The sequence below is a fragment of the Mustela nivalis genome, assembly GCF_964662115.1.
Source record: "Mustela nivalis genome assembly, chromosome: 9".
Taxonomy (NCBI): domain Eukaryota; kingdom Metazoa; phylum Chordata; class Mammalia; order Carnivora; family Mustelidae; genus Mustela; species Mustela nivalis.
In genome coordinates this window covers 25,711,018-25,765,667 of record NC_139028.1, presented here as the reverse complement: position 1 = coordinate 25,765,667, position 54,650 = coordinate 25,711,018, and the positions used below count along the sequence as shown (strand labels likewise).

The 54,650-nt window shown below is 41.8% G+C and overlaps 1 protein-coding gene across 6 annotated transcripts; it reads right to left on the bottom strand.

Annotated features, from left to right (window-relative positions):
- Positions 1–621: 621 nt before the first annotated feature.
- JHY (junctional cadherin complex regulator) lies at positions 622–54,037 on the bottom strand. Of its 6 annotated transcripts, none has more exons than XM_082683703.1 (9): positions 53,878–54,017; positions 50,959–51,371; positions 38,107–38,626; positions 22,304–22,417; positions 13,407–14,065; positions 9,145–9,439; positions 5,172–5,252; positions 4,252–4,380; positions 622–1,681 (listed from the first exon to the last, which is right to left on the bottom strand). In XM_082683703.1, the coding sequence occupies exons 2-9, from the start codon at positions 51,273–51,275 to the stop codon at positions 1,484–1,486; spliced, it is 2,313 nt and encodes a 770-aa protein (XP_082539829.1). In that variant the 5' UTR covers positions 51,276–51,371; positions 53,878–54,017; the 3' UTR covers positions 622–1,483. The 6 variants fall into 6 exon arrangements, with proteins under 6 accessions (XP_082539829.1, XP_082539830.1, XP_082539831.1 ...); XM_082683704.1 differs by lacking the exon at positions 53,878–54,017 and adding an exon at positions 53,730–53,855; XM_082683705.1 differs by lacking the exon at positions 5,172–5,252.
- Between the last annotated feature and the right edge of the window lie 613 nt (positions 54,038–54,650).

Genomic DNA, 54,650 nt, shown 5'->3' with positions numbered 1-54,650 from the left:
TTAACCCACTGAGCCACTCAGGTGCCCCTAAAATACTTTTAAAATACTCTAATAGAAGTGGAATATTTTAAAAAGTTGCTCTGTCCCTTTAAATTTGGAAATGTCTCTATATGCATTATTTAATCTTTCAGAGTTAAGTTTAAATTTAAGGCCATTTGGAAAAAGAAATTAATTCTTAAGCTTCTAGAAAAGTCTTCACCATGTACCATGAAGGGTCCTCTTCTTTTACAAATATATCTTAGGAGTCATTTGAGATATGATTTTTCCCACCTAATGCTTCATATATGATGTAATTTTCAACTTACCACCAAAACATGATTTGTCCACTTATTTATCTTCATATATGTATAATTTTTCCAGAAATTAGACTTTTCTAATTGAAAATTAGACTTTCAATTCTAATTGCTTTCAGTTTTAAGAGAAAATCACATACAGGGAGCTTTTATATACCACATCATGGTTTATGTAAAAGGTTTATAACAAAGGAATAACTCTCCAAAACCATTTCTTATGCCACCTGTATAGATAGTTTTTCCCCTAAATTAGTGTTAAAATTACCCATTTCTGGATATGGCTGTCAAAGAATCAAATGCCCATCTAATACAAGCAAGTAAGAAAAAATTAATTTTTTCCATATTTATTTTAAGACCTGATAATTTTAATTGTTACACCTGATAATGTTTGTTCAGTTTCAAAAGACAAAAGTAGATAATATTTATTAATAGTGACACTCAGCAGTAAAATGTGGAATGCTTTCTCCTCTTACCTAACGTACGTATGTGTGTGTGTGTGTGTGTGTGTGTAAGCGTGTAAGCACAGATGTGGTAACATTTTAAGATGTTTTGATGGCAAGATGCCTGGCACATTCACACACTTGGAGCAAGTAACTTTGGGAAAATATATTGCTCAGAGTTGTCGGAATGGATGTTTCTGGACTTGTTGGATTTCTAATATATGTCACGATGCTCTGTTAGGACATTGGGGTATTTTATTTTGTTTTTTTTTAATTTAGAAACTTTAGAACTATTTAGGAAACTATCTCCAAATGTTCTAGCAGTTAGTCCAATTTACATTCATTTTATTCAAAACTGAAGTGTTTCTATACTTTTTCCTTATCGGGCAGTTAAGAGAGAAGCAGAAGTTAGATACATTTTTTGCTGGGTCACTTCAAGGTTTCATTTTACAAGGAAGGGTAGAGATATTTTGAGAAATTAAAAGATCCGCTGTGAAACTAAAAAAGCTTTGTTCTCTAGTTCTTATTCTACCCAAAATTCTGATTTGAAAATAAATAATAAAATAACCTTTCTAGAAAGTAAAACACAGCTCTGTAAAGTTAATAAGGCCTCATATTTTAAATCCTGTACAAAGCAAACGTGGACTGCGCTGGAGGACAGAGGATCCACTCTCTACACAGAGAGGTGGTTGGAGTTTTTTTCTCCAAGTCCAGTCCCCGGGCATTTTTGGTCTCCGACAAATGCGTTGTCTATACAATGTGAAGGACTTTGAAAGCCGCCACAGCCTGTTTTTCCCTCTCATGTCTGTTCTGCAGTCTCTCAAGCAGTGAGATTTCAGGCAGAGTGTCGTCTTTTCGAGTGTACGTGGGATTTTTCTTTTCTTTGGATACGTGGTCCGTCAGATTTGAAGGTTTGGGTTTGGGGATGGTCTTGGCGTATTCCAGAGCCTAAAAACGTAAAGAGAACATTTTATGTGAAATGGATAGTGAGCTCTGCATTCCTTAAATGAAATCAAGTCTTAGGACATGTTCACTGGTAAAAGGAAGAGACACATTGCTACCATGAGGTGAGAAGATGCAGTTGGGAATGGAGAGCGGATGGGAAATGCGAGTCCTGCTCTCTAATGCACAGTTCCAACAAAGTAAGTTAGCCACGTGAGTATGCAATGGACAAGAGCTGGAAAATGAAACCGAGCTGTGCCTTCGGGTGTTTTCGTTCTAAAACGAGGTTTTATTCAAGTGTTTGAAAATACATTTCTCATGTGTGGGCTCTATTTAGCTTCTAGTGGTCTTCTTAAAACCAAGCCTCTGTTAAGGAGATACTAACAGACCTTTCCATTCAGAGTGGACTTGCTACAGATTGAGACCAAAGATGTCACTGTAGTTGACAAAATTGAGTTTCCACTTATTACATCAACTCTTCTTGTTCCCAGGCTTTTGAAACTCTAGCAGCTATTTATTAGAGGTTGGAAATTACTCTTTTCTTTAGTATGTCTGTAAAAGCCTGGAGACCGGAAAAAGCAGTCTTTTTTTTTTTTTTTTTTTTTAATTTTAAATTTTAAATTTTTTTTAGTGATGTCGGTTCCAAAAGGCACTACAATAAAGATGAGATCACTACATATGATTTCAAAACAGATTTATGTTTTGATATCCATTTTATATTTTACTAAGTTTTTTGATAGCTGAAGCAGGAGTAGTATGTTCAGGTGCTGGAAGGGAAAATCATGTCCGAACTTCTCAGTGTGTGTAGAGGTGACTTCTGTAGGAATTTCTCATTACAGACTTGTCTTGAATCTCTTCATGGAAAAAAATAATGGCTTGGAGAAAATAGAGAAAGTGGCACCATGGAAACTCAATCAAGTGGACTGAGGTCTTCAAGGTCCCAGGGAGAAAGGCAATAAATAGAAAATAGGATGGTCTGTGTGAGAGAACATGAAGTACAAATTCCTAAAAGCACCAAAGGGTCACTTGTCCCTCATGCAAAGGGTCCCATGTTCTTCCTGGGACTGAGATGGAGACTTTGCACTGCGAGGCTCAGTGTCTCCACTGAAAGTACTTAATTCACATCCTGACTTACGGTTGGATGACCTCTGAGAGGGAGAACATTCTGTATTTTATGAAATCATTTTTCATGGCTAGAGGGACCTATGTATTACAGTCCCTTGGGAAAAATGTAGGGGAATGAACTTGAAAGAAACAACAAAGGACTTTTCTTTGACATATGTACCCATGAATGACAAGAAGACACTAATTCTTTAAAATTTAATGGTAGAGAAGGAAATTGATAGGATTTATCAGGATTGCTAGATTCTTCTAAGAAATCGCCTTACTATTCAATTTAAAATGTTTTGAGTATACTTGACACACATGTTACTTTGGCTTCAGGTATACAACTTAGTGATTCACCTTCTGTGTCACACTTTGCTTACCACAAGTGTAGCTACCACTTGTCACCATACAACGTTATCACAGTATCACTGACCATATTCCCTGGGCTATACCATTCATGCCCATGATTTACTCATTCCATCACTGAAAGCCGGTTCTCTCTCTCCCCCCTTCATATGTTTTGCCCATCGCCCACCACCTCCCCTCTGGCCACCATCAATTTGTTCTCTGTATTTATAGATTGGATTCTGCTTGTTTTGTTCATTTTGGTTTTCAGATTCCACATATGAGTGAAATTGTATGGTATTTGTCTTTCTCTGTTCTGACCTATTTCATTTAACGTCATATCCTCTAGGTCCATCCATGTTGCCACAAATGGCACCATTTCCTCTTTCTAAGGCTGTGTGATAAGCTTCTGTGTGTGTGTGTGTGTGTGTGTGTGTGTGTGTACACACACCACATCTTCTCCATTCTTCTAGAGATGGATACTTGGGTTGCCTCCATATCTTGGCTATCATACATTATGCTGCAATAAACATGTGTGTGCATATATCTTTTCAAATTACTATTTTGTATTGTTTACGTAATAATCAATAGTGGAACTATTGGATCATATGGTAATTCTATTCTTGATTTTTTGGGGGACCTCCATACTGTTTGGCTCCATCCTAGTGTGGCTGCACCCACTCACATCCCCACCAACAGTGCACAAGGGTTCTTTCTTTCCTCCATGTCCTCACCAACACTTATTGCCTGTCTTTTTAATTCTAACCATTCTCATCAGGTATAAGGTGATCTCACTGTGGTTTTGATTTGCATTTCCCTGATGATTAGTGATGTTGAGTATCTCTTCTGTCTGCTGGCCTTACTATTCATTTTTATGTGTCAGATTTGAAATACAAGAAGAAAACACATGGAGGACTAAGACCACGATGAACTTCAGGCTACCCTTACAGCGTCATTTGTGTTCGTGTTCTTTGTGTATCAGTGTCTCTGATGGGTAGCCACAAGAAGGGCAGTAGCTTAGACCCCTCCTGGTTTCAGAAAACATGGGAAATTTGTCAAGTGGTGACAAAGGTTTCCTTTTCATTCTACTTGAGAGGCTAACTGCCGTGGTGGGGATTTCTTACCTTCTGCCGAGGGATGGCCGACTGACGTTCAGTTTTCGCTGTTTGTGGTTTTGACAGAATGGATAATGTCTTCATGTTATACTCCTTAACTTGCTTTGCATATTCCTTTTTTTGGATTAATTTCTGCATCTGTTCAGACAAACCATGTTACAACAGTACACAGGTCCTTCTAGATCTCTCTGTTCTCTCTTTAAAAGCGGCACTCCTTTGAGCGAGCTGGCCATGTTGTATTAGCGGCATTGAGGAAATGGGATGACCACACTTAAGGGAACAGCAGTGAGACAGTTAATGTTTCTCCTAGAAACGGTCTGTCTCTGAGGGGGGACATCATTGCCGAAGCACACCCAGTGTTCCCTTAACAGGGTCTAAATCACATTCAGCTCCTTCTTTGTTGCATTTACCCAATTTATTTTCATTTTGGCTTCCAACTTTGAACTATACTCTCTTTTTATGCCTTGAGTGCAACTGTAGTTAAAACACATTAAATGAAGATCTTCTTTCACTAGAGGAAAGGAAATAAAGTGGATGCACTTTTCAGGGGTTGGGAAACTCTTATCCTAAGTGTCTTCTCTGTAGCCACTCTTCAAAATTACCAAGATCACTCTATTGGGAAAGACCAACGACCATATAACACACACATCTCTTTTCATGTGCACGTGGCCCCCTTTTCTGTGCAGGCCTTCAAGACGAACTAAAAGGTGGATACATAAAACAACATTGGCTAGGTAATTTTATCTTATGGTAAAAGGAGTATCTGGGTCTCTATTACTAATGCTATTTCAGAAGGGCCTCTATTCAGAGGGAGACATTTGGATCAGGACTTGGTGTGGGGGTGGGTGGGAGACATTTCTGTACTGTTCTGCTAATACACAAGTGGGCAAATTCAAGCCTACAGAATGCTGTATGTACATCTCACTCACTTTGTCTCTGATAGACTCAAGGTCAGGTCCAAGGCCTCCAAGCTTCCCGTCTCTTTTCTGATAATCTTTCAGCTTGGAGCTCTACAAATACAGAGACAGTTTCTTTTAAGGAATTGTGCCCCACCCGCCGGCCCTGCCATGCTGTCACAGCCACATAAGGAAAGAATGGAAGCCCATGTGGACTGTTGGGAGACGGTACATTTCCTGACAATTCTTTCACTCTAATGGTAGTTATTGATTATAGCGTCTTGGGTAATTTGTGGCTGGTCAAGTAACATGTTTTGACTTTTCCAACTTCTACAACAACAAGAAAATTGGAATTCTGAAAATTATAAATAAAAATTTCCAAGTGAATAAAGAGGTGTTTCATTATTAATATTCTAAACGACATATACATTTACCACTTTACTGCTTTTGCTTTTACTGTCATTGCTAATCTATCTGTTCTTGTACGGTTCACGAAACCAAAGAATTTCCTGGCAAGAGGCAATCTAAATCAGGTAAGCATTGCTTCGAAAGGCGAGTGCTCTAATCATGTCCTAACATTCAAAAGACCGTAACATTTTTTAAACTTAAATTCAATTAATTAAAGTATATTATGAGTTTCGGAGGTCGAGTTCAGTGATCCATCAGTTGTTTGTAACACCCAGTGCTTGTTACTGCCACGTGCCCTCCTTAATACCCATCACCCAGTTACCCCCCGGCCCCCACCTCCTCTCCAGCAACCCTCTGTCTCTTACGGTTTGTCTCCCTCTCCGATTAGGAAAAGGGAGGGTTAAGGGTTAAGAGTCCAAGCAAGAACTGGGGCACCTGGGCCGCTCAATCGGTTAAGTCTCTGACTCTTGATTTCCGTTCAGGTTTGTGAGATCAAGCCCCACATCAGGCTCCACACTCAGTGTGCAGTCTCTCTCTTTTGCCCTCTTCCCTGCTTGTGCATGCACATTTTCTGTCTCTCAAATAAATCTTAAAAAAAAAAAAAAAGTCTAGGCAAGATCTGAGAAATAGCATTTAGTTAATGTGATTTTGGGATAATTTGAAGGGCATAAGTAATCTCATATCAATGTATCAGTGGTTACAAGAATTTGTTCTACTCCCACTGGCCTATAGGCTGACTACGCATAGCTCATACCAGCTAGTTTCTCCCTTGTCCTACCCCACCATAGAGGCTTGGAGACAGGTACTCTTTTCCCCAGATCTGCAGCACTGAGCTCTGGCCGAGGAGGTGTAAATGCAAGTTGGCTTAGCTTTGATTCAGGCTGGTGCAGCCCCTCCCTTTTCTTTTCCTTGCCTTGCATGTAGATATGATAGCTGGAGCTGTAGCAGCAATCTTGTGTCAGGAAAGACATGAGAGAGCCATATAAATATTGGTTCTGATGTTCTGAGCTGTGGACCGCCAGTACTAGTTACCATCTACTTGTGGATTAACTGCAGGTGAGAAGAACGAGCTCATAATTTTGAAGGTGCTTGGAGCCGAAAGGAGTATTGCTAAAATTTCAGTACTTCAGAGAGCCAGAATCCTGTATCTTTTAGGCAACATTTCTATGCTGCAAGGTTTGAGTCCTGCAAATAGAATCTCCCTGATTAGAATGTTCAAAATGTATAGTCAAAATTCTTTCAGTATATCTAATTGTAAAAGATGAGAGAGGCTCTTTTTTTTTTTTTTTTTTAAAGAGGTAGTTGGGCTAAAATCACTGAAAAATATTAAAGTATAGAGGAAAAAAAATTGCTCATAAAAGGCTTTTCAAAACCCTAAATCTCCTTAGAGAAAACAATCACCTGGCAAAACCAGTCCAGCAACTTCCTGCCTTTAACATCTGTCTGTTCATATTTTCAGAAAATGGCCAAGGGCTACAAATTAGATTTTTTTCACTAAGTATCTTAGCATTATGATGTATTTCCCTGTCACTAAATATCTTTCAAAAATGTGACTTTTATACATGACATTCTAAATGTTATTTAAGATGTCCTAGGGATAAGCATTGCTTGTGGGCTACTCTGATGATCACTTTGAGATCTAAACTTAATAAAAGTGGAATTATTGAGACAAAATCACAAACACACTTAAGGTCCTTAATGAGCACTTCCATTAGCAATGGGTAAGAATGCCGTTTTTTGTCCAAACCTTGATTACACTGGGTATGATCACATTTTAAAATCTCCGCTAATGATTAATAGGTGAATGAACTTGGGTATCTTCTACTTGGCAATTGCAAATTTGTTCTTTATCTGGTTCTTTATCTCGGACATGCCATCAGTACCACTGTTTCGCAATCACTAAGTTACTTTATATTTGGCAAAGTAAACCAGTAATGAAAAAGGAGAGAGCCTCACTCATATCCAGGTCATAAATCCAATTTGTCCAAAACGGATAAGAAATGATCAGTGGCCAGAAATCACAGACTTAGCGTGAAGCAGATTAACTTTAATCATTGCACTGACACAAAAGATACAGTGTGAAGCACAAATCATTGCTCCCAGCCGGCGCCCGCCCCCCCCCCCAACCCCACCCTGGGTCTGTTGTCACAGTTCTATCTCCTCGCATAACCAGAATGAACATCTTGGCTATGATAGGAAAACAGCAAAGGGACTAGCATTAAATATTGACACAAAGTAAACAGTGTGGCCCAAGGACAGGCATGAGTACCCCAATGCTACTATCTCCTTTCCAGCATGATCTACTTTTAGCAAAGTGCCCTTTTCTCAAGGGGGAGAGAACATGGTTCCTAACAGAGTTTGTTCTGGGTGACTGGCAATGAAAAATCCTGGATTTACTTAAGTTTGCCTCAAGTAATCTTGATTGGCTCTCAGTGCTGTAATTTCGTTTGATCTCTTTCCATCAAAAGTCTTTTCTAACAGCTTTATTGAAACAGAATTCACACACCACCAAATTCACCCATTTGAAGTTGTACAATTCAGTGGTTTTTTAGTATATTCATCAAGTTGGGCAAACATCGCCACAATCTGATTTTAGAACATTTTCATCACCCTGAAAAGAAACCCCTGTGCCCATTAGCAGCCACTCCTCGGCCCCCCTCTACCGCCAGCCCTAGGCAACCACTAATCTACTTTCTGCCTCTTCAAAAGGTTTTTATAGTAAAATAATCCTCAGAATTTACTTTGATTTAGTTCTTCTTGGCTGTTACAAGACTAAAAGGTCACAATAGCACGCTCCCCCTCCCCCCAAATTAAATCAACAATGCTAGTCCTGTTAGGTCTCTAAACACAGGAGGAAAATAGAGTCCTGTTCTCAACAAGTCCCTGAGGGGGTTCACTGCTAGTCTTTGCATGAGACCTGTCTTAGCTGACCTCCACCATCCCTGGCCCCAGGCTGAGGACTTCAAACCCCAGACCCGCCCCTCCGAACTGGTGTTCTCTGTTGATGGTCCCCTGGGCAGAGGATGGCACCAGACTTTCCTGATGGCACGTTTCTGCCAGTAACTGATCCCACCTCTCAAGCTAGAGGAGTGACTTCTATTGTAAACGTGGGGCGAAGCATACCTGACTAAAAAAAGTCCTGTAAGGACTTGTTTAGACTCTGAAGTGCTGTACCCTGCTGTGGGGGAGACAGCAGGGTTTTTCTCCAGAACATTCCTCAGATGTCTGAGTGTGAGAAAGTTACTCAAAATCAGGGCAACAAAACAATGCCTCTACTACTGGGGAACAGCAAGTGAAGGAAATTTGCTCTGTGGTTGCTAAATTTCATCCCCAAAAACCTCCTCTTTAGAAGCCGTCAAGCAGCAGTACCCAGACGGTCTGTGACAACAAGCACAGGAGTTAATACCTGTAGCTCCGCTGTCCCAGAACTGCTTACGCAGCTGTTTTGTGGCCGGTCCCAACAGATACTTTTATGCTTTTTGTCATCCCTTCTGCTGTGTCTGTCCCTTCCCTCCTGACGTCTGGATTTACCAGCACAGACCGAGGGCCATCTGTATAACAAGAATTAAAAGATTATTCACTAAAATGCTTCTGTTACCTTGAAGCCGCTCCTTTTCCTATGCTTTCTTCCTTTTTCCAGTTGGAGCAGATAGCCTTCGGAATTGCTACGACTCATTTCCTTTTGGTTTCTTTGGCTTCTCTCTGAACTGAGCTGGGATTCACTTTCGACCCTTGACAACAGAGGTGGAAATGTGACGTTGGATGGGGCCCCTTCCTTGGGCTGCACGTCGGTCAGCTGTATTAAGGCTTGCTGGTGCTGCTCCATTATCTGGGTGAGCTGGGAGTCTGGAGAAGCTCTAACAGGCTGGCTGTCCGAGGAAGGGTAGAATTTCCTGACGGGAAAAACATCCCACCAATCTGTTATTAAAAACTGGATACTTAAGACTTTTAGTAGGAACATCTTTATGACTTTGATGTATTCTTCATTCTCCAAATCAAATTAATGACCTTTAGCTTAATCTTTTTAAAAAAATTATTTATTTGAGAGAGAGAATCCAAAGCAGACTGTGCTGCTTTGTGAGATATAGAAATAGAAAAATCTAGAATAGAAAAAGAAAACACCCCTTTGAAAAGTCCCTTGGTGCTATAAAATACCTGGAAATGTTGGATTAAATTTAAACAAATGTCCTTTTGAGTACCTAGATGAATTTGTATGAGGTAGGGAATCTTTGGGACCAAAACCAAAAAAGGAACTGAAAGGAAAGCAGATTTTGGATAAACTGAAGCTATGGCTTGCTTTGTGGGAGTTTTGGACCTATGCGATCAGCTTCTAACACTTCACTCTGGTACAGGATCCGTGAAATCTTGGCCCCATGTTGGCTGGGGCATCAGTTGAGATGCCTGTGTGAAGGCCTTGGAGAGCTAGGTCTTGGATAAGAAGTTGGATTAGTGATTAGCCTAGTAACGAGCCTTGAGACTCAACAAAGCAAGCTGATCTGTCTTGGTCTAGGAATTTCTATACAACAGTATTTGGGGTTCATACTTAGATTCCATGACTAAATGGAAATGTAAGACCAAAAAAATGACATTAAAATGATCTCAGAGGAGGGATGCCTCTGCATATCTGGCAGAAGCAAATATAAAGTTCTCTGGAGGGATCTATTCCTTCTCAAGCCTGCCGAGGCATCTACAGACAGGATGACTAAACTACATTCACAATCCAAAATCCTAGAATCTCTGAGGAGATAATCTACCAGTAGGAGAGTCAGCAGACGCCTACACACACACAAGAAGCAGTGGTAGATTTCTGAGAACTTCTGATAGAATATTAGATAGCATTCTTTTTTTTTTTTAAAGATTTGATTTTATTTATTTGACAGAGATCACAAGTAGGCAGAGAAGCGGGGGAAGGGGGGAGTAGGCCCCCTGCTGAGCAGAGAGCCAGATGTAGGGCTCAATCCCAGGACTCTGGGATCATGACCTGAGCTGAAGGCAGAGGCTTCACCCACTGAGCCACCCAGGCACCCCTAGATAGCATTCTTAAAGCAAGCATGTTTAAAATGATTCAAGACCTGAAAGAAGAAATTAAAACCCCGGGAAACCTATTCTGAAAAAAGAACAGGAAGGTTTTAATCAGAACCAAATAAAAATTATAGACATGAAAAATACTAGGATTGAAACTTACAACTCAGTGGGTACATTGTAGCCGTACTGGCTACAACTGAAGAGAGTTATTGCATTGGGAAACATATGAGAGGAAATTTCTCAGGAGTACACATAGAAAAAAGAAATAGAAAATAAGAAACCGAATTAAAGAGATGTAGAGTCTAGAATAACAGATTTTTAACATACATCTCTTTGGTGTTCCTGGAGGGAAAAGAGGGTAAATAATTTTTCATAAGATTCATGGTATTTCCTTTGCCTATTTCCTAGGGAAATGGATGATAATTGTGTAGAATTTATGAAAGAGATGAATCTCCAGATTTAGGAATCAACAGCAGGATTAAACATTTCATACTTAGACCTAACACAGTGAACTTCAAAATGCCAAGCACAAAGGGAAAAGGTAAAAAAAAATAATTATATTGACAAAAAAACTCTTCATGGAAACTGGGAGATAGAGAAATGTTTTCAAAGAGTTTAACTCTTCACCAGGTTAAACTATATTCAAGATAGAGCATAAAAGAATTTCCAGTAAATTTACTAGTGACTTACTCTTGTTTAAAAAAAAAATTCCAAAGCTATCTACTTCCGGAAGAAAGAATAAAATGGAAGAAAAACTGTGAGGTAAAGACATAAATAAACAGTTAAATTTAAAACATTGTATACAGTGTTAAAGCGAAGTGAATTAAGCCTCGCTGAGGCAAATACTATATGATCCCACTCATAACTGAAATCCAAAAAATAAAAAACAGAATCCGTCCCATAAACCTAGAGAACAAACTGATGGTGGTCAGAGGGGAGGAGGTAGGGAATTGAGAAAAATGGGTGAAGGAGAGGGAGGTGCAGGCTGCTGGTTATGGAATGAGTAACTCATAGGAATAAGTCACAGCATCAGGCACAAAGTCACTGGTATTGTAACTGCAATATAATGGGACAGATGGTAGCTACACTTGTGAACATAGCATATTGTATAAACTTGTCAGATCACTGAGTTGTACACTTAAAACTAAAGGGACTTTGTCAACAATACTCAAATTAGAGAATATTTATTTCCAAATCAGTAGGGGAAAAAGTAACAAAACTCTATTAGTTCAATAGAAGATCTAGATATTTGTATATATAGAGAGCTATAAAAGTATAGAGAAAAATAGGGTGATTGAAAGGACAAATTAACCCCTGGGGATAAAAATATATGTTTATAAAAAATAAAAAAATAATAAAAAAGAAAGGACAAATTAAGGTGGGAGAAATAAATCCAAATATGGTTATCACAATAAATGTAAGTAGCCTAACGTTGGAAATTCATTTGTGATAAAAGCCCTTTGCAAAAGGATTAGGAATAGGAGAAATTTCCTCTCTCCCCTCCCTGTCTTCCAAAAGTATTTTTAATGATATGAATGTTAGAAGCATTCCCTCTAAAGTTGGGGAAAAAAAGACCAGGATCCTTGCTACCTATCACTGTCTCCTCCAGGAAGCTAAATCCGAATTTTAATGCCTCCAAGTACAGCATACAGCCCTGAAATGCCTTTTCATCACTTCAGATATCCAAAATTGTCTCCCTACTTTGAAAGTAAGCCCCTGGAAGGTACCTGTGCATCATACAACTTTCGTTTCTTCTATAGCATTTTAGTGCTGGATTAAGTGCATGGCAGATATGTGATAAAACACATTTGATTAAATGACATCAGGAAAGCTCCCTGGGAGTGATTTTTTTTTTAAATCACTTTTTCTTTTTTTCTGATTATAGAAGGAATATATCTACATTGCAGGGAACTTGAACCAGTCAAAAGTACAAAGATGACATTAGAAATAATCCAGCCTCTCTTGCCAGAAATAACCAGTTTTGACATTTCGGTGCATTTTTCTTTCTTTGTGCATAGTTTTACATAGTAGAGCTCCTACACCTCAGGTGTAAATTTATACCTTATTATTTTCTTTTTTGTAGAAGTGTTTCCTCATAACCGTAATGGTAAATCATGTATATCATGGTTACATGATATTTAAAGCCATAATTTACCCAAATATTTCCTTATTGAGTTATTGTTGTCATTTTGGTGAACAACGGTATTTTTGTGCATACATATTTTTCTATATTTTTGATTATATCCTTAGGATAGGTCAACACAGAGTTAGAGATCGTTTCTTCCAAACATTACTTATAACCCTCAAAATATGAAAAAGATCAAAAGAGCTCGTTTTTTAAATGACTAGTGCCTCTGTCTGCTGCCCCCCCCCCACCTGACCCCGGCTTAACTACAGTGGAAAAACTAGAGGAGACAGAGAAGAAGAAAAATACATTGAAAGTGGACTATTTGAGGCAGAAATCAGAGCCAACTGGGGCACCTGGATGGCTCAGTCTGTTAAGCATCCAACTCTTGGTTTTGGCTCAGGTCACGATCTCAGGGTTGTGAGATCAAGCCCTGCCTTGGGCTCCACGCTCAGTAGGGCGTCTGCCTGAGAGTCTCTTTCTCCCTCTCCCTGTGCCCCTCTCACCTTCCACACTTGCTGCTATCTCTCTCCCCCATAAATAAAATAAATCATAAAAAAAAAAATTCAGAGCCAAGGACCGTGTTAGGTGATGTCTTCCTCTCCCCTGACCATCCCCGTATGTGCCCACCCCCCATTCTCCTCCTCCTGTCTTCAGTAGTCTCTCGTTTCTCCTCTAGAAAAAACACTTGAGAAAAGGGGAGTTCTTACCATAATATTTCTAAGTTCTTGTATTTTGTCTCTGTGTAGATCTGCTTGGATTGCTTCTTATTTTCCCTCGATCCATTAACATTTTTGTTACTAGCAGACTGGGAGCCTTTCTGGCTCAGTGCCACTGGTCTTTCAGTAAGCTCATTAAGGAAGTTCAAGTCCATATTGGAAAGGGTGTTGAGGTGTAGCTGCTGATGTGACGGTCTTTTCTCTTCTCGGCCTCTGTGTCCTCTTTCTTTCTTAACATTCACCAAGTGATTTCCAGTAGAGTTTTTGTATAACACCTTGTCAAAAGCCTGCTGTGGTGCAGCAAATTTATTGGAGGTTGCTTCAGGCTCCTGGCTCCTAAGTGCGCCTGAGTGTTGTAAATCATTGTTAGGCGCATTCATAATTCTGATTGTTTCGTGCTTTACTGAAGTATCAGCAGGCTGATTCTGGTTGTGTTTCTGTCTGGGAGTGCTATGCAGGTTTCTGTGACTGACAGCCAGCTCTTCAGTCACCAGAGGCTTCAGGCCATGCTGACGTTTATGCTGGTTTCGAATCTTGTGCCGGACTGGTTTTCTGGAAGGTTGCTGGCCATTGGTTGTTTCAGAAGATGGACCTCTCGGCACGCTGTTTGATTTTGCACTTTCATTTTGAGACAGTTGTTCCTGGTAATCCTAAAAAGATACCTTTGGTTAATGTAAACTCAGATGATTGGCAGTCTTCACATTTTACTTAGTATTTTTTCAGACCAGGAGTTGAGACTGCTGGGAAGGTGACCACAGATTTGAAAGGAGATAAAGAGTTCAGAAGGTCCTTTCCTAATTTCAGGATATGAGCGTGACTAGCTGAGAAAGTCTTCCTGGCAATTTCAGATTACGAATTTTCTAAAAAGAAGTAGAGAGCTTAGAATGGGCTTGATATTAAAGACAAGTCTTTGACTTCAAATGTAAAATGAAGTGTTACCAAATGGGGGGTTAGGGGGAGGAGATTTACCTCCGCAGGGCTACAAAGAAAGTACAAATCTACATTGAAATATGCAAGTTTATTTCAACTATAAGGTGAACATTTAAAAAAATCTCAACCGGAGAGGACATCAGTGATTTGCTTTACCGAACAAGTACAAGTCAGATACAAGATGCCATTTAGATGATCAGATCTTCTTACTCATATAGGTCAGAAGCTAGAAATGACCTCTTCACCAGATGAAACAAATTAGATTTTATTCAGAGGATTATAAAAGGGTCTGCACTGTGATAGGACATTTGTGAAGCCACAAGGGTTGTTTTGCTTCAATTCCTTAATATAGCCTGTACTTAGGCAATCAAACATCTGGGGGAAATATTTCAATTTCAGAACGGTCTTTATGCTTTTCAAGTCTTATAACAACAAAATGTACTCCTGGTATAATAGATACACTATGTAACTATATTGTGCTAAGCCATTTAGAAATATTTTCCAAGGAATAAAGCACTCATTACTTTGTGGAGAACTAGCAGAGTTAAGAGGCCTTTGGAAAGAATGATTAACTGCTTAGTAAAAACAGTAACATGACCATATGCATCAATGTGGTATAGAACTACAAATTATTTCTTTCTGAACACACATATAAAAAGAAATCTCTCTCTGTGCAACATTAATTGAAAAATGCCGGTTACCTTGGTCATTCAAGGAAGGGAAAAAAAAACCTTAAAGTGAATAACTCCTATTTTTGCTCAAATGGTTTCAGCTTGCTATGAAGGATGGTCAAATTACTGCAATGAGTTCAACTTTTCACTTTTCTGATATAATTACTAAGACAGCCTATTCCGTATAATATTAAGTGGTATTCTATTTCCAGTGACATCTCCCTGTAATGATGAGGTTGAGGCTGTTAAATTTAAAACAGTCCCATACAATGTTACTTTGCATATCAGATTTTCAAGTATTAATGGCTTATCTGAAATTCAAAGCATGTTCTCCTTGCTTTCTGGAGGATTGGCTAGGTTCTGATGAGCTCGTCTACACTTTGAATTTTTACCGGTGGCACTCCAAAAAAGGAAGAACTTCCTTCTCTGTGTTTCAGTTGAGAGAAGGGTTCTTCCTTCCATGCAGTATATGGAGCCTCATGGGGGGAAATGCGGGCAGGAAAGCTCTGCAAATAGGCCAAGAGCATCCTTCCTTATAGTGGACCCAGAAGAAAACTGCTACTGTACAGTCTTTTCAGGTGTGTTGATGGAACACAGTGGCTATTTTCATGGCCATCACCATTGTTCATGAAGATAAGAAGCCAAAAAAGAAAAGAAAAAACACCCACCTGTGCTACAATCTATATTTATTGATGCTGATAATGTCATTTTATTGTATTATTTTAAAAGGTTTTATTTATTTACTTGAGAGATAGAGAGAGCACAAGCAGGGGAGAAGAGCAGAGAGCGGGTGAAGCGGACTCCCCATCAAGCAGGGAGCTCAATGCGCGACTCGATCCAAGGACCCAGAGATCATGACCTGAGCCGAAGGCAGATGCTTAACAGACACCCAGGTGCCCCTGATAGCGTCATTTTAAAAAAAAAAAAAAATCCGGAGGTGGCTCAGTCATTTGGGCATCTAACTCTTGATTTCAGCTCGGGTTCATGATCTCCGGGTCCTGTGATCCAGTGGGGCTTGACAATCCGCGTGGAGACTGCTTGCGATTCTCTTTTCCTCCCCTTCTGCCCCTCCCCCCACTCATGTACACTTGTATGAACGCGCATGCGCGCACGCTCTCTCTCAAATCACTAAATAAAGTCTTAAAATGAAATTTTGTCAGTTTTTAACTGTTAGAAAAATAGGTGAGCAGGAGTTTTTCTGCTGCCATCGGATTATACATGTCTCCGTTCTCTGTCCTCATTCCCACCAACAAAGAAAAAAGCTATCAGGATTTTTTTCCTTAGGTTACTGGACCCGAAATCTTGGGTTGCCACTTGGTTTTCATCACGTTATACCTTTGCAGCTGACAATTCAGATTACAATAGTTCTCTTCGCAGGGTGCTTTGTCAACAAGGCCAAGGACTCATCATTTTATGAAACTTCAATTGTCTCAAGTGTTAAATCCGCTATTCACATAAACGTAAGTGCCCAGAGATGGCATTTCAGTCCCCAGAAAAGAAGACATTTACAGGCTTGATGTGATTTCTCTCACCTTCTGAGCAGACTACTTGAGATCTGTGGTTTACTGAAGATTTATTACCCGACAATTGAGACATCAGGTGTCACTTTTTAGGTCGCAAGACCCGACTTCCCTCAAGTTAATATACAAAGCCATTCTCAGGCTACTTAATCTCCACCAGCACTAAAATCCTCTATTCCATCCCGCTCTCAATGGGGTTCTTTTGTTACCAATACTCACAATCAGTCCATACTCCATGCACTCAGAATAACTGCTTAATGGCACTGGGTTTTCCCAGCACACACACAGCAGTGGCCATTGGTACAGCGTTCGCATTGGGGAATCCTGACGCCTGATGCAGGGATGATAACTTCTTAGTAAGATCTGTACTTAGTTATTAATGTTCGTTCATACTGTGCCATCCAAGGGCAGTTTGCCCCCAACCCTGTGAAAGGCAGTGTCTGGCTGTTTCTCTTTTATGGCTTTCCTGCTTCCAAGCCATAAACCAGAGGGAAGGATGCACGCTCTGTCTTAGCCAAAGGTTCATCTGCTTTAAAACAAAAGCCATTCTTGTTCTTTGTTACCCTGATCAGCCCTGAGGGTTGTGCCTGGGCTCCCCATCTGTTGTGTTTATTAACAACAAAACACAAATACTTTGAAGGTGGGGGTTATCAATTCGTCTGATAATATTGAGAACATTTAGAGAATGTGTATTAACTGGCTCTGATTTTCAGCATCAGTCAGGGAGGACTCTGTGTTCAGACGAAAAAAAGAAGCATAGTTCTCTTGATGGCCTTGGAGGCAAAACCAAAACAATAGCTCTTATGACTATAAGAGCTAATAATAATAGGAAGGGTGTATGTAATAATAGGAAGGGTGGGAAGCTGACTTAGGATGTGATTACGAGGACTTTGATATTAACGAGTCAAAGATCATCCGTACCTTTCGCCTTGTCATTCCTTTGCCTTGCCTAGAAAGTCAAGAGTTATTTTAGAGCGGCAAGAAAGGAAACCGCCTATTTCATTTTTTTGGGAAGCTTCATTTAATTAGAGAACTTTGTATTTTTTTTCTATTGACCACGTGCTCTGGGCCCGAGAAGGATCTGCTCTCCTCTCTTCCCTCATGCCGGCCAGCAAAGGTCAGACCCTTAGGTTAGTACCGGGTCCAGTTCTGGACACACAGGGATTTGGAAAAGCCCTGAAGGTTCACAGGGGTGCACAGAGTGATTCAGGACAAGACCTATGTGGAAGGGTGAAGTGAAGAGGGGTGACTTGGTTTGAAGTAAAGCCCTTAGGTCCGAGTAGGATGCTTACATAGAAAGAGAGGATGGTGACCGTCAACTATCAGTTGAAAAACCGACCACCCACCCCCACGCTATTCTGCTCTGGCCGCCGCTAAACTCTTTGTGGCGAAATCCTCTGGGCCCTGCTTTCTTTACCTTTTCACTTTTTCGCACAGAACATTATTTCAGACTTACAGGAAAACCGCAGGACTCCCAGATCATCTTACTGAGATGCGTTAACTTTGGGCCAATTTCATCTTTCTCCGTGTGTCTCTCCATCTGTAGACAGATGGACACTCAAACGCACATATGCGTCATTTCTGTGATATTGTGTGCATTGTTCCTACTTAGTTTTTTTCTGAATCCTTTGAGACTGGCATGTATGAGCTGCATGTTTCATTCCCTTTTCATGGCACCTTTTTAAGCCCTGCAGAGTCTGACCCTGCCCACTGATGTCTCTTTCTTGAGATTTTCAGGTCTTGGGTTCCATGACACTCCTGAACCCTGGGCAGCCTTCTGTCTCTCTGGCAAGCCCTTCATGGTCTCTCACCTTCTCTCTTCCTCTGCTGACCCTTAAAATGTAACCATCCTATACCAGGCCCTGTTCTTGACCCTTCTCTCTTCTCCCACTTCCTGTGATTCTGGGGGCATCTCAGCAATGCCTACAGCTTCAATCCACTAGGGAGTGGAATCTTACCATCAAATGTATGTTGCTAACTCAGATGTCTTCCCTGGGTTCTATTCTCGGATCATGTTCCACCTCCAAACTCCACATCAGGCTCAGCACCCCTCCTCCCCCATTCCAGCGCGGACGAAAGCCCTCCTTTTCTTCCTCAGTGCTGTCAGTACCACTAATCAGACCCTCCGAAACCGCGCTCTTTCTCTCTCCCCCATTTACTTTGTATCCAAACAATTGCTGAGTTTGTTAGTCTCACTCCTTGACTGCTTCTGGCAGGCTCTGAGGGGGCAGCCCTGACCCAAGGGAAGTTTCATGCCCTTGGTGGATTTGTATCTGTCCACCGTACTGAAAAGCAAGCTATTGGTGTGCAGAGTGTGAGCCGGACCCAGCCCCGCCCTGAGTGCTCTTGTGATCTCTTGCGGGAACAGCAGCAAACTGCCCCTAAACTGGTTTTGCTGTTCTGCCATCTCATTTCCTTCCAATCTATGCTCTAGACCCTGGCTAGAATGAATTTTCTACCATGTTAAGTCTGATCACATCATTAACCTGGTTAAAATTGGCCAGTGGCTTCCTGCCATTTGCAGGATAAAATCTGAAATCTTTTGGCCAACATAAAAGCCGTTCACGGCCCCTGCCTCTAGTTACCTGTCCAGCCTGTGTCACAGCACTGCGCTCCCTCACACCCACTCCCCTGGATGCTGACCTGTGGGTGAGGCTGTGGACACACCACATCTCTCGGGCTCTCAGACCTCTGCTGCCACTTGCCTGTTTGCCGTATTTTGATTCATCCTTCTAGGGTCTGTTCAGATGCTGTCTCTTCTCAGGAGGCTTTTCTTGTCTTTTTAGGCAGAATTTGGTGCTTCTTAAAGTTCCTACTGCATGTTCAATTACTGCATTATAATGATCCCATAACTGTCTTCTAGCTAAAGTTTTGGGCTCCTTGAGGGTAAGGACCATTTTTTTTTTTTAAGATCTTTTATTACTTTTTTTTTTTTTTAAGTTTTTTTTTTTTTTTTTTTTTTTAAACCATGTGCTTTTGGAGCCCTGACCCCGAGTGCCTGGAATATAGTAGGTACTTAATAAATATTTGTTGTGGGAATTATTTTGGTTTCATATAAAGACATTTCTTATTAGTGGGAGCTATTCATTGTTATGTAGAGTCATCTAAAGCTATCTTTCCAGAAAAAATATTTTCAGAGAGGCCCATTTTCATGTAATGATTTTTAAATGTTTCTGTAACCAGCCAGTAAATATTTACTGAGTGTTCGCTTTGGGCAAAGCACTGTGCTAAGAGATATAAAGAAAACATAACCATCTTAAAGATTTTATTTACTTGTTAGAAAGAGAGAGCGCAAGCAGGCAGAGTGGCAGGCAAAGGCAGAGAAGCAGGCTCCCCATCGAGCAAGGAGCCTGATGCGGGGCTCAATCCCAGGACTCTGGGATCATGACCTGAGCCGAAGGCAGAGGCCTAACCAACTGAGCCACCCAGGTGTCCTGCAACACAACCATCTTAACATTGAGGCAGCTGCTGGTATAGTTGGTGCAGACGGAACACAGGTACAGCAGCCGAGTGTGATAAACCCCGAGGGAGTGATCCAGCCCACGGGCGGGCACAGTGGTCTTGCAGAGAGGGGCTGGGGATGGAGAGGGACAGACTGGGCAATCCCCGTGAAGGATGGGGACCAGAAAGAAGGCTCTGCATTTGGGTAGTTGAACTGGAAAAAGAAAGGCAATGGAGCTGAGTGCCTGCCTCGCTGGCGTATGCAGAGGGAGTTAAATCCATTCTTACTGAAGGGAAGCATCCCATGGACCACTCTGCATTGATTGTTTTAGGTCTACGATCTTTAGATGTCTGGCTCCTCCTTGTCCTCAATCGCGAGTGGGTTATGAACAAATGAATTCTAGTATACCCAGAGAACACACAGCATTCTTTTGGCTTTTTCCAGTTTTCTTCCATATAAAATTTTTGACTGCCTCTGTCAAAGGCTATGCCACAAATCCAGCCCTGTGATTATGTTATCACTGGCTGAGATCCTATAATTTTCTGTAGTGATGATTATGGAAGCTCTAGGTTGCGAGAACCTTACAATCTTCAAATGGGTTTTCTATAATAATTTAAGTAACTGGAGAAAAATATCCTAGAATAATAGCATTTTGCTGCTGGGATGCATCTTGTAGTTCATTTCAGGCAACTCTTCATTTAATAAGGGAGAAACTTAAGGTGTAGGGGGAGCTGAGATTTCCCCAAAGTTCTGCATCAACTTAAAGACAAGTGAGGGCACCTGGGTGGCTCCATCATTAAGTGTCTGCCTTTGGCTCCGGTTGTGATCCCAGGGTTCTGGGATGGAGCCCTGAGTTGGGCTCCCTGCTCAGTGGGAAGCCTGCTTCTTCCTCTTCCACTCCCCCTGCTTCCTTCTCTTGCTGTGTCTCTCTGTCAAATAAATTAATGAAGTCTTAAAAAAAAAAAAAAAGGCGAAGGTCCAGAAATCCGTGTCTTCTGACCCAGGCCATTCTCTGTAACACAGGACAAAATCTAAAAGTGTTTCCCTTGTCCTCTCCATCCTGTTGGCCAAGCTCCCCCCCCCCCCCCACGATCTCTCTGAGGTCCTGCGTTGACCCTCATCTGCATCTCACTGCCACGGGCATTTGAGTACCTCTCCACCTCTGGGGGCTGTCCTCCTGGCATCAGCTTTCAGGAAGCTCTGGGTGAATGACTGTTTTTATTCTTTTATTTTTTATTTACTTATTTTTGCAATTCTGAGAGTGACCTGGAAACCACTGAGAAGGAAAAAAGATGATCCAGGCAGGCCCTCCTTTCTAAATTCAGGGGCGCCTGGGTGGCTCAGTGGGTTGGAGCCTCTGCCTTCGGCTTGGGTCATGATCTCAGGGTCCTGGGATTGAGCCCAGAGTCAGGCTCTCTGCTCGGCGGGGAGCCTGCTTCCCTCTCTCTGTCTGCCTGCCTCTCTGCCTACTTGTGATCTCTGTCAAGTAAATAAATAAACTCTAAAAAAAAAAAAAATCAAAATTCTCTGAAACTGGAATGAACTTTATTTTTCTTACACCTTTAGCACTGTACATAGTTTGAACTGATGGTGTCAGGCTTTCTAGGCTGGGTGATTTTGTAGGGCTCACCCCTCTTTTCAGCAGGGATACAGGTGTAAGAATGAATGCTCCACAGAACTCCATATACTGGTTCCAGAAGAAATCATCTGCCAGTGCTTTTTCTCTTCTAGAGAAACGGTCAGTGGGGACTATTTCGCAAAAATCTTCCCTAAAATCACATTATGATGTCAGAGTAGTAAACCCAGGGCCAGAAAAGGATGTTTTCATGCTAGATTGCTTGTTAGTAGGCTTTCCCATCCCACAAAAACGAGGGTTCAGGGAAGTTCTGGGGATTCTCACCCATTTTCAGCGATTGTCCTCCCCATCAGCTAGGGATGCCATTAAGGAAACAGAGTTGGAAGCAGTGCAGGTTTGGACAGTATTCTGCAGCTGTGACTCCTTCCCCCCCACCCCCCACCCCCCCCACCCCCACCCACATTTTCTCCATGCCTTGCTTCTGTTTGGGGTTTTAACTCTGAATGTTTAAAGGGTGATGTGATGATCTTTCTTCTAGGAAATTTAGAACCTTTGGAAAAATGGGTAGACTTGGCAGGCTGAACAAGCATTGGCCCATCTGGGCAGAAACCAGTCTTACCCTCACAAGGGGGGGTCACTACTTTCATACATAAGAATAAACCTGTAAGGGATAAGAAGTGAGTCATGAAACTTACTCATATTTAGCAGTAACCCTTGAAACCCATTTAAAGTTCAATCTAGCAAGTAACCTTTAGCTGTTGGGCTCTTTGATGCCATTGGTCTTCAGGATTGATGGCAGCATTTTCGCTCTCTTTGGCGTTCTGAATGGACGTCTTGTCAGTTACATTGATGGGGTAGGATATCTAAGAGGGTAAAACATATAAAGCATGTTAATGGGATTCGTTTTAAGTCTTAGAGCCATGAGGCTCATCTGTGAACTCTAGAAAGAGGTCCTGCAGGGTTGCATTTTATTTTCAGTTCAAGGATATATCTTAGTCCTTGGGGACCTGGGTTATTCCCAAGGAAAACAGGAATAAATCATGTTTTTTCTTATAGGCATGATGTGAGAATTGGTGCTTTGAGGTCAAACTACTATTTAGTTTAAATGTTCAGGACAGGGGTGCCTGGGTGGCTTGGTGGGTTAAAGCCTCTGCCTTTGGCTCGGGTCGTGATCTCAGGGTCCTGGGATCGAGCCCCACATAGGGCTCTCTGTTCGGCAGGGAGCCTGCTTCCTCCCTCTCTCTCTCTCTGCCTGCCTCTCTGCCTACTTGTGATCTCCGTTAAATAAATAAATAAAAAATATTTTTAAAAAATGTTCAGGGGCACCTGGTGGCTCATTGGGTTGGGCGTTGCCTTCGGCTCGGGTCGTGATCTCGGAGTTCTGGGATCGAGCCCCATATCGGGCTCTCTGCTCAGCGGGGAGCCTGCTTCCCCCTCTTTCTCTGTCTACCTGTGATCTCTCTCTCTGTCAAATAAATAAATAAAAATTAAAAAAAAATGTTCAGTACACAGGGGACCCAATTTTAGAACAGTTATCTGAGCTGGATGTAGCAACAAATGCTGAGTGTAATAAGAGAAATAATGAATAGTGAAATACCACTATGCTTCAAGATGATGAGCACAATAAAATAACAATATTTAATATACATGGAATGCCCATGGTGTTGCTAGTCACTGTCATAAGCACTTCGAATATATTCTATTAGTCCTACTGTATTAAACCTTATCGCGTATGTATTACTATTACCCCCTCTTTTTGCAGATGAGAAAACTGAGGGACAGAGACATTAAGGAACTTGCCCAGAATCAGTTATGTGGAGCAGCTGGGCAGTCTAACTCAAGAGCCTCATATTTGGCAATTTTGAAATATCATCTTTGACTTGCAGAATTTGTAATGTCGGTAGTCAGTGAATTTGAATGATGTAGATCGGAGGTTCTCAACTTTAGTTAGATGTTAGAGTGACAAAATATCAGTGCCCTGGTCCCATCCCGGACCAATTAAATCAGAAGGTCTGGGGTGGTCCCAGATAGTTTTATACTTTATTATTTTTTAAAAGATTTTATTTCTTTACTTGAGAGAGAAAGGATGAGGGCACGAGGGGGGTTGGGGGGAGTAGCATGTTCCCTGCTGAGCAGGGAGTCCGATGTGGGGCTTGGTCCGAGGACCCCGGGATCATGACCTGAGCCAAAGGCAGATGCTTAACTAACTGAGCCACCCAGGCACCCCCAGAATCCGTCATGTTTGTGTTCAGATTCTCCTGCTGTTTCTTACTTTGCGTTTATGCAGACTGCTATTCAATCGGGAGAGAGGGGGAGATATTTGTTAAATATTAATAAGCCAGTGTCTGCCAGTAAAGATAACCTCATTCCTCACTGCTCGATGCAGGTTCTGTGGCCACAAACAATACCTGTCATTGTTGCTGCACTCGAATGCAGAAATATGGCAAACAGATGGTATGGAAGTTTAGATACTAAAAGGTTGATCTGAAAATGGGAAAAAATGAAAATTGAGCCTTCTTCATGCTTGAAGATCATAGCAAAGACAAGGGCAAAACGTGCTATTGGATCATGGGATTTTCCTGATTTCAAATAGGAGTACTCCAGAGGCCTGGGTGACTCAGCTGGTTACGCATCTGGCTTTGGCTCAGGTCATGATGCCAGGATCCTGGGATTGAGCCCTGTGTCAAGGAGCCTGCTTCTCCCTCTGCCTGCCTGTCCCCCTGCTTCTGCTCTCTCTCTGACAAATAAATAAAATCTTTTAAAAAATGAAATAGGAGCACACAATAGATTTTGAAAGATTACCTACTCTGCAAAAGGAAAACTTTCCAACACCATGAAACGGTGTGACCTGCTATGCAACAGAGAGTTTAAGAATATAAATGCTGCCACCGCAGGTGAGGAACTGTGTGTCATGATGCCATCTCTCAGTCCCCCTCTTGGTACTGGTTTAAGAAACATGAGGGGACTATAAAAGTATTAGGTTTCATAACGTTGGCCCCTGTTATTGCAAAGGACTCTATCCCTTACTGCCATGATGTTAAAAGGAAACACCACTCAATTACAAGTAAAATCATCTCTTTCCTGGACAAGAAATGAAGGCCAAGAGAGTTTGGGCGGGGTGTGTGTGTGGCATCTAAATAGGCTGCCTAAGTGGGAGAAGAAATCATCCTTTTTCAAACCTCAAACAGGTGATGTCTTGGACAAAAATGTTATCTGGAGCTTGGGAGAAAAAATTGGGTTGAATCATAGACCCGCAGCTAGGATGCTTGATTTCTCTGGCTTTTGTAAAGGGGACTTGGTTTAGTTAATTCAGTCTGCCGCTGGTGATTCCGATTGTTTGACTGCCCGGGATCGATCCCTTAGACATAGCTCTGGCAAAAAGTTTCCAAATTACAAATACGATGTCCTATGCTTTCTTTCCCCAGAGAGTGTAGGATGTGTGATATTTTCCATCCACGGGCTGTTTGGGTGGAACTCGGTGTCAGAATCACCCCAGTGAGAGTCTCAGGGCAAGTAAAGCATACTTCTACATTATCTCTTTGAAAGTGGAATGGGACACAACCTCTGCCAGCTATTTTTTTTTTTTTTTTGTGAACCATTCTATTAATACCAATCAAATCGAGAAAATGATCAAATGAAATTGCATTTTGAGCATCATAAGCTGTGTAATGTCTATTCTGTTAAATTGGGGCCTATAATTGCTTCTCTACTGAAAAGATACAACAAAGACAGCAATCATGGCATGTCATTATCCCAGACTAGAAAACCGGCCTTTGCTGGGAGGACTTCAAAGGCTTGTGGTTCTCGAATTGCATTTGGCTGCTATTGATGAAACGCGGGCAATCCTGATTAGGTGTTTACACTGAGGTAAGGCGCAGAGCAGAGAGCCTGAGTGCCTGGGTCTAGAGCCATTAAAAAATTGTACATTATGTTCCTTGCTTTGAAGTGAGGGTTTGTAGGAAGGAAAGCAACTCAGATTGAGTACAGCTGAGCTAGATTGGGCGGCTACTTCTCTCTCAAAGAAACTCATCAGGTTCTTACAGAATGGGCACCACACAAAAAAGTTGAGGCTTTACACTGAGAGCTGTATGTGAATTAGTGTCTCTGCACAGACACACACTGAAACATGTCTAGAAAGCATATTATCCTTAAGTTCTGCAATCATGGCAAGTTTTGCTCCTTTATTCCTTGATACTGTTTATTGTTTATTTTTTATTATCACGGACGTTGTGCAGAGCCCCTCAGTTAACATATCTGTTTCCTTGTTATTCTCTGGTATTAACAACTAGCACATGGCCAAATTAAAATAGGCCAGAGTGTCTGATTTTTTTTCTTAAATGTATTATTTGCTTACCGTCACTCCAACACGTCTGTTACTTAATCCCTCTCTTCGGGACCTGAGCACTGGATTCGGCGAGCATTGGTTCACTTGGCTAACGAGTGATCTGCTGTATTAGTTCTGTTCTATTTCTGAGACATTGTGCTCTGTGGCAGTCCAAGCCGACTAACATCTCTCTCTTGACACATGGCCAGCGGGAGAGGCGGAGGCATGGCGGCACCAAGAGCCCGCCATTGTCAGGCTCTAACACGGATATTTTGTACAGCTGTTTGAATTATCTGGGGATTTATATTCATGATTCAGCCATTAAGAGACAAAACACAGTTGTTAATACCATCAGAGAATAACCATTTGGCTCTGCTGTTGGTCACTTTCTCCATTCGTGCAGAACCCTTCATAACGCATTTCACAACGCATTTCACGCACAGACGCTCCATCAGAATGTGATGACATGGAAACCACTGGAGATACTACTTTTTTGCATTCATTTTCTACCATAAGGTCCTGCCACTTTTAAAACCCCCAAACTAATTATGCCAGCCACTGCTTGCAGTCCCTTCAGTGCTTCCCCCTTGCCCTTACTCTTTAAAGGTTTAAGGTCCTTCATTCTGTACTTCTTGTTCTTTTCACATTGTACTTTCTTAACTCTGTGGTTGGGTCATAGGCACCCTTGTTTCCAGGGTTTGTGCACAGGCCATCTTTGCTGGGAAACACCTCTTCACCTCACTTATTCTGACCAATCCCATTCACTGCTGCTGTTCCAGCCTGGGCTGAAATAGAATTTCATCCAGGAAGCCTTCCTTGACTCCTCAGAGATTACAACAAAGGCACCTGAGCTCACGGCTTTGGCATTTTGTACTTTCCTTTTTGTAACAAGTGTTGGCTTGGTAATGGGGTTTGTTTCCCCTCCAGACTGTAAGTCTCAGTTTTGGTGGGCTAGTCACATGAGCCTGGCACACACATGCTCCGTAAGTATCATTGAATGAAAGGTCTACCTACACGGAGCACTGAATTCTCCATTTACATCAGAATACATAGAATCTACTTGTTTATCTGGCTAGACTTATGGTTTATAATAAAGTCAGGTAGCCAGCTGTCAACAAAATAATGTGGAAAGCAGGCCTTACCTTTCCCTTTCCCTTGCTCACTCTGCCCAGGACCACTGGGCCGTCACCGTTCTCATGTGCTGTTACCTCTTTGAGGAACATTCTTTCCTCAAATATTTGCTTGATACGCTCTCACCTCCTTCATGACCTCCTTAAAACTGTAATTCCCCCCCACCCCCAATTCCCTATTTCTCTGCTCTCTTTCTCTCCCTAGCACTTCCATCACCTACAAATACATGATTTATCTATTTTTGTCGATTGTCCATCTCCTCCTACTAGAAAGTTAGCCCCATGAGGGTTGGGATTTTTGGTTTTTGTTCAGTATTACATTCTAAGTACCTAAGACAATGCCTGGTACCTAGTAAGGTCTTACTAAATACATGTAAATGAATGAAGCAATGAACTATTTTCAAGAATATGAAAGAGATTTTTAGGAATATCTTGTGTTTGATTAACCAAGTAACCCGAACTCTACATGACACGACTAGGGATATGTAAGCATGGCCTCTGGATGGCCACAGAATTCAAATTACTCTATTACTAAAATCTTTCAGTGATTCCACGGCATGTAGAGGAAAGGCATAACTCCTTAGCACAGCGGTTCTAAAACTTGAGCATGCATGAGAATCACTTGGAGGGCTTATTAAAGCAGATTGCTGGGCCTCACCCCAGAGTTTCTGACTCAAGAGGTCTGGGATGGGGCCCAAGAATTTGCCCTTCTAACAATTTCCCAGGGGAGGATGATGCCACTGGGTTCCAGGGACCGTATTCTGAGAGCCCCTGCTTTACAATGACGTACAAGGGCCTGCATGTAAGGCACCTGACAGTTTCTCTAGCCTAAATACCCACACTCCCATCCTCACAATCTAGATATGTACAACACAAAAGTATTCGTCTTCTCCTCAACTCACTGGATTCAGTAATCCTCTCCAGTCCTTACTTTAAGATCTCCCAACTGATACCCACAGGTGAGGCTCATGACTCCCCACTCCTCTCTAGGATGTCTTGGGATTTCTGTCCATCAGTTGGGTTGTATGCTTACCAAGAAGATTTTACAATTGTTCACAAACCTGTTTATGTCTATTGTCTGTTTAGTTAAAATTATAACATGTATATAAAGGTTAGATAATTTAGAGAAATCAGAGTGTGAATAGAGAATTGTTATTTTCATGGAAATAAAGTAAAGTAATTTAGAATGGCTCAATAAAGCAAAAGGCAAGAGAATGACTCTGGGGGGTGGGCCATGGAAAACTGAAAAAGGTTAGGGAAATAGTTATTTTTTAAAAATCATGGGGCTCCTGGGTGGCTCAGTGGGTTAGGCCTCTGCCTTCGGCTCAGGTCATGATCCCAGGATCCTGGGATCAAGCCCCGCATCCGGCTCTCTGCCTGCTTACCTCCTCCCCCTCTGCCTGCCTCTCTGTCTACTTGTTATCTCTGTCTGTCTGTCAAATAAATAAATAAAAGTCAAAGAAAGTTATATTTTACGTTCTTTCTTTAAAAAGGAATGCCTTTTAAAGATTTACTTATTTATTGTAGAGAGAGAGAGCTCACTTGAGCAGGGGGAGGGGCTCAGGGAGAGAGAGAGGGAGAATCCCAAGTCGACTCGGCACCGAGCAAGGAGCCCAATGTGGGGCTCAGTCCCAGGACCCTGAGATCATGGCCTAGGCTGAGATCAAGAGTTGGACCCTTAATCGACTGAGCCACCCGGGCCGCCTTGTACTGACTCCCAATATGTCTGCTTCCCACGAGGGCAGGAGATGCTAAACAGCAGATACACTGACAGCAGCAAAAACGACTGCAGACCCCTAGCAGTCTGGGGCATTCAGGGAAGAAGCAGAGCATCCTTTTTCCCATTGCCACAGCCAGGGACATTACCACAGAGCCAAGTGCCACGGCCCCAGCTAAGCTAGCACCAGCATGTCAGGCCCTCCAGCACGTTGGGTGAAAGCTGACCTGGGAAATGATGGCTTCGGTTAAGGTTCTAGTTTCTGAAAGGGCAGGCTTTAGTTAACGAGGAAAGTTTCCTTTTCATGGATCCCTCGTTAGTAATGTTGACTGAATGGAGTGACACTCCATAGATCACATAATTCGTAGCTAAACCAAGTGCTGATCAGCGCACACAGACAGATGCCTGAGGAAATGCGTTATGCTGGGGAAAAACCGTGAAGTTCAATTTGAATTATGCTGTCCTAAGTAAGTGCTCTTGTCATGGTCACACAGGGCAAAGGAAAAAAAAAAAAACCCAATCAATGAAGATACAGAGCACTTACTCTATAGAAGAATAATTTTTATGAGTATGATAAAGGTGAGACTCAAAAATACTACCCAGCGGTGCCTTGGTGGCTCAGTGGGTTAAGTGTCCGCCTTCGGCTCAGGTCATGATTTCAGGGTCCTGGGATCGAGCCCCCATTGGGCTCTCTGCTCAGCAGGGAGCCTGCCTCCCCCAGTCTCTTTCTGCCTGCCTCTCTGCCTACTTGAGATCTCTCTCTGTCAAATAAAGAAATAAAATATTTAAAAACAAATACCACCCAAACCAGAAGAATTCTAAACAACAACAAAAAAATTCCATTTCTAAACAAATTAGAAAAAGATGATCATCATTGAAATAAAGGTACAGCTTAATTTTATAGACCACCAAAAGTTTTACTAAATCTAAAACTACAGAAAACGAGAGCAGTGGGTGGCTCCGTCATCTCAAGAGGGAGGGTAAGGTTTTCCCAAACAAACAAGACAAGGAAGAGTGGCCCATCAGCATGACCAGAAATGCAGGGGAGACGCTGGGCTCTGGGAGCTGTGAGTTCCCAGAGGATGCTGGGAGTGGTGGGGAGGCAGGGCGGGGGGTGGCGATGACAAAGGAAATGGCTGAAGCAGGAGAAGTGGCTAGGGCGCGGAGAGCCTTGTGTACCACTCTGAGAGTTTGACTCTGACCCACAAGTGTAACGTGTGTTTTCTGAGTTCTCTGAGAGTCCTACCATAGATTGGGCTACTAGGGCATTGAAATGCTACCCTTTTAGGTACAATTTTTAAATTCTACCTGAAGTGCTATCCCTTTTACTTTGAGGCACTCTGACCTGAAAAAAGGAAAAAAAAAAATCCATAAGGTCCTACTCTGAGTGGTTCCTTTCCCTTCCCATAGGAAAAGAAAGCTATAGCTTGAGAATGTCCAGTGTTGACAGTAGCTTCCCTACACCGTCTGCCACATGTCAGGAGCTTTGTATAATTTTTTCTAGTAGGCCTCCAAGGCAGGAATTGACCCCATATATTAGATAAGGAGTATCAGTCTTAAAGAGTCTCTTGCTCAAATATCTAGGAAGTGCTACCACGTAGTTCGCTGAAGAGCCAGGATATAACCCGTGATTATGACTTTCGAATTAGTGTTTTGTTTTGGTTTTATTTGTTTCTCCTGTAACATTGTGCTGTCCCTAGGGGAGAGGGCTGCTGCCACAGGGGCCATAGACCAAACCTGTCCCCCAGAGCTTCCACAGTTTTCTCTTCTTTGTATGTTCACATCTCAACTTGAATGACATCTCCTCAGAGAGTCCTACCCAAACATCCCAGTCACATTCCCCTTCATCATTTTATTAAGTCAAGTTATTCAGTGTCCTTTGAGGTATTTATTGGCACTGGAAATTATTTTGTTCCACATTTCTTGCCTCTGTCATGTGACTGGAACATAAGCTCCTTGAAGCTCAGGCTCTGTAGGTCTTGTTCTCTGGTAGCTACCTAGCACTGAACCCCAAGCACATAGTTGGTGCTTAATAAAGGTCTGTTGGCTGCCTGATCCGCTGTCCCAGCAAGAGCCACGAATGTATGTCGATCTTAAAGTGGGTAGTGGATTTCTTTCTTTCGTACTATATTTTTTTTTTTCAAGATTTTATTTATTTGACAGAGAGAGATGGTAAGAGAGGGAATACAAGCAGGCTTCCCTCTGAGCAAGGAGCCCAGCCTGATGCCAGCACCCCGGGCTCATGACCTAAGCCAAAGGCAGACACTTAACCACTGAGCCACCCAGGAGCCCCAAAATGGGTAGTGGTTTCTTTTTTCTTTCTTTCTTTTTTTTTTTTTTTGAAGATTTTATTTATTTATTTGACAAACAGAGATCACAAGTAGGCAGAGAGGCAGGCAGAGAGAGAGGAGGAAGCAGGCTTTCTGCCGAGCAGAGAGCCCCATGTGGGGCTCAATCCCAGGACCCTGGGATCATGACCTGAGCCAAAGGCAGAGGCTTTCACCCACTGAGCCACCCAGGCGGCCCTGGGTAGTGGATTCTTGATAGCGCTTCATTTTGTCTGGAAGACTATAGGGGACCGAGTTACCTTTCTATATTTGTTTTCATAAAGTATCTGTAATTTCCAAGAGAAGAATAACAGGTCTAAAGCACCCTTCATTGGTCTTCAAAGTCACATTGGAATCAAGATAGAAAGGTAGCTCCTTTTTCAAGACATAGATGTCTTTTAATGGTAGCTCAGAAATGGACTCAAATTCTAACTAATGAGTTTCAGACAAACCCTGAACAACTCATGAATAAAAAAAGAAGGTCCTGAATGTTCAGCAGCAAAGTCACTGGCTGACGGTGATACTCAGGCGCCCTCTAGTGTGTTTTGGGTTTTATATCAGTAGGAACGGGCCTGCTTTCACACGTCCAGTGATACAGAGCGCCTGGATTCCAAGGTGATTTTCCCAGGGCGTTCTAATGTACGATCAACAGATGAAAAATGCACATGGTACAGATGAAAAATGGCAAAAATAATTGTGGGGCAGTTTAATTTAGAAACGGATAGTTCTTCTCTGAGCCATTATTTACAAGCAAAGAAGGCAATTTAGGTGACCCTGAGGGGTCAGTGGGCATGAAGTTACAAGAGTTACTACAAAATGTTGTGTCTTGTGAATCCATAGGCATGGTTCAAAAATAAGAGCTATAGGGCACCTGCGCGGCTCAGTCGTTAAGCGTCTGCCACTGGCTTAGGTCCTGAGTCCAGGGTCCTGAGATGGAGCCCGGAATCGGGCTCCCTAGTGCGGGGCGGGGGCGGGACGGCTTCTCCCTCTCCCACTCCTCCTGCTTGTATTGTCTCCCCCCACCCCCCGTCAAGTAAATAAATAAAATCACTAAAAAAATAAGAGCTATAAAAGGGTATCAAATGGAAGGCTGTGCTCTTATCCCTGTCCACCCTTCACAATCACCAGCATATTCTTCCAGTTTTTTAGGCATACCTAATGAAACCCAGAGCTTTATCCTTCCTCACTTTTGTACACTGTGAGCACTGTTCTGTACCTTTGATTTTTCCCTTCATAATAAAAAACTCTGGTAAGTTGTCCGAAACCGTTCATGGAGAACATCCTCATTAGTATTATTTTTTTTTAACAGCTACAATGTACTTTATTCTATGGATGTACTAAAATTTCAGTATTACCCACATGATAGATATCTGGGTAGTTTCCAGTCTTTCTCTGAAAAAAGGCTGAAATGAATAATCTTGTACAGGAGTTATTTCAAAACTGCACATACATAACTAGGAAAAATTCCTAGGAATGTGATGTATTGGGTCAAGTAAAAATAATCTTTGCTGACAATTATATAGTGTTGGCTATAAGGCAGGTATTGATCTAACCACACTACATATATTAACCTATGTATTTAACCTTCTTAACAATCCTGTGAGGAAGGTACTGTTTTATATATATATATATATATATATATATATATAAATTTTTTTTTTTTTTTTAAAGAATGAGGAAACTGAAGCACATAGGGGCAAAGCAACCTGCCCAAGGTCAGAGAGCAGGTGGCAATGCCAACCACCTTGGCTCTGAAGTCTGTTCTCTTCCATTATGTTTTCCTTTTTCAAGAAGTATATGTATTTGTATTTTAAGGGGATATTAACAAATTATCCTCCACACCGGTTATACCAATTTCTTATCTTACCACCCTGATGTTGTACTTTTTGGCCTACAGCTTCATCAAACATTTGGAATTTTGTTGGTTTAATTATAGGTGAAAAATAAAATCCCAATGTAGTATTGACTTATATTTCGCTTCTAATGGCTGAGGTTGGGTATCTTTTCATGTATTTCATAGATATATGACTTAACTTTTCTAGTAAATTTTCTATTGACCTTTGGTCTTTCTGTATTTTTGTATTGGGGTTTTTTAGTCTTGATTTCTAGAAGCTCTTTATATATTAGCAATAGTAGAGTTTCATCTGTGATACGAATTAGAAATATTTTTGTTCTTTGTATTTTGACTCTCATGCTTTTTCCTATAGAAGTATTTTGTATTTATGTAGTCAAATTTATCAATCTTTTGTAGATTTTGGATTTTCAACCATTTTGAGGTTATGGGAGAATGTGCTTCTTTTTTTTTCCCCTAGTATTTTTGTGGTTTAATTTTTTTTTTTTTAAGATTTTATTTATTTATTTGACAGAGAGAAATCACAAGTAGTCGGAGAGGCAGGCAGAGAGAGAGAGAGGGAAGCAGGCTCCCTGCTGAGCAGAGAGCCCGATGCGGGACTCAATCCCAGGACCCTGAGACCATGACCTGAGCCGAAGGCAGCGGCTTAACCCACTGAGCCACCCAGGCGCCCGTGGTTTAATTTTTTTTAATTAAATATTTGGTCATTTGGAATTTATCCTGTTGTATGATATGAGTTACGGATCTGACTTCATTTTCTCCCAGATGGCTACCCAGTTGTTTTATTGAACAATGCACCGTTTCCTCAATGATTTGAGATACTGCCTTATCCAATCATAGTATCATCTTCTATATTCTCATATATAGTTTTGTTCTGTTTCTGCAGTTTCTACTCTGTCGTTCCATTTTTCTGTCTATATATGCATCAAATATTATCCTAGTATTTAATTATTGAGGATTTAAAATTCACTCTCTGGTAGTGCTAGATGCTCTCATGATTCTTAATGTCCAGAGCTTGCTTTATTATCCCTGTTTTTATTTTTCATCTGAACTTAATCAGCTTTTTGAGTTCTATTTAACAAAAAAACAACTGTTGACATTTTTGGGGGATGTCATAAGCTTCTTAGATGTACTTTCAGTTCTTCCCAAAGACAATACACACCTTAAGGCCATGTGTAGTTTAACTGGGCCTAAATGCTTGTGACAAAATGATGTATTAAAAAGCTGCTTTTCTTCACTGTATAACGGTAACAGACATTTAGTCATTCATTTGGGACAGATGTCATTTATCCTTTCAGTATTTCTGGTTGTAAGACATTGCTCATCTCTTTCAAAGAAGTTAGGAAAAAAAAGCTTTTCAAACATGAAAGCTTTCCAGATAGATGCTGCTTAATCTAAAACCATATCCTCCAAACCTGCCACCTCCAATTCTACCTCCTGCTCGCAAATCAGCAGAATAATCCTACCATCCCTTGAAAACCTCAGTGCTCTATGGCCACTGACTTATACAACTATGACTTCCGGTTTCTGGAAAACCCTGTATGTGTTTTATGTGCAGTCCATGGACCAGCAGCCTTGACATCACCTGGGCACTTGTTAGAAATCCACATGCCTAAGTCTCACCCCAGACCTACTAGATTAAAATCTGTATGTTAACAAGATTCTGGGTGGTTCATAAATGCCTTACAGTTTGAGGGGAAAAAGAGATCAGTGGTTCTCAGTGGCATCAGAACAGCAGAAGTGGCATCACCCAGAACCATGTAGGAAATTAAAATTCTTGGGTCCCACCCTGTACCTATTGAATCAGAAGCTCCTAAGTTAGGTCCAGCAGTCTGTTTTAACAAGCCCTCCAGTTGATTCTGATTCAACTAATGTTTGAGAATGCCTGATGTAAAGCAATGGTTCTCAACCTTGGCTAAGCATTAGAATCACTTGGGGAGCTTTGAAAAAAATCCCCATGCTGACAGTGTACCCCAGATTAATTAAATCAGAAATTCAGGGCTTTGGCAGACCAAAGAATTCATATTCTTTTACTTTTCCAGATGATTCCATCGTGAAGCCAAGGGTGAGATCCACTGCTCTAGTCTGGAAAAGCGCATCTCAAACCTGGCTACACGTTAGAATCACTTGAAGATCTTTGAAACAAAAATACTGGCGCTCAGGGTCTTATCCAAAGATGTCCATTGGTCGACGTGAAGCCAAGAATCATTTTTTAAAATTAGTTTCTCAGGTGAATCTAATATCCAGTCAGGTTTTCAAACCACTGCTCTAGAAAATACCATTTTCCTTTCACATAAAATTTTTACTAAAGAGAGTAAGTCTGGGGGTGATATAAGAGGTCCATTTTTCATTCCCCGTCTATTTATTGAGACCTTACAGTATGTTAGGCTAGTTACCAGGAAGATTGAAAATAGGTACAAATCAATCAATTTCTTGCCCATAAGGAGACCTATAATCTGTAGGGACAGAGAGACCTGCACATATGTCATATGTAAATAATGACTCGAAAGGAACATATTGTTCAATGCTATTGACTATAACTCAATAAAAACAGTTACACATATCCTATCACTGTTCAGTCAAACTAATATCTGTCCTTTTTAAAAGAAGAGGAGTAAGAGGAAGGAAATGTATGTTGGAAAATGGTGAAGAAACAGTTTTGAATATAATTAGCAATCAGCCCTCGGACATTTGAATCTGGAGAAAGTGGTGGTCAAGGTCAACAGCCACTTCGAAGACTAATTTATGAGCTTAAAGATTGAGCAAGCTCGGGGCGCCTGGGTGGCTCAGTGGGTTAAGCCGCTGCCTTCGGCTCAGGTCATGATCTCAGGGTCCTGGGATCGAGTCCCGCATCGGGCTCTCTGCTCAGCAGGGAGCCTGCTTCCTTCTCTCTCTCTCTGCCTGCCTCTCAGTGTACTTGTAATTTCTGTCAAATAAATAAATAAAATCTTAAAAAAAAAAATTGAGCAAGCTAAAAATGCTTTAAAGTTTTCTCACTCCCTAACAGGAAGTTGTGCTATGGAATCACTGTAAGTCAGCTCACCCCAATATTGTTTGTAAATGAAGTTATAACTACTAAGAAAAATGAGCAATTAAGAAATCAGCAATTAAAGAGTTTATAATAAAGCTATTTTCACTTCTATTATAACTTTCTTTTGGCCTATTTGTCTCTCCTTCTAGACTGGCTTCTTTTGAGAACACATTTAAAAATAAATGAAAAATATTGTTCTAGTCTGAGAGAAATTACTGGTTATAAATACTTCTCACAGATAATGAACTGTGGAATTTATATTTTTAAAGAAGCAACCAAGCAAAATTCAAATTTTCATATATTTTAAGAAAGGTACATTAACATCTAAAATTGGGACAGATTGTTGATAATTCTTTTGCATTCAGCCAACTCTTTTGAGAATTCAGCTGAATATACTATATCCATTCCTCTGTTTTATTATCAGTTATAAAGGCAAGGATGTTACCATAATCCTTTAAGACTATAAAGGGAGTTTCTGAATTAAGAGAAAATCACAAATGTTCATATACCTCCTTTTCATGTTCTATCAAAAAATACTTATAGGTTAGAATAGGTTAGAGCATTTTAAATAATACCAGTTTGAATTTGGAATAGGTCTAAGGGCATCCCCATGTAATATAATAACCTTTCCTTCATATTTGAAAATGACCTCACAGTAGGTAATGAATTTCAAGCTGATCTTCCCAAGAAGGATGGTGGATATACTGATCTAGCCATTCTTTTCTTTCTTTCTTTTTTTTTTTTTTTTTTAATTTGACATACAAATCACAAGTAGGCAGAGAGGCAGGCAGAGAGAGAGGGGGAAGCAGGCCCCTCGCTGAGCTGCGAGCCCGATGTGGGGCTCGATCCCAGGACCCTGGGATCATGACCTGAGCTGAAGGCAGAGCCTTTAACCCACTGAGCCACCCAGGCGCCCCTAGCCATTCTTTTCCTATGTCCATGGAGATGTCCACTAGGAGTTGGTCTGATAGGATCTGAGTGCCCAGCATATAGAGTTAAGACTACTGACTGCAATAGATTTGAATCCATCATCCAGGATAGAATTCACTCTTGAAATGGTAAGATAAGAAAGGGAGGGCACTTACTGTTCTGGTTTTATAGATGGAGAGACTAAAGTTTCATTCTATCTTTCGCATAGAATAAAGGATGGTGTAGTGATTATCAGTTGTGGTTGGAAAGATAGTAGAATCATCTGGATAATTAAAAAGAAAAACCAAGGGGCGCCTGGGTGGCTCAGTTGGTTAAGCATCTGCCTTTGGCTCAGATCATGATCTTGGGGTCCTGGGATCAAGCACCACTTTGGGCTCACTGCTTTGTGGGGAGTCTGCTGCTCCCTCTCCTTGTGCCCTACCCCTGACTCCTGCGTGCGTGCTCTCATGTTTTCTGTCTCTCTCTCTTGCATGAGTTCTCTCAAATAAATAAATCTTAAAAGCCCCCAAACCAAACCACCACATGCTATAGCCTGCGGCCGTCCTATCACCGCCCAAAATGTATATAAAAATCGAAGTTGAGAATCACTTGTGTGCGTGTTGCCTTTATTAACATGAGTGTGTCATGTCACCTCCAACGTGTTGGGACATTTAATAGAGTTGAAAGCCAGTGTTTGTAGTAGAAAGAAAGGCAACCAACACAGCGAGTCAAACCTTCAGTCCTGATTTTATCTAATGGAGTATGCAATTAAAAAAAAAATCCATGGTTCCCTGAGTGGAAATGTTTTGGATATATTAATTGAATTACAGCACCGTAAGCCATTGATGGCTTTGATTTTTGCTCTTAAGGATTAGTGGAATGAGGGCCGTCTGGGTGGCTCCGCCTGTTAAGCATCTGCCTTCCGCTCAGGTCATGATCCCAGGGCCCTGGGATCCACCAGCCCAGTGGGAACCCTGCTTCTCCCTCTCCTTCTGCCTACAACTCTGCCTACTTGCACTCTTGCTCTCTCTCTCTGTCAAATAAATTAAATCTTGAAAAAAAAAAAACAAAAACAAAACAAAACTGTGGAATAATTCCCCTGATTCTTCAAAGAGGAGCAAGGGATAGGGCATTTGTTTTACTCAGCCGCATGGTTAGAATGACGTCATCGTCTCAAAGGAAAGGATCTCCAGCCATTGCAGACAAAGGCACATTCCAGGCCAGTAGTGCTGGGAGGAGATTAATCAGTAGCACTTACATACCTGTTCAGGGAGATTGTCCCCCCTTCTTTTATTGTGAAGTTGAAGATAAGAATCCGTTTTAGGAGTAGGGAATCCCAAAGTCAGCTTGTTTTTCTCCACGAAATATTGTTTGGACTTCCTTCGCCGACGGCCACGTGATCCTGGCAGGAAAACCTCATGATGTGAACTGGAACTCTTCAAGTAACGAGAGAGGTTGCTGGATTTTTCCGCCAGGTCACTGTCGCTCAGCTCTGAAAATGGCTGGCTGCGGTGGGCGCCCCGATCATAGTTTGGGCTTAAAAATTCACTGCCGAGTAAGGAGGCAACACTCTGGGGGCTACTCTTGGGTTCACCTTTCTCCCCGGAAAGTTCCATCGACGTCTCCTTGGAAGGGTACAGGGGATCCGGAATCAGATTTTCGGAAGAGCTGTCTACAGACTCTGGCAATGTGTCCATAGTCAACAACTTCCTCTCCTCTTTCTTACTCTTCCAGTTTGGGTCATATCGGAGGTCTGAATATTTGTCTTCTACTGGTTGTTGGCTGCCCAAAGCAGAAAGGAAATGTCAGGTCCTTAATTAAAACAAATTTGCATGTTATGTTTAATTATCTTAGTTGAATCTTTCTCCTATAATTTTCCTTTTACTACCTATGTATTGAAGACCTAACTGAGGCTCAATTTAGGTTTATGGAGTACACATAAGGGCAAAAAGGTTTTAATTATTCGTTCACTAAATTAGGGAATAAAAATGGGGGATATGTCATTTATGAATGCCTGAAAACCGCTGAAAATCACATGCCAGTGAATCGCTGTGGTTCAAGTGGAGCTATGACTTATGCACACCTTGAACACTTCAACTAGCGAAGATAAACCTGATTTCTCATTTTGGCCAGTGACGCATACATTTGGGTGCTTATCTGGGAAGAAAATGCCCTTATGGCCTGGATGAGTGTTTCCTCCGTCTGCCTCTCCTGTGAGGGGAAGCAAGATTGATCTTAACTGAATTCCTACCTAGGTTCATCCTCCTTTAAAGGATTTTGCTTCTCATCTTGTCTTTGTAGATTTCCATGCATATGCTGAAGAACGAACCCCAATGTTTAGAATCAGACGGTGGCTCACAGAAAAGTTCTTAGTTTGTATTCTGTGGGTTTGTCACATGGATGCACACAAAACAGAACACAGGTCGGCTGTAGGATGGCCCTACTTCAGCAAAAGGTTAAACATATGGTCTCACCATAGGGATGCGGGCTAGTCCCTAATCAGGGCATATGATCCCAAGTAAAGTCTTCCCTTTTCCTCATGACGGTCTCAATTTGTAAAGCACCACCTGGTCTTAACCAAAAAAAGAAAAAAATAATGCTGGTAATATGGCATGTTTAATGGCCCCTTTCATCTTCAGAAGCTAAATGGGAGAGATTTTCCTTCCTTGAGTATAGTAGATGCAATCCTCTAATCAAAAAGAAAATGTAAATCACCTAGGCTTTTTATGCTACTTGATATTCCCGTTTACAGAGGACATAATTTTATTCTGGGTAAACAAGCGAATGGTGCCCCGGCTACTGATTTACTTCTCTTAATGTGGCCCTGGATGTCTTTTGATTTGAGGTAAAGCAAAAATTAGAGTGAGAAGACAAAACTCCTATGTCTTGCTAAACTGTCATTTTGAATTAAGATGGAGAACTTCTTGGGACACCTGGGTGGCTTGGTCAGTTAAGTGTCTGTTTTTGGCTCAGGTCATGATCCCAGAGTCCTTGGATGGAGTCCTATGTGGGGCTCCTTGCTCAGTGGGGAGCCTGCTTCTCCCTCTCCCTCTGCCGATCCCCATGCTTGTGTATGCTTTCTCTCTCTGACAAATAAATAAGTAAAATCTAAAAAAAAAAAAAAAAAAAAAAAAAAAAAAAAAAAAAGAAAGAAAGAAAAGATGGAGGACTTCTTGGAGTAGGCTGCTCTGCTTTCTCTACCAAGGGAAGAAAAATGATATTCTCTTCCATCAAAATGCCTGAATGGAGAGGTGCACATTTGTTGGGAAGTTGAATATCAAATTATGCAACTCACCCCATGTCCTAAGCATCATGGGTTACCTGCCTCTGGGTTTTTTGAGGAGGAGGTGTCTCCTGTGTGATGTCTTATGAACTCACACTGTGTTTTAGCCTTGTCTGGAGAGCCTTTGCTCTCTAGGTCTCATTGGGCAGAGAGTGGGGACATGGAGTGGTCCAACAGGGCACAGTCTGGACTTGGGACTAGACAGACCTGGGCTCAAGTTCTGGGTCTGTCATTATCTGTGCATGAAATTATGCCATCTCTGAGCCAGTTTTTCTTGTCTGTAAGTAGCAATTATATTCTGGTTACTTCTCAGGATTGCATAAACATCAGAATGAGACAATGTATCTTAATGTTCTGTATTTGTGCTTATTTTGCCTTTCACTATGCTAACTTTGGCTCTTCACCTAGTTACAGTTCTGGGCAGCAGGGTCTGAGTCTTCCTCCTTCCCTAATCTCTACCTGAAGTACTCAAGCCTGTGCTCTGGACAGAGGAGTGAATGAGTATTTCTCAAATAACTGAGCCTCTAAAATTACTTGAGTCAACACAAATGTAGTATCAGATATCAATTTTTAAAAACCAATAGTAGTCAATTAGAATATACACATGCAGAAAAGCTTCTTGCAAATGAGTGAATGATTTTTGGGCCTATCATGTGATGATTTAAACATAAGCGTGATTGTTTAGGTGGGAAAGAACAGATTAAGGGGTACCTTGATTCCATCTTGGAGTAAGTAAAGATATGAATTTTTTTTAAAGATTTATTTATTTGACAGAGATCACAAGTAGGCAGAGAGGCAGGCAGAGAGAAATGGGGAAGCAGGCTCCCCGCTGAGCAGAGAGTCCGATGTAATGTGGGGTCTCCATCCCAGGACCCTGAGATCATGACCTGAGCCGAAGGCAAGAGGCTTAACCCACTGAGCCACCCAGGCACTTTTAAATGTGATGCTTTTAAAGAACAGATTCTGAATGGATAAAAGGAGGGTTGAGGAGAGCTTAGGGAGAAGCAGAGCTAAGATCCTGAAGGACTCTGTAAACTCTGTGAAGGAATTTGGCTTACCTATATTAACTTGAGAGTCTGGCTCTGAGCAAAAATAATTAGAGAGCAAAGATGTTAGTAAGATCTAAATACTTCTGGAGAGCCCAGGTGATGAGTTTTTGGAAGGGATTATCTACAGAGGCATTTTTGTTTGCTTGTTTTTTGTGAAGTTTTAGGATAGCTAGCCTTCTTTGCACTCTTAAAGCAGGGGTTGGTACTTTTTGAAAGTGAGTATCCAGGGGCGTTTGGGTGGCTCAGCTGCCTGACCTTCAGCTCAGGTCATAATCCCAGGGTCCTGGGATTGAGTTATCGTGTGAAAAGGTGCAATTCATTAACTTCTCTGTGCCTTAGCTTGCGCGTCAGTGAAATGGGATAACAGTACCTATCTCAGGGTGCCATTAAGTGAATGAATACATACGAATGCTTACACATCCATGACACAGAATAAGTACCCCGTGAGGGCTGGCTAGCTAGGACCACCTCTGCCCACAAGCTCCATGGCCAGTCCTTGCCCTGTGTTACATTCAGTCACCATGACATGACGCATGTTGTGTCGTGCATTGTGCTTCCTGTGGGTGGATCTCAAGGGATTGTTCTCTCCCTGGGGCTCAAGTTATTTCCAGGGCACGGAGCTGTGTTGTGATGCACTCAGGGGCACCTTTGTGGCTTGAAGGAACTAACTATCTTCAAAAATCCGATTTTCTTTACCATGCCTTAGGCACTTGTAGATGACCTGTTTGAACTATAGTTTAGGAAATGCGACTAAGAAATTTCAGCCACACGATGAAATATTTTAAGAACCTGCTGAGTGCTGATGGGAGAATTAAATGACTTTAGATCTTCAGAAAGAACTGTAATTTCTGGGGCGCCTGGGTGGCTCGGTGGGTTAAGCCTCTGCCTTCAGCTCAGGTCATGGTCTCAGGGTTCTGGGATCTAGCCCCGCATCAGGCTCTCTGCTCAGCAGGGAGCCTGCTTCCCTTCCTCTCTCTCTCTGCCTGCCTCTCTGCCTACTTGTGATCTCTGTCTGTCAAATAAATAAATAAAATTAAAAAGAAAAAAAAGAAAGAAATGTAATTTCTGGTCTCAACATATCGCCATTCTTAAATGCCCCTAGAGGTATACTACACATTGCAGAAGCACTGGTGTCTTAAGTGGAACCCAAGCAATACAAAGGCTTTGGGAACATATCAGAAAAAAAAAAAAAAAAAAGATGAATTGCTTTGATTGAGAAGAATGTTTCTGAACCAAACGTGGGAAGAGAAACTCTAATAATGTGTCCAGAAGAAATCTGAATCTGAAAATGTGGCTTTTCTAAGAGCTTTAATTACACTGCCCCATTTACACTGCAATGACGGTCTCCAAGTATTCCCTCCGTCCCCTTTCTAGATGGAAACTCTATGTCGAAACAAATGTTTTGCAAAATCATGAGCACGGGAGGCTGTAATACTTCACAGAAACAAATCTAATGTTTGAAATAGAACATTGATACTGAAGAACCCCATTGTGCTGAGCTTGTGTGCTAAGAAGCTCAATTAGGTTTCGTGGTCCAGGTCAACACAGTGGAACAAAATGAGTATGAAGTGCTCCTTCATCAGTAATCATCTGCACACAAAACACACACTTCTCTTCCTCCCCATTTGATAGAAAGGTTACACAGACAATGCATGCACAACTCTTTTGTTGCTGTTCAGACAACAGATGCCGGGTCCCCTCTTCAGATGCCTAGGTGAGACCTGGATGCAGAGAGGAAGGGGAGGTGGTCTCGCACGCATACGCCATGATATTTGCAGGCTTTAATGGACCATATCTGAGTACTCACTGTACTCAAGTTCAAGCAAAATAAAATCAAATCTCCATTTAATGAAGAGCCTCATATTTAGTGTAGCATTCAATCAAAAAATTACTAAAATTAGAGCATGTTTCTAGTACAATTAACATACTTTGCACTCATAATAAAATATTCAATAACTGGCCATTTTGCCTGTTGAGGAGGTGAATAAAAGCCCTGCTATTAATCATTTAGCTGTTATTTATTTGCCACTTTATTTTAAGTAGGCAGTTAAATGGAAACTGCACATGTTATTATTGATTTAGGTTTAATTTAATCCTTTTAAACAGAACAATTATTCCCAATTTATATGCCATTAAATCTTTTATGCATATGAACTGCAAATTCAATTTTTGCCTAAGTGTAAAGTTTTTAAAGCTTCTTTAAGGAACTATAAACTGACAGTTATTTCCAAGGATTTCTGAATCCTAGGCTCCTCTTAATCTTTTTATCAATGGCTTTTAAGTAAATCAAATGAAATAAATCCAAAGGATTAAAAAAAACAACTTTTGCAAGCACAAAAGAAAATGGTCCCATAAACACGCTGATGCACTTCAAGTAGGTTGTTTACCATGCAAGAAATTTCATTTAATGTAGGCATCCTGCTTACAAAAAATTAAGCATTTTAATTGGAAAAAAGTTGCTTTAATGAACCAAAGGCCAGACTGTCTACAGAAGCACACTCAAAAGCAGAAGTGTCGATTGTTACCTAGTGAACATAATTTACAGCAGTTATATAATTTGGATAATTCCAACCAGAGTCCCTTCTTTGTCTCTGACAACAGATTTATGGCTGCAAAATAACCAGATATGTGCCCCGCGTTCTTATAAGTACCAGCCTTGATTCAAGGACAGTCTGGGAGGTGAATGAAAACAAATGATCTAAAGAACACGGGGTCATAATTGGGATGTAAAATTCTCGTACCTCACTTCTCTTATGTGAAACAAAGCCTGAGTCTTCACAGGGGAAATGATGGATGACCCAGTATTTAGAAACACAGATTCCTCGCATTCAGGGAGAGTTTACAGTGCTCACGCCAAGAATTTCCCATGGCCCTCTTGGATGTCCTTTTCATTCTCCAGAAACAGCAGCTAAGAAGCCTTGGATTTATGAAATTTGTAGGTGTTTACGCTCTCTGTAGATAGAATTTCCTGTCTTTTATTTGTTTTGTTGTATTTCTCAAAGATTTATTTGTTTATCCAGAGAGCGAGGACGAAAGAGCCAGGGTGGGTGGGGGAGGGGGAGAGGGGAAGTGGAAAAAAAAAAATATCTCAAGCCGGGCTCCCCGCTGAGCACGGACTCTCTGCAGGGCTCAATCTCAGGACCCTGAGGGCGTGACCCGAGCAGAAATCAAGAGTTGGATGTTTAACCCACTGAGCCACCTAGGCACCCCATCGAATTTCCTGTCTTCTAAGTGTCTGATATTGACAGCATTGTAATTGCAAGGAAGCCGTGTGTCATGAAAAAGGCAATGGAAGGACCGGCCTTGAAACGTGGGTCCCAGTCCAGATTTGGCACTGCCTGGCCGTGGGTACTTGAGTGAATCTCTTCCCCACCCTAGGCAATGAGTTCCTCCTGCGGACAGTAAGGAGAAGAGGCTGTGCTTTATGAGCCCGGCAGCTCTGAGGACCTGTAGTGTTATTCACTGGATTGCAACCATCATGCAAAATTCAGCGATGGTATATAAGCGTTGGAAAAAGCACTCATTTTACATTCGGTAGATTAAACATGTAGAATAATTAAAGCTCTCTATATTTTCACAATTAACGGGGAGTAGAAATAATACAGTTAAGGTTAGGAATTAAACTAGTCCTTTACTAACTTGCTTACAAGCCTCTTAATCATCTTGATAACCTCACAGGATTGTAGGCGAGGTGACTTAATACTTTGGCGGTTTTCAAACTCACCGATTATTTACTAATTTAGCACTGAAAGCCTCCCGATTTTGAAATAAGCTAGAAAGGAACTCGTGGTTGTCTCTGAGGGCATTACACCCCAGGCCACTGCAGTGTTAGCATTTCTGGCGGGGCCTCTGCCTTTAACAGACACAAGCTATGCCCACGCACACACTTGACTTCCGTCCCTGCCCACTCATCTGTTGTGATGGCACCATGCCTGCCCTGGGACAGCACCGGGGCTTAAGGACGGTAGCGTTTGCGAGCGGATGGTTGCAAAGACAACAGAAATGACGCAGGCCTGCGACGGAAAGTCACTTCTCCCGTATAACCATTCCCAAGTGATCAGAAATAACTCAAATGCTGTAGCCATCCCTAAAATATTGTGTGAAGGATGTAGTGTAATGTACATGAAGTGCAGGTCTGCACGTCAGGACCTTAAATTGAAAATCTATCTTGGAAAGTCCATAAGCATCAACATGGATGAATGTTTCTAGACACGGACAGGGATGCACGTGGGCTCCTGGGAACTCCCACAGTGTTCTTAGCCATCATAGAATGTTAAACATGCCCTCGGATATCCTCTTTACTCTCCTAACCAGCACAAACAACAACAAGAAAACAAACACACTCTACAGCACGTGTGCGGGAAAAGTCTGCAGTGAGTTTCCCAGTCTCCGCGTGTTCTACGGAACAGTCTGGAAAACATGTGGGGAAATGAAAAGGCTGAGTTTTGGTCTTTACTCAGTCTCTCTTTACTCACTCGCTGTTTCGGTTCCCCAGTACTGCTGTTTGAACCCTTCCCCTGATTCTTGTATTTATTAATCAGAAATAATATATATAAAAGCATTTGAGAGAAAGATCCTAGACCACCACAACACAATAAAAATGTAGATTATTGGGACGCCTGGGTGGCTCAGTTGGTTAAGCAACTGCCTTCGGCTCAGGTCATGATCCCAGCGTCCTGGGATGGAGTCCCACCTCTGGCTCCTTGCTCGGCAGGGAGCCTTCTTCTCCCTCTGCCTCTGCCTGCCATTCTGTCTGCCTGTGCTCACTCTCTCTCCCTCTCTCTCTGACAAATAAATAAATAAAATCTTTAAAAAAAAATGTAGATTATTATTATGGAGTCCCTTTCTTATTTTTAGACAATTCTGGGCATAAAAAGTTAAGAACTGCTCATTTTGCCTTCTCTCCTGCCCAGTAATTTCTCTCACAAGGTGGTTCGTTAGAATATGGGATCTTTGGTGAAGGCTATCATTCTCAAATGATGTGAAAGACCTCTACAGACCTTAATGAATGAAAACATCTCTCTTCCCCAGGAGAGGTCCCGAGGAATACCGGAGACTATGACCCGGCTGCCCAAAGCAAAATACAATTAATGTTGGTTTATTCCAAAGGCACAGTATCTTTGAAAAACTTTTATTACTTTACTAAAATGTGTGATTTTCCATGTATATTTACTCTGGGCTCAGTTGAGTCCATATCGAAGTTGTTACAGCTTTAATTTCTGCTAGATCATAAAACTGAATCCTTTATCAGATCAGCCCTGATCACCTATCTAGATAACTTATAATCAGAGGCTCAGGCTTTGGTTAGGGGAGCACTTCTTCAGTTCAATTCCTGGCTCTGCCCCTTGGTAACTACATACACCTACACAGCTGTCAGAGACTTGGTTCCTTATCTGCAAAATGGGGGTAATAATGCATAAGAGGCTCTTGCGATGATAAATACAGTAGTGTATATAATGCAACTAGATCTATAAATGGTAGCTAATTATATATAAATATTGTTATTAAACACGTATACTAGGTACTGTACTGCTGCCCTCTAATTTTTTTTAATCATATAAGGTTTCAGAGGCCCCAGGACTGAAGAAGTTATTTCCAGTGCTCGAGGAATTACATTGATCTCTTTCTTTGCCAGCGCCGAGTGTCCTAAGGCTAGCTGTGGAGTGGGGTTTAAGGATTATCACGTGGAGATCCTCTCTCCACTCTTGATTCATTCACTGTAGTCAATGCTGCTCCAATTTCCATTAAGTAAAAGGTTTTCTCTAATCCATATACATTGAACTGGGGCTTGACTTTGGTGAGCTACAAGAGAGTAATTGCTTTGAGGAGGTTCTAGTAACATCAAAACAGAAGAGAAGGGCTCAAGTGATTTGTCAGGCAGCTTTTAAAATTGTTGTTTATAACAGCAAGAAGAAAGAGATTTTTCATGGTTTTAAGGCAAGGCTTTGACTAATTTTTTTTTTTTAGAACTACAATTCCCAGAATGCCATCTACCTTATAAAAATGAAAGCTTACTTGAATTTCACATGGAGAGTCTGAGATCGATTTGTCTGTTTCACGGCTAGTGCACTACTCAGAGCCAAGCAACAGTATATGTAGAAAACGTTTCCAGGACTTAAGTGAAAGAAGCCAATAACTAAACTAGCCGGAATAATATTTTTGAGACAGTATTTGGCTTAATGCTTCAGTTGTGTTTTCCTTTGTAGTGGGAAACTGCTCCTCCTAATGTTCGATGTCTCAAGCACTATTCTGCTGCCCAATAATTACTACGGCTAAAAGCCAGTCTAACCCTGAGGATGATCGTCTGTTGTTGAAGATTTCTAAAGCAAATTAGTCTAGGGAAAACAGCAATATTTACAGATCTCTGAATCAGAAGACAAAGACCTGAACCATAATTTTGATTTCTATAAGTATTTTCCTTTATTTTGAAATATACTGAGTGGTATTTACATGGTCCTTGGGTAAAAAGCCAGGGGTAAAGGCTGCTACCTGAGCACTGGACTCAAAGAGGAAAAACTCAACTGTCAGGAAATGAGGTCCCTCCATGGGTCCTTGCCTTGGTTTCTCCAGAATGCCTAACTACTGCAAAACCTCCTTCCTCTCCCCTCGTTTCTGGAAAAAGGAAAAAAAAACAAAAAACCAAAAACAACCCAGCAGCGAAACTACTACCATTTATTGCCTAGGAGGTTCTGACTCTCTTATATCAGAGCTATGATAAAAACATGGCTTAGGGCATCGAGTCAGACTGCATGAGTTCCCTACTCCACCCCTCCATCCACGTAATAAATGGGTATAAATAGAACCCCTTTAAGCCTCATGTATAGCCTTTAACATGGGGATCACTACAGTGTCTCCCAACAGGGTTGCCATATGAATTAAATGAGATAATACACAAAGACTGTTTAGCATAGGGATGGGCTCATGCTAATCAGTTTATCGATGCCAGCTATCGTTATGAGCACCTTAAAGTGACCTTTGGCTTCTCTTCTTCCTTCAGCCACCATATCTGATCTGTCAGTAAGCCTGTCAGTTCATATACTCATTCTCCCTCCCCCGCCCCCATATATTGTCTATGCAGCCAATGAATAAAAGATTGCTAAGAAGGATACACACTCACGCAGGAGAACATATTGGTTATCTCTAAGGAGGTAGATGGGGGGGCAGTTTGAGAAGGGGAACAAGGAAGTTTTATCGTTGATGTTTTATGTCTATAAAAAATATATCTGAAGGGCACCTGGGTGATGCAGTCAGTTAAGTGTCCAACTCTTGGTTTCGGCTCAGGTCATGATCTCAGGGTCCTGAGATTGAGCCCCACGTTGGGCTCTGCGATCGGTGCAGAATCTGCTTGAGTTTCTTTCCCTCTCCCTCTGACCCCTCACTCATGTGTGCATTCTCTCTAAAATAAATTAATTAAAAAATACACATCTGAAACAAATATGGCAGTTAGGGTTATATGGTATTTTTCTGGTGTTTCTTTTCTTTTCTTTTTTTTTTTTTTTTTGGTGCAAAATGGTTGTACTTTTCTTTAGGTTAGAATGTTGTCACCATTTAACCAACATCAACAACAAAATCACAAACGTCCTCCCCCAGCACTGTAGTCACTGTTCAACAAGTTACCTGATCTCTGTTTGCCTCATTGTCCTTATCTGTAAAATGGGAAGACCAGCGTTTTTCTGGCAGGATGACAAGGAAGAATTAAATGAAATTACGGATGGGCCTTTAAAAAGAGATACTGTTGTCTTGGTTGTAATTGTGATTACCATCTGGTAGTTTCTTAGTCCGTCGTCAGTTTACTCTCTAATTCAGAATGCCCTGGCTTGCAGGATAATCTTCCTCAGACACAGCTAACTCTCTTAGGTCTCCCCCAAGAGCCTGTATTCTCTCTCCCTGCTGTAGCAGGGGAGGCCATCTGACTGATGCTTCCCTGAGCCCCTCTGCCTCCCCCAGCGCTGGGGTGGTTCCTTGTTCAGGCCGCCTACCATTTGTACTGTACTTCGAGATCCTTAAGAAGCAAGTGAGCTTGATTCTACCCGATAATGTTGCAGTGGAAGAAATAAGGAGGGAAAGCAGAAAGGAAGAAAAAGACTCAGGGTTGGACTCCAATTCTGGTTCCCGCAGGTGCCCTTGCTGGGACTGTCTTGCTGAGACAGGTTGTAGGTTCTGTGTTAAATGCCCTGTCTGGGGTGTGGGCTGGTTGCACACACGAGGCCCCTACATCAGGCCCCTTACGTAGTCCTCTTTCCCTACGCTCAGAACAAATCCTCTGCCATCAAGTGGGGCTTGAATGTGTCACATGTTCACTCTAATTTGATTCTTGTTTCCAAATTTTATCTTCTCTCCAAAAACCTGCCTGCCCAAGTTCTAGGCCTTCTAAGAAACTTTCCTCAATATATTTTACCCATTTAAAAAACAAAACTGGGCGCCTGGGTGGCTCACTGGGTTAAGCCTCTGCCTTCAGCTCAGGTCATAGTCTCAGGGTCCTGGGGTCGAGTCCCGCATAGGGCTCTCTGCTCAGCAGGGAACCTGCTTCTTCCTCTCTCTCTCTCTCTCTCTCTCTGCCTGCCTCTCTGCCTACTTGTGATCTTTGTCTGCCAAATAAATAAATAAAAATATTAATAAAAACTTCCAACACTTATTTTAAAAACAAACTAATACATCTATAACGTATAAAGTGCTAGTCACTGTTCTACATTGCATATATATTCATTTATTTTAGCCTCAAAACTCTGTGAAGTAACTAGTGTCATCCCATTTGAGTGATGAGGGAACTGAGGCACAGAGAGATTAACTGGACTTGGCCAACTTACACAGCTAGTACATGGCAGAACTTGAACCCAGATGGTCTGCTTCAGAATACATACTTTGTCGCCCCAGGAAAACCTCTTTCTAACAATAGCTTTAACTTCTTCCTTGCTGTGTCGTATAGTTTTTTCATTAAAACTGAGTAATCCACTACTTTATATTCTCTTATATTATTTGCTCACTCATAGCATTATGTTAACACCCTATAAATACCGATTATTAGAAATTAAATCCTTACACGATATGTAAGCCCCGGGAGGTAGACCTTCATAAACTCGGGTAGGACTGCACTCCCAAAATGTACTCACTGACACAGATAGCAGTCCTGGGAGATGGACAGGCCAGATCAATGACAGGTGAGAAAAGTGAGCCACAAAAGAGTTAAGTGACCTATTCCAAATTATACACCGAACAGCAATGTCTGGACCCAATCAACACCACCTGATTCCAAGTTATGGCATTTTTCTGTAGCAGGCTTTCTGGAATTTCTCCAAGGTCAGGTCATAGCAGTGGAGACCCCTAGAATATGGACAGGAGCAAGGAGCGGAAGGAGTGCATACGCCCTTATTCATGCCTCATCTTTTGCATTTTTTTAAAGGATTTTATTTATTTATTTGACAGATCCCCAGTAGGCAGAGAGGCAGGCAGAGAGAGAAGGGGCGGGGGGGGGGGCAGGCTCCCCGCTGAGCAGAGAGCCCGATGCAGCTGGATCCCAGGACCCCGGGATCATGACCTGAGCTGAAGGCAGAGGCTTAACCCACTGAGCCACCCAGATGCCCCTTTTGCATATTTTTTATTTAAAAAAGGACGTGGCAAAAATCCTGGCTTCAAGCTGTCCTTAGTTGATTGGGACCTGTCCCACATACATCACAAGGAGTTCATTACCATAGCTTGTCCTCACTGTCGCTTGTGATCTACCATTGATGACCTGACAATACACTTCAGGACCCACTGTTCTCGTACATAAGCCAGTTCCTTACCTGTTGTCCCTGCCATTGCTCCGGGGGTGGAGGTTTTCTCTGCCATTCTTCCGCGCTACTTTTCTGCTTGCCTCCTCTTCCGTCTCACTCAGACTTTCCTCCTCTAAGCTGTCCGGTTCCATATTGTTGTCCCGGATTTGGTCTTCAAGCTGGGACTTACTCTCTTGAGTGAAGCTTCCTGAATCAGATTCCAAGGAGTCTTTTGAAATCAGATGTAAGTCCTTCTGAAAAGGTGGCTCTGTGGACCGGATCTTTAAGTTGGTATGATGAACAGGAGATTGAATTGAGAGCTTGGGAATTAATTTACTATGACTCATCTTGGAAACATACAAATGTGAATATGAACACAGATATTCTTGATGATAGGAGCAGTTGGCTTGAATATTTAAAGTTGTGGTTTACAAAGGCATTACCTAAAAAAAAAAAATTGTATTTATGTCACTTTGTGACTACTGAATTCTCTTTAATTTCAATGTTAATCAAACATTTAAGTGAGCAGAACCCTGTTACATTATCTGCAGCCTTTTGTATGTACGCTTTTGTATGAGGAAGGTCTATTGGAAAACCTATTGTGTTTTTTTCTCTACAGAAACACATCTGATGTGGAGTTCATAAACAACCTGAGTAATCAAATACAGCTTTATTGAGGAAATCAAATGGTTGGATTCCTTTTTCTACCTTCCAAGGTCCTATTACACACAAGCCTAGATAAAGCTAAATGGTTAATTACGGAGGGTACTTCGATGGCTTTATTTCAAATACCCAGGGCACCAACATAAATATGCCACATTATTGAGTATTCATGAATAGAGTAAAACAGATTTCAGTTCTAGCTTTGAAAAGCAAAGGAGAGAGTGGGGAAGAGAGTGGTTTCCATAGTTGGAGCTGTAAAGAGGGAAGCTGTTTTATGCCTAGATCTATATTGGCTGGTTTCATCATTTAGAAGACATTTTGGATCCCTGGTTGCCACCAGATAGGAATGAGTAATTTAGGTGGACATTACGTGGAGATTAATATCAGCTTAATCTCTGTGTGTGTGTGCGCGCGTGCACGCTCAGTGATTACAACTGTCTAATGCAAAATTTGGAGGCTTTGTGAATTGTGAATGCCACTAAGTGATTCGTAGCAGAGGCTGAATGTCTGCCTACCTGAAAAGGATATTGTCCTTGAGAATATTGGGTGGGTGGAAGATTGGCCAGAGTAACAGCTAGGGTCCCTTCTAACTCTCTTTAAGTGTGTGATTCTAAGTGCGCCTTCCTTGTTTCAGAGGGCTGTCATGAAGACCCATGAGATGGTTTATGGAAAGGGTGCTCTAAGTTCGTATCAGATTGAAAGGAGATGATGATTTTGGATTGTGCTTCCTTTCATCTCTCCCCAGCATTTCTATTTTGCTCAGTCTTCTATCTCACTGCCTTTGTGCCATTTTTTTTTTCCCTCGTAGGCCAGACAACTGAAACTTTTTACCGTCCAAGATTCCTATAACATTTTCTAAGGGCTTGCTCCTGTTCTTTTGGCAAATGCTGGCTTTAATTAGATAACATGAACTTATTCCTATTCCTTGCACTGTTAGTAATGTTGACCTCATTGCTAACACCATCAAACACCTTAGAGGATAGTGCCTTAACAAACAAGCCAGACAAAAGGTAGCATTCAGATTTAAATGCATACAAAGTGGTTTTCTTATTAATTTGAAGTTCCCCAAGCTGGTATTATACATATAAATAATATATTATTGTTTAACCATACAGACTGCTTTGCTTATCATCTTATTTTAAAAATACATAGTTTGCCCTGCCTTATTATTTTAATATTGACAAGTAGATGAACTCTTGCTTTTTAGGGAGTCTTTAGAAAGCAGCAAATCCACCAAGTACTAACTAGCATTTAACAGAAACAGTTTGTATAAACATCTGTAAGAGTTTTACTGGATGAGTTTAAGTCACTGTACTTGGGATTATTAAAGAAAAAACTTAAAATAATCATTCTATTTCAATTTGGTATTGCTCATGAAATCAGTCAGTCCTCTCAATTGTTCTCCTTAAATAAGATAGACTAAGATTTCTTAAGTGGTAACAAATTTTTAAAAAGTCCATAGAAGATAATTTTGTTGTAATTAGTGAAATCTGGAATAGTGCAGAGAATACAAAGCCGAACCCTAGCAAAGCTGGGGCTTTGGGAGAGGCCTGATTTTATACAGGCATGAGGTTAAAGAAGGAAAAGCTGGTATCTCCAGTACATTAGCAAGTAGGCATTTTAAATGCAATGAATGTGGCTCCCTAGTGGCACAATTGTTTTTCACTGAAATTTCTGATAGAGAGAGAGAGGCTGACAGTCTCCTTACAAAAGTAAACAAGGCGGACTGGGGTGTCGCCAGTGGTATCCAGGCACTAAGGTGCAGCCAGTTCCCTCGGGTTCCCTTCAAGGCCTTGGGTCTCTTCCTCTAGTAGCGGGAGGAACGAATTTCCTTCTGTAGGTGAAAAGGAACCCTGCTCACTCTGGCCAAGATGAAAGGTAGAGAAAAAGTTGCCCTATTGTGGAACAGCCCAGAAGCTACCCATAAGGGATGATCGGTTTGTTTTCTCTCTGACTTTTTTTCTGATGGACAAAACCTAGCAGCAAAGGCGTTTTAAGATCAAGGAGGTGACAGGTGGGGACGGGGGAGGGGTGGTCTGGTGCCCCGGACTGGTCTTTATCAACAGAAGACAGGGCTGCTCTGGGAGTCTGGGCACCAAAGTCTCTCCAGGTGCCGGCCTCTGGGTCCTTGTGCCTGCCTTGCCACGGTCCCGCCTTCCCGCCTGGGCCCCAAAGTTGCGGTTCTCCTGGTCCCGATCCAGTTTCCTCTGGAGATTTCCTGCTGTCCCCCGCCCCCCACCACCCCCAATCCCAGTCCTTCCCATTTCCCTTCCCCGGCGCGCGCACCCTCGTTCAGGAGGCAACGGCCTGTCACCTGCCCAGGGCTCCTCGGCGACCGCGACCCCTGCAGACCGCATCCTGCCGAGCCGCTACAGCCCCGCCCCACCCGCGTGGCAGGTGCTGCCGTGGAGACCGCGGCCAACAGAGCGAGCAGCCTGCCCGGCTCAGGGGGCGGGGCTCGGCTCAGGGGGCGGGGCCAGTGCGGTGGCATTCTCCGCCCCCGAAGAGCGGGTGGGACGGGTTGTGAAGACAGTGTAGGACAAGGAACTCTGGGCCTGGCTGGTATAGGGCCGTCCTGACTTCCTATGGCTGGAAAGCAAGGAAAGGCAGGCCTCGGAGTAGGAGGAGGTATTTCCGACAAATACTGCTGGAACAGGCAAAGGACTCCTACAAATTAAGAAGGAAAATCCGGTGAAAGAATGGGTAAATGACTTGGGCAGAAATCCAAATGACAGATAAATCTTTATTTTTTGATTGAAAAGATGCTTAATTCATTAATAATCAGAAGAGGCCAACTTAAAACCATCCGGGATATCTTATCACTCCATACTCCTCAGATGAGCGTAAGTCAAAATGAGATAGATCCCCCAGGGCAGGGGAGGATGTGGAGCAAGGAACCCTCGTGCGCTACAGATGGGAGTGTGAAGTGGCGCGGCTCTTTTTTGGAAAATAGTTGGAGGTTAGCTGGGATGTACGTATCCTGTGATAAACCAATTTCACTTATAGGTACCTACCTCTCAAACTTCTGTGCACCCAAACTGAAAACGACTGTCCTTCAA

Bases quoted from the DNA above. Each gene is read 5' to 3' on its own strand.
- JHY (XM_082683703.1), bottom strand. From the start codon at position 51,275: ATGAGTCATAGTAAATTAATTCCCAAGCTCTCAATTCAATCTCCTGTT. The intron at 14,066-22,303 runs GTTACTTGCTAG...GTATCTTTTTAG, and splicing joins AAAGAGCCCAACAGCTAAAG to GATTACCAGGAACAACTGTC. The intron at 1,682-4,251 runs GTAAGAAATCCC...TTACGTTTTTAG, and splicing joins CGGCCATCCCTCGGCAGAAG to GCTCTGGAATACGCCAAGAC.